This window comes from Phyllobates terribilis, unplaced genomic scaffold (assembly GCF_046119375.1).
Source record: "Phyllobates terribilis strain yellow unplaced genomic scaffold, ASM4611937v1 Scaffold_3__8_contigs__length_932513732, whole genome shotgun sequence".
NCBI lineage: Eukaryota > Metazoa > Chordata > Amphibia > Anura > Dendrobatidae > Phyllobates > Phyllobates terribilis.
In genome coordinates, this window is record NW_027362763.1 from 276,291,264 (window position 1) to 276,363,352 (window position 72,089).

General features: G+C 42.3%; 1 protein-coding gene across 1 annotated transcript; it reads right to left on the minus strand.

The window, feature by feature from the left end:
* Window positions 1-18,825: 18,825 nt before the first annotated feature.
* LOC141258527 (posterior protein-like) lies at window positions 18,826-34,457 on the minus strand. Its single transcript, XM_073673510.1, has 5 exons — window positions 34,351-34,457; window positions 33,784-33,805; window positions 19,509-21,194; window positions 19,211-19,294; window positions 18,826-18,957 (listed from the first exon to the last, which is right to left on the minus strand). Exons 1-5 carry the CDS (start codon window positions 34,455-34,457, stop codon window positions 18,826-18,828), a joined length of 2,031 nt encoding a protein of 676 aa, XP_073529611.1.
* Between the last annotated feature and the right edge of the window lie 37,632 nt (window positions 34,458-72,089).

A 72,089-nucleotide genomic window follows, 5' to 3' on the forward strand; every position in this document is an offset into this window, starting at 1 on the left:
GATAAAAGTCGTAGAAAATGCTGTAACCTAGTCCTTAAAAGGACTGCAATCACAACTCTTCCCTACTCCCAAGCTATCTGTAGATTTGTGCGAAAATTGGCTTTAAATTAACAAGGTATAGCACACACAGCAACACCGGTGCCGTCTAACATGCAGCTGCAGCAGTGAGAAAATGGTGGCGACGGGGAAAATGGCTGGGTCTTATAGGGCAAGGACATGTGACATACACTGCCAATGACACATGCCCTTGCTTGTGTGATAAAAAGCAGTTCGCTCCTTGTGTGCTCTGCTGATAGGCTGACAGATTGCACCTCCCCACTGTAAATGCTGAAAGAGAAATAAAAATGGAGATCTTCATTATTCCTGCAGAGATCCATCCCCTGCCCCTCCCCCCGCCCCACTGAACACTCAAACTGCGTATTAACATTAATTTTTAGCATTACTGAGAAAAAATCCAGTTGTGATTTTGGTGCACGAACAGTTATCGAACATAACCTCGAACAGCCGAATTTTTTTCAAATTGTTCGTGTTCGCCGAACAGCTCGAATTTGAGATTGCCGAACAGTTCGAGTCGAACAACGCTCATCTCTACACTGCAGCACTGCCTTGGCCAAGCGGAAACAGGCTATGCTGAAGCTAATCTGCTCAGGTGACAAACCGCACACTGCCGCAGAATTGTGGAAAGGTCTAACAGACCAGACTGATCTGTGGCTCTCGCCCCTGAACCTACACTCAGGCATGGTCATGTGTGACAATGGCCATAACCTGGTGGCGGCTCTGAAGCTTGGCAACCTTACACACATACCATACCTGGCCCACGTGCTCAATTTTGTGGTTCAGTGGTTTCTCAAAACCCACACAGATCTGCCTGAGCTACTTGTGAAAGTATGCTGCATGTGTGCCCATTTCTGCAAATCAGCTACAGCTTCTGTGGACCTGGCAATGCTGAAGCAGCATTTGCAACTTCCAGCTCACCGATTGGTGTGCGATGTCACTATCTGTTAGAACACGTTACATATGTTGGCAAGGCGTTGTGAGCAGCTTAGGGCTGTAGTTGAATACCAGCTTTAACATGGCCATCGATATTCCAGTCAGCCTCTCCACATATGAGTGGGCCTGGATGTCTCACATCTGTGCAGTTTGAGGACTCGACCAAGATAATCAGTGGCTATGACGCCATAATCAGCGTAATCATCCCCCTTGTAAGTCTACTGAAATGCTCACTGCTCAAAATTAAAGAGGAGGCTTTGCAGAAAGAGCATGTTGATATGGAGCAAGAAATTATACAGGGTCATGCTACACAGCCCAGTCTCATCTGATCTTCTCAACGTGGATTGAGTGATAATGAGGAGGAGGAACAGAACCCTGTTGCTTGCACCACAGACAGTACTACTCACACCACCTTCATCCAGTCTGTTCAGCGTTGATGGCTTGAAGACGAGGAGGAGAGGGAGAACGAGGAGGAGGGCAAAGAGGAGGATGAGGAGGATAACATGGACAATTGTCCTCTTGGTGGGGACAGGGAAGTCTTGGTTGTTGGTAATCTGGCATACATGGCTGCTTTTATGTTCTGCTGCCTTTTCTGTGCCCCTCGAGTTGTGTGCATTTTGGCCAACACTAATCACTGGTTGGTCACCCTTCTACACCCACCCTACAAGGAGAACTTTCCATCTCTCCTTCCCGTGGCGGAGTGGCCTTCTAAAAGGTTGCAGTTTCAGAAGGCCCTAGTTGAAAATTTATTTAAAAAAAATTCATTTGAAAATGCTGGCAGCAGAGGTCATAGTTCCTTGGACAACCAAGGAGTAGATACAAGGGAGACAGACACCAGATGCAGCAGAGGTAGGGGAACACTATCAAAGGTTTGGGACAGTTTTCTCACACCCTCCCCACGCCCAGGCCCTGAGGCGCGGGGTACTCTGACAAGTAGGGAAAAGTTTTGGAAGATGCTGAAGGAGTACCTTGCAGATCTTACCAGCATCCTCCGTGATTTATCTGTGCCTTACAACTATTGGGTATTTAAGACATGTGGCATGAATTGTCTCTTTAAGCTTTGGAGGTCCTGGCCTTCCTTGCCACTACTGTTTTGTCAGAGGGGTTTTTTAGTGCCGCTGGGGGTATTGTAACTGATAGACGTATTCGCCTGTCAACTGAAAATGTTGACAGGCTAACTCTTATAAAAATGAACAAGGGCTGGATTGGCCCAGACTTCTCAACATCATCGGATGACAGCAGCGGAACATAAACTCAAATCCAGTGTTTTTTTTGTTTCTTTTCTGGTCTATTCCCATTAACCCTGTCCCACCCAAACATGGGTATACGCTTCAGGATTTCATCTTTTTTGTGTTGTCCTCCTCCTTCACCTTCTGCTCCTCCTCCCCCCCACCATATCAACTGGGAGATCATGCTACCCTTGCTATTATTTTTTTTAAGGGTGTCTATGAAGCCCACATTAATAATTAAGGCCTATGTCTAACATTCTTTGATATATACTGTATGTATACTTCCCCATGGGTAAGTGTTTTCCAGCCGTTGCACTTCGTGCATGCTCATTACCAGTCTCGGATACCTACTCTTAATAATGGGAAAAAACATTTTTTTTGAGGCCCTCCACAACGTCTTCAAAAGGTGTATTGGCGTGCCTCCTTTTAATTTTTGGCATCCGTTGCACTTAGTTCATACGCTTTACTAGTCTAGTGACCCACTCCTTAGTAATGGAAAAAATGCTTTTGTGAGGGTCCACCTTCTAGCTGAGGAAACATTTTTGGAAACCAAAAGAGCCGGTGTGTTCTATTAGTATTTGATCCAATGCCTTGTTGTGGGTTGTCAGGTGATCGTCACATAACAAGTTCTCACACTGAATACAGGATTTATTTCACAGCCGGGACAGGAGACTTTGCACAGCAAGTACAGAAAATCATGCTCTCCTCCATTTCAAGCCGAGTAGATGTGAAATGCTCCACTATGTACCCCAGGTTGATGTAATGACAGTCCTTGGTGCTGCTATGTTAAACTAATAGCTTTTTTCAGGGTTAATTTTAATAGATTCTATTCTCTAATAATACCACTCTTGTATAGCGTTACAGTATTACAGGCATCTAGTCAGGGATTATTGCCTTATAGTCCTTGATGCTGCAACTGAAAAAATAATCTATTTTATTCCCTATTAATACTGCTGTTAGCTGCATTTAGTATAGGGATAGGTGCTAGGTATCATCTGCTGGAAATGAGTGTTCATTGTGCTCGCATACATTTCTTCCACTGTCCATAACTTGATAACATTGACAGAATCATAATTTTTACAGTGATCTGACCTCAGAAATTCACCACAGCAGTCAGGGTTGCTTGTGTTCCTCCACAATTTGGTGCAGCCACATAAAAAAAAACTTTTTTCAGGGCCAATTCAAATCTATTCTATTTTCAACAATATTACCTCTCTAATCTGCAATTTGTCTACAGTGATAAGGATATCATATTACAGGAATCTAGTCACAAATAATTGCCTTATATTCCTTGATGCTGCAACCAAAAAAAAATATTCCCTATTAACACTGCTGTTAGCTGCATTTAGTATAGGGATACGTGCTAGTTGGTATCATCTGCTGGAAATTAGTGTTTATTCTGTTGACATCTCCTTCACTGTCCATGAATGAATTGCTTTTTTCAAAAAACTACTTGACAGATTTGTGATTTCTATGGTGATCTGTACTCAGAAATTCATCAAAGCAGGCAGGGTTTCTTACGTTCCTCCACAGTTTGCTGCTGCCATATACAAAAACAACTCCTTTAAGGGCCAATTCAAATCTATTGTATTTTCTATAATACTTCCTCTCTTATCTGCAATTCGTGTACAGTGAGCTATAGCACAAGCAATAGCATATAGCAGGCATCTAGTCAGGGATCATTGCCTTATAGTCTGTGCTGCTGCAACCGTAAAAAAAAAAAAGTCTATTCTATTCCCTATTAATACCGCTGTTAGCTGCGTTTAGTATAGGGAGAGGTGCCAGGTGGTATCGTCAGCTGGAAATGAGTGTTCATTATGATGACATACATCTCTTCCTCTGTCCATAGCTTGATTGCTTTTTTCAAAAAATTCAGTGACAGATTTTTGATTTTTAAGGTGATCTGTTCTCAGAAATTCATCAAAGCAGGCAAAATTAAATGATTTAATGTGTCCATTCACAGTTTCTCTGCAGCATCTGTATGTAAAAGGTAGTGGTGGGAGACTTTACGCTGCTGGAGCTAGAATTACCACTTCAGAACTCTCCAGTGCTTTGTTTATATTAATTTCTGGGTGCTTCTTGAAGTATGTTTTGGGTCATTGACCTGCTGTAAGACCCATGACCTAGGATGCAAACCCAGCTTTTTAACACTGAGCACTATATTGCAACCCAAAATCCTTTGGGAATCTTCATATTTCATGATGCATTGCACACAGCCAAGGCACCCTGTGCCAGAGTCAGCAAAGCGGCCCCAAAATATATTTGCAACCCCACCATATTTGACTGTAAGTACTGTGTTCTTTTATTTGTAGCAAAAGTTCAGTGACAAGCACTACTCACGCTGCTCGTACCTTCCAACCAAATGGAGCTCCAGAGACAGAAACAGCTGGGACAGCCTCCCTCATTAGCAGGTGCAACACCTCCTCAGTTTATAGCATAGCAAGAAAATAGAAGTGCACGGGGTGGAACACTGCAGGGATAAAATCTTCTTTTATTCATTTGGACCCATAGAAGCGTGCTTGCCATGCGAAACGGCCGTAATCTGCCGGCTGGCACGCTATAAATTGTGAGGGCCATCTGCTGCCCCTCCAAGTTTCAAACTTTACAGTATTAATACTATTAATGGGAAAAAAAAAATTTTTGCACCTCAGATGGATAAATTGTATTGCAATAGCAATATATGGCTATGCAAAGCATAGCCAGCTGCTCTCCCTCCGAAAATGATTAGTAAGGGCTGGCTACTGTTCCTCTTTAACTGTTGAGTGAGGGCCGGCTGCTGGCCCTCTAAAATTAGAGTGAAAGCCACCTGATGGCCCCCTGACAATAGTGAGAGTTGTCTGCTCCCCTCTAACAATAGTGAGGGCCTATTGCTGGCGCTCTAACAATAGTAAGGGCCGTCTGATGGTCCTCTACAAATGGTGAAACAGGGTGTGTCTGATCATATCTCACACACCACATGGCCAGATAAGGTAGTAAAATGTTAAAATTACATTTACTGGTGAATGTTTTTTTCACCATTGAAAGCAAGGCGTATTTGAATAAACACAGCAAAAACACTATGTGTGAACATAACCCAAGATGTGGAGGAGCATTATTATTTTGCCTTATATACAAGTCATTATCCTGGAAAGAATGTTTCTTCGGTTTTGTATGTTTTATTCTCAGTCCGTAAAAGTGGCATACTACTCTGACAACATTGTTCCCACCAGCAACCTGGGATTCAGAGATGCTTCCAGAGGTCTTCCCTATGTTGTTCCCATGTCATTTCAGGGCTGTTTCCATCAATTTGACCAATTTTTAGACCCCCTCCAGACCTCCAGGGGAGAGGGATGCCCGAAAAATCCTTGAGTTTCCCATTGAGTTCCATTATACTCGTTACTCGGGTGGAGCTCCTGAGCATTACGATTTTGTTGATTCGAGTAACGAGCATCCGAGCATTTTAGTGCTCACTCATCACTAATCATGACATCACAGCATTGTCACCGTATAATGCGCATGCACAAGGATGTCTCAGGTCTAGTCGATACTAGGCTCTAGGACTAGAGTTTAGATCGTAAGGTAGCGACACATGTCTTGACACCACAAACTTAAAATGCATATATGTAGAGATGTCCCAAGCCTGGTTGCAGCCAGAAATCTGAACCTAGCATGCAGCAGCAATTAAAAGTGTTGAGGACCGTACGGGGGAGAACAAGCAGTAGAGGTGGCCAGAGAGTTAAATGATGAGGTAAATATTATTTTTTGTTGTTTTTAAACCTTTTGCTTTCCACAGTTCACCAAAATGGCAGCTAGCGGGCCATCTTTGTGCTAAAATTGAGCGGTGAAGAACTATAAAAATCTGAAATTTGAAAATACATATTTTTGTAAAAATCAGGAAGAATTCAATTACATTCACATAAATTTTCTCATCTCTAAATCCGTACATGCATGCAGTTTTTAAACCAGGATATAACTCTATGGTTTTACACATACATATAAATATATACATATTAGCACATGCACTGTTCTCACCTCCTTTAATTTAAGTGCATCAGATTGTTGCTCATAGTTCTTGTTGTGAGCCATTCATTTTCATTTGGAGATTCAATAGTGATAATAGATAAAAGGTTGTGCAGGCTGAAGAGTCATAGGAAATCCCTTAACAACTATAATTTGTTCCTTAAAATTCTCGAGGCCATGCTCATATATAACTTAAAATGCTTCAATGCCCTTGAACTGTGTACAGATAAAACAAATATATTTGGACACTGCTACTATAATATACTATGTTAGTCAAAGCCGCTTTTTTTTTTCCTGAGACAATAAGTTTAGTTATGGATGTATAATGGTACTTGCTCACATTGGATAGTGACTGCCCCAATTTTTGTCAAAACAATAAAAAGCTAATCCTTTTCAGAGCCACCAATGAATGCTGACATATCTCAACTCTAACATTTCCAGAATTATGAATTTAGTTTTGGGCTATAAAAAATTCTGGAATTTACAGTGGTGGCCAAAAGTATTGGCACCCCTGCAATTCTGTCAGATAATACTCAGTTTCTTCCTGAAAATGATTGCAATCACAAATTCTTTGGTATTATTATCTTCATTTAATTTGCTTTCAAGGAAAAAACACAAGAGAATGAAGCAAAAATCAAATCATTGATCATTTCACACAAAACTCCAAAAATGGGCCAGACAAAAGTATTGGCACCCTCAGCCTAATACTTGGTTGCACAACCTTTAGCCAAAATAACTGCGAACAACCACTTCCGGTAACCATCAATGAGTTTCTTACAATGCTCTGCTGTAATTGTAGAACAATCTTCTTTGGCAAACTGCTCCAGGTCCCTGATATTTGAACGGTGCATTCTCCAAACTGCCATTTTAAGATCTCTCCACAGGTGTTCTATGGGATTCAGGTCTGGACTCATTGTTGGCTACCTTAGAAGTCTCCAGTGCTTTCTCTCAAACCATTTTATAGTGCTTTTGGAAGTGTGTTTTGGGTCATTGTCCTGCTGGAAGACCCATGACCTCTGAGAGAGACCCAGCTTTCTCACACTGGGCCCTACATTATGCTGCAAAATTTGTTGGTAGTCTTCAGACTTCATAATGCCATGCACACGGTCAAGCAGTCCAGTGCCAGAGGCAGCAAAGCAACCCCAAAACATCAGGGAACCTCCGCCATGTTTGACTGTAGGGACCGTGTTCTTTTCTTTGAATGTCTCTTTTTTTTCCTGTACACTCTATGTTGATGCTTTTTCCCAAAAAGCTCTACTTTTGTCTCATCTGACCAGAGAACATTCTTCCAAAACGTTTTAGGCTTTCTCAGGTAAGTTTTGGCAAACTCCAGCCTGGCTTTTTTATGTCTCGGGGTAAGAAGTGGGGTCTTCCTCGGTATCCTACCATACAGTCCCTTTTCATTCAGACGCCGACGGATAGTACGGGTTGACACTGTTGTACCCTCGGACTGCAAAGCAGCTTGAACTTGTTTGGATGTTAGTCGAGGTTCTTTATCCACCATCCGCACAATCTTGCGCTGAAATCTCTCGTCTATTTTTCTTTTCCGTCCACATCTAGGGAGGTTAGCCACAGTGCGATGGGCTTTAAACTTCTTGATGGCACTGCGCACGGAAGACACAGGAACATTCAGGTCTTTGGAGATGGACTTGTAGCCTTGAGATTGCTCATGCTTCCTCACAATTTTTTTCTCAAGTCCTCAGACAGTTCTTTGGTCTTCTTTCTTTTCTCCATGCTCAATGTGGTACACACAAGGACACAGGACAGAGGTTGAGTCAACTTTAATCCATGTTAACTGGCTGCAAGTGTGATTTAGTTATTGCCAACACCTGTTAGGTGCTACAGGTAAGTTACAGGTGCTATTAATTACATGAATTAGAGAAGCATCACATGATTTTTCAAACAGTGAAAATACTTTTGTCCACCCCCTTTTTTAGTTTTGGTGTGGAATTATATCCAATTTGGCTTTACAACAATTCTTTTTGTGTTTTTTCATTGAAGACAAATCAAATGAAGATAATAATACCAAAGAATTTGTGATTACAATCATTTTCAGGAAGAAACTGAGTATTATCTGACAGAAATTGCAGGGGTGCCAATACTTTTGATAACCACTGTAGGATCCACACAATGTAAGTAATGTTATTTATTTGCAAGGTTACTTAAATCATTATGTATATTAAAACTCTTTATGTATATTAATTCTGTATCTAAATGCTGTACTATTGTAATCATATACTTAATGGGAATATACTTCACAGGCAGGTGACACCAGAAAAAAATTTTCCAGAAGTTATACTATTGCTTCCCTCACAACAAAAAATAAAAAAAAAGGTGATCAATAATTCCTATTTACCCCAAAATGGCACACACTAAAACAATAACATTACAAATGTCAGCGGTTATATATATTTCAGTCATGATTTGCACACCCCAGTTCATGCAAAGGTTTTCTGTTTTGTTATTAAAATGTGCACACAGTATAGATTTAGACTGAAGGCAGTAAAACCAAGAGGGAACACTTATGGAAACAAATAGTAATGAAACATATGTGAAACAAACCAGAATATGCATTGAATCTTAAATTCCACAAAGTACCCTCCTTTTCCTCTAATGACAGCTTTATACAATTTTGGCATAATCTCAAGCAGCATCATGAGGTAGTCATTTGGAATGGCTTTCCAACAGTCTTGAAGAGGTTTCCAGAAATGCTGAGCATTTGTTGGCTGCTTTGCTTTCACTCTGCAGTTTAACTCACATCAAGACTAGAGATGAGCGTTGTTCGACTCGAACTGTTCGCCAATCTCAAATTCGAGCTGTTTTGGGGGGTGTTCGAGCCGTTCGGCGAACACGAACGATTTGAGAAAAATATGGCTGTTCGAGGTTATGTTCGATAACTGTTCGTGCACCAAAATCATAACTGGATTTTTTCTCAGTAATGATGAAAATTAATGTTAATACGCAGTTTGAGTGTACAGCGGGGTGGGGGGAGGGGCAGGGGATGGATCTCTGCAGGAATAATGACGATCTCCATTTTTTTTTCTCTTTCCCGCATTTACAGTGGGGAGGTGCAATCTGTCAGCCTATCAGCAGCGCACAATGCTTTTTTTCTCACAAGCAAGGGCATGTGTCATTGGCAGTGTATGTCACATGTCCTTGCCCTATAAGACCAAGCCATTTTCCCCGTCGCCACCATTTTCTCACTGCTGCAGCTGCGTGTTAGACGGCACCGCTGTTGTTGTGTGCGCTATACTTTGTTAAATTCAAGCCAATTTTCGCACAAATCTACAGATAGCTTGGGAGTAGGGAATAGTTGTGATTGCAGTCCTTTTAAGGACTAGGTTACAGCATTTCCTACGACTTTTATCAGGCAGGTCTGTGCTCTTAAATAGATAGATTGTGGAAGTAAAGACTAATTGTAATTGCAGTCCTTTTCAGGACTAGGTTACATCAGTTCCTATCAGTTTTTGTCAGGCAGGTCTGTGCTAGTGCTGTGCAAGTTTTTTTCACAGCATTTGGCTGAATCTAGCAAAGCTAATCCTTTTTGTCCTATTGCAGAGTGTGTTAGTCAGTGGAGTAGCCTATCTGTGTTGCAAGATATACCACCTGTGTATAGAATACCAATTTTTTTTACTGCACCTAGTGAAGTAAAATCTTTTGGGCATAGCATCATTCTATTAGTCCATCTATACTGACCTCCATCAGGTTGCAAATTGAATATAATTTTTTTCTGCATCTAGCTCTGAAAAAACATTTGGGCTTTTAGCAGTGTGTGGGACTTGTTCTATTAGTCCATCTATACTGACCTCCATCACGCTGCAAATTCAAAATAATTTTTTGTCTGCATCTAGCTCTGAAAAATTATTTGGCCTTCTAGCAGTGTGTGGGACTTTCTCTATTAGTCCATCTATACTGACCTCCATCAGGTTGCAAATTAAAAATAATTTATATCTGCATCTAGCTCTAAAAAAATATTGGCCTTCTAGCAGTGTGTGGGACTTTCTCTATTAGTCCATCTATACTGACCTCCATCAGGTTGCAAATTAAAAATAATTTTTTGTCTGCATCTAGCTCTGAAAAAATATTTGGCATTCTAGCAGTGTGTGGGACTTTCTCTATTAGTCCATCTATACTGACCTCCATCAGGTTGCAAACTGAATATATTTTTTTTCTGCATCTACCTCTGAAAAAATATTGGGCTTCTAGCTGTGTGTGGGACTTGTTCTATTAATCCATCTATACAGACCTCCATCAGGTTGCAAACTGAATATAATTTTTTCTGCATCTACCTCTGAAAAAATATTTGGGCTTCTAGCTGTGTGTGGGACTTGTTCTATTAGTCCATCTATACTGACCTCCATCAGGTTGCAAACTGAATATAATTTTTTTCTGCATCTAGCTCTGAAAAAATATTTGGCCTTCTAGCAGTGTGTGGGACTTTCTCTATTAGTCCATGTATACTGACCTCCATCAGATTGCAAATTAAAAATAATTTTTATCTGCATCTAGCTCTGAAAAAATATTTGGCCTTCTAGCAGTGTGTGGGACTTTCTCTATTAGTCCATCTATACTGACCTCCATCAGGTTGCAAATTAAAAATAATTTTTTGTCTGCATCCAGCTCTGAAAAAATATTTGGCCTTCTAGCAGTGTGTGGGACTTTCTCTATTAGTCCATCTATACTGACCTCCATCAGGTTGCAAATTCAAAATGATTTTTTGTCTGCATCTAGCTCTGAAAAAATATTTGGCCTTCTAGCAGTGTGTGGGACTTTCTCTATTAGTCCATCTATACTGACCTCCATCAGGCTGCAAATTAAAAATTATTTTTATCTGCATCTACCTCTGAAAAAATATTTGGCCTTCTAGCTGTGTGTGGGACCTGTTCTATTAGTCCATCTATACTGACCTCCATCAGGTTGCAAACTGAATATAATTTTTTTCTGCATCTAGCTCTGAAAAAATATTTGGCCTTCTAGCAGTGTGTGGGACTTTCTCTATTAGTCCATCTATACTGACCTCCATCAGGTTGCAAATTAAAATTAATTTATATCTGCATCTAGCTCTGAAAAAATATTTGGCCTTCTAGCAGTGTGTGGGACTTTCTCTATTAGTCCATCTATACTGACCTCCATCAGGTTGCAAATTAAAAATAATTTTTTGTCTGCATCTAGCTCTGAAAAAATATTTGGCCTTCTAGCAGTGTGTGGGACTTTCTCTATTAGTCCATCTATACTGACCTCCATCAGGTTGCAAACTGAATATATTTTTTTTCTGCATCTACCTCTGAAAAAATATTGGGCTTCTAGCTGTGTGTGGGACTTGTTCTATTAATCCATCTATACTGACCTCCATCAGGTTGCAAACTGAATATAATTTTTTTCTGCATCTAGCTCTGAAAAAATATTTGGCCTTCTAGCAGTGTGTGGGACTTTCTCTATTAGTCCATCTATACTGACCTCCATCAGATTGCAAATTAAAAATAATTTTTATCTGCCTCTAGCTCTGAAAAAATATTTGGCCTTCTAGCAGTGTGTGGGACTTTCTCTATTAGTCCATCTATACTGACCTCCATCAGGCTGCAAATTAAAAATAATTTTTATATGCATCTACCTCTGAAAAAATATTTGGCCTTCTAGCTGTGTGTGGGACTTGTTCTATTAGTCCATCTATACTGACCTCCATCAGGTTGCAAACTGAATATAATTTTTTTCTGCATTTAGCTCTGAAAAAATATTTGGCCTTCTAGCAGTGTGTGGGACTTTCTCTATTAGTCCATCTATACTGACCTCCATCAGGTTGCAAATTAAAAATAATTTATATCTGCATCTAGCTCTGAAAAAGCATTTGGCCTTCTAGCAGTGTGTGGGACTTTCTCTATTAGTCCATCTATACTGACCTCCATCAGGTTGCAAATTAAAAATAATTTTTTGTCTGCATCTAGCTCTGAAAAAATATTTGGCCTTCTAGCAGTGTGTGGGACTTTCTCTATTAGTCCATCTATACTGACCTCCATCAGGTTACAAACTGAATATATTTTTTTTCTGCATCTACCTCTGAAAAAATATTTGGGCTTCTAGCTGTGTGTAGGACTTTTTCTTTTAGTCCATCTATACTGACCTCCATCAGGTTGCAAACTGAATACAATTTTTTTTTGCATCTACCTCTGAAAAAATATTTGGGCTTCTAGCTGTGTGTGGGACTTGTTCTATTAGTCCATCTATACTGACCTCCATCAGGTTGCAAATTGAATATAATTTTTTTCTGCATCTAACCCAGCCAATAGTTTTGGCCTAATACCACAGTTTGGCCACTCAACTCTGCTCGGTTCCCATCCATTGTTTTTTTGTGCAAACAACTCCAGAGTTGTGAATTAGTTAACCACCATAATGAGTGGAAAAAGGCCTGCTGCTGGTGGAAAGGGGAATAGGCGTGTTGGGAAGGGGAAAAAAGGTTGTGTCCGTGGGGTAGGTGTTAAAGCAACAGTAACATCTGCAGAAGAAAGACCATCTTCCAGCCAAACTAAAATGTCTACTTCTTTTAGCGGACAATGTGATAAGATCCCTTTCTTACGGCCACGCCAATCGCTACAAATTACAGATGAGGCACAAAAACAGCAGGTGCTTCAACGGATATCAAGTGCTCCTTTAAGTGGGCTCTCCTCCACATCAACTTCAACATCACAAATACTCCAGTCCTCAAAGGTGTCACCCCAATCGCACTTGCTTCCTCACAGCTCCCAAATCTCCAGCTGCCCGTCTGAGTATGAGGTAGAACAGATGGTTGAGTCTGCAGAGCTGTTTACTCATACTATAGCCTGGGAATCATAGGTCGACTCCAGCTCTTCTGTGAATCCAGACGAGGAAATGATCTGCACTGATGCCCAGAATCTTTATGAGTCGGATCCAGGACCAGACGCAGAAGGTTCTGACCATAATGTAGACCCTCATTCCCAAACTGTAACTCCTGTTGGTGGAGACAATGAGGAAGACGATGATGAGACTCAAATACTTGATTGGAGCGTCAACTTTAGTTTTTTGTCAGGGCAGGAACAGGTTGGCTCTGAGGACGACGGGTGTGATAACGCACAGGGTGATGATGATGATGTTGGAGATCCCACTTACTGTCAACCCACAGTCAGCCAAGAGATGAGGTCAGCAGAGGAGGTGGAGGAAGATGCTAGTGACGACGAGGTCAGGTTGCGCATTCCTGGACAGAGACGTAGTTCTGGAAGCACGTCAACAACTGCATCCTCAAACACAACTCTGCCTCTCACCACAAGTCGTGGTGGCTCTTCAGGTCGCATGGGTGCTAAGCCTTGCATAGCCTGGGCATTTTTTCAGATCGATAAAGATGACCCAACTCGTGTTATCTGTAACATTTGTCAGCAAAAGCTAAGTAGAGGCCAAAAAATACATAGTTTGAGTACTTCATGCATGAACCGGCACATGGACATGAAGCATAAGTTGCAGTGGGAAGCTCAGTGTGCTACAATACGGCCTAGCCGGCCGGGCCAACCACCGTCTACCATATCTTGTGCATCCGCGGCCTCTTCATCCTCTGTGACTGGGGGGACAGCAGTCACACCTGTTTTGAGGTGCAGACCTGCCACCTCTTTACCCGCAACAGCCAGCGTGATTGGCATTTCATCATTTTCTTTGGAGTTGGTAACACCAGCTGCTGTTGAGCGCAGTCCGACATCGATAGCACCACCTTTGGATCAAGGCAACCTAACATGTCCGCCTGCATCTTCCTCACAGACTGGCAGTTTGCCGGGGACACCCTTATCAACCCTGTCTAAGCACAATAGCCAGCCCTCAGTCCCTCAGATGTGGACAAGTAAAAGACCATTTCCTCCTAGCCATGAGAAAGCTAAGAGGTTGAATTTCACCATCTGCAAGCTCTTGGCTACAGAAATGCTGCCTTTCCGCCTGGTGGACACAGATGATTTTCGAGACCTTATGTCTGTCGCAGTGCCCCAGTACCAGATGCCCAGTCAGCACTACTTCTCAAAGAAAGGTGTGCCTGCGCTCCACCAGCATGTCGCACACAACATCACCGCTTCTTTGAGAAACTCTGTGTGTGACAGGGTGCATTTCACCACAGACACTTGGACGAGTAGGCATGGACAGGGGCGTTACATGTCGCTGACTGGGCACTGGGTAACTATGGTGACAGCAGGACAAGGGGCTGCTGTCCAAGTCTTGCCGTCCCCACGAGTTGTGCGTCAATCCTCTTTATGTCAAAGTTCCTCCACTGCTTCTGCCTCCTCAACCTCCTCTCGGTCTTCCACCTGCACCCAAAGCCTGTCTGGTCATGCCACAAGCTTTCTAACTGCGCCGAAGGGATCCTGCACACCTCCTTACTATGCTGGCAGTAGGGCTCAACGTCATCAGGCGGTTTTTACTTTGAAATGTCTGGGAAATGTGAGTCACACAGCTGAGGAGTTGTGGTCAGCTCTGGAGAACCAATTTCATGAATGGTTGTCTCCACTGGACCTGAAACCAGGAAGGCAGTGTGCGACAATGCTGCAAACCTGGGTGCGGCCCTTCGCCGGGGCAATGTCACACACGTGCCTTGTATGGCACACGTGTTGAACCTGGTTGTCCAGCAATTTTTAGCCCACTATCCCAGACTAGATGGCCTTCTGCAGAGGGCACGGTCGCTGTGTGCTCACTTCCGCCATTCGCATCCCGCAGCTCAGCGACTTACATCTCTACAGAAATCGTTGGGCCTGCCACTTCACCGGCTAAAATGCGATGTGCCTACCCGGTGGAATTCAACTCTGCACATGTTGCAGCAACTGTGGCAGCACCAACAAGCCCTGGTGCAATACGTTCTGACGTATAGCCTGGGCCAACGAGATCCAGAGGTGGGGCAAATCACGCTGGAGGAGTGGTCTCAGATCAGTGACCTATGCACCCTTCTGCACAGTTTTGAAATGGCGACGAAGATGTTTAGTGCTGACGATGCCATTATCAGCATGACTATTCCGGTGATTTACATGCTGGAGCACATGTTAAACAGAATTCGGAGTCAGGTGGTGGCACAAGAGGAGGTGGAGGAAGTAGAGAAAGAGGAGTTGTATGCAGAAGGGCTAACATCTGCATGGTCCAGACGGTCGGCAGCACCAAGGCGGCAGGCATGTGAGGGTGGGGGAGATGGTTTTACCAGGGCGCATGGTAGCAGCCAACCTAGTGAGGAAGGTGCAGGAGCCCAGGAAGAAGTGGAGGACGAACTGATGGAAGACTCATCAGATGAGGGAGACCTTGATCACATTTCTGTTGTGCGAGGTTTGGGGGAGAGGACAGAGGAAGGAAGCATGATTGTTACCTCGCCACCAACACAACAGGGACTTGGTGCTCCTGGATGCGCAACACACATGAGTGCCTTCTTGCTGCACTACCTGCAACATGACCCTCGAATTGTGAGAATTAGAAATAATCCTGACTACTGGGTTGCCACACTGTTAGATCCCCGGTACAAAAGTAAATTTGCAGAAATTATTCCTGCCATAGAAAGAGATGCACGCATGCAGGAGTATCAGCAGAGACTGTTGCAGAATCTTACATGTGCTTTTCCACAAAACACCAGTGGTGCAAGTAGTGAATCTCACAGTTCCAACTTGCCAACCGTGGGACCGTCAAGTGTTCAGCACTCAAACCATAACAGAACCACAGTATCTGCTGGTAACATCAATTTTGCGGAATCATTTCACCACTTTTTTAGCCCATCCTTTGCAAGGCCACAGGAGACAATAAGTCTGACACATAGTCAACGCCTAGAGACGATGGTACAGGAGTATCTCCAAGTAAACATTGAAGCCATGACTGTGTCACTGGACCCTTGCTCTTTTTGGGCTTCCAATCTGGATAAATGGCCGGAGCTAGCCACTTACGCCTTGGAGATCTTGTCATGCCCCGCAGCCAGCGTTCTGTCTGAACGTGTGTTCAGCGCTGCTGGTGGTGTGCAGACAGATAAGCGCACGCGGCTCTCCACTGATAATGTAGACAGACTCACGTTCATAAAGATGAACAAATCATGGATACGAAACGACTTTTCTACCCCTGTGTCATCCTGGGGAGAGTAAAAGCTTGATGATTGGTTAAAATCACCCTACCAACTGTTTTAAGCTTTCAAATTACTAATCATGTTTATCTGTATCTTGCCTGGAAAATAATTTGGGCTTTGTAGCAGTGTGCAGCACTGATTCTATTAGGCCATCTATAATAAGCTCCACCAGATTTAAAATTACTAATCATGTTTATCTGTATCTTGACTGGAAAATAATTTGGGCTTTGTAGCAGTGTGCAGCACTGATCCTATTAGGCCATCTGTAGAATCTGCTGAGTTTTGGGGTGCCAGCTAATATTAATTAACAAGATCTACTGGATCTTTAAAAGGGGATTTATTACAAATAGGATATTTACAATAACATACATAAGGGAAACCTAACTAAAGGACAAGGGAACAATGTAAGGGAAAGGGTAAAAGGAGAGGATGGTAGAAGATGGGAAGAGGGAAGAAGCAGAAGAAGAATAATAGGAAGAATACTAATGCCTAACTAGTTTGATGTGCTACCTTTATATCAGTTACACAGTCAGACATGACCCACACATTGCCCATCCCTGTAACACCTCCAAATAATGGTACCATCCAATCAGGTCACAGTCTTTGAAGTTCTCCAGAAACATGCACATGGCTGCTGATGCAGACACTCTTCTGAAGGTAGCGCTCTTAGGTTTAGAATGGGTAAGAGTATCAGAGGTCATACATAATTGCAGTGGTCTTCATCTTCCTGCTGATGGCGTCTGGTATATAGCCAAAAGGTCTTTGTATCAAGTGGCCCGAGGACAGGTTCAACTGGATTTTGCTTGGAGATAAGAGGTCAACTTGAAGAACAATGGTTTGTAATCCAAACACCACAGGGGTTATGTACCTTTGAAGAGGCCAGACAAGATGTCCATCTCCCATGTAGGTGCTCTCTTTACTCTATCACTAGAACAAAAGGCAGCACACCACAGGACACACAATGTCTTCCTGCCTCACAGGTTTTATGACTCCACAGCACATGGTCAATCTCTTTGATGTCGTCCTTTGATGAACTTTAGTGCTATACAGGGTTTGTGGATCAAATTGTGAGTTCAGTCATTCATATTACACGTACGATAGATATTGTCCATGTTGGGTTCCAACATACGCCCCTTTGTGTCTGAATGACACACAAACTTATGATCATGGCATAATAAAATAGCGCTCTGCTCCAGGATCATCATCCATTTACTCCATCAGGGCACCATAAATGCGAGGTAACTAACAGGGACAAGGCATAAAAATTGCTGGACTCACAACATTCACTCTCATTCACACCTATCTGGATGCATTTTATACTTCAACAATTATACAATTTGTGACAGATGTACAGGAGCACAAATATAAATAAGGTATAGAACAATAATAAAAAATATATATAGCATTATATCAAAATGTCTACATTTAAAATGTGCATCCAAAGAACACATCATAGCTTCAACATCTATACATTTTAAAATAAAATTGGTGCTTTGAGGTAGTTTCAAGCACTCCAAATTGATAATATATTCAAGAAATAATGGTCATGATATTTACTAGTCATACGTTTAGCTAATCCCCTACTCCTTTGAGTATATCCAATAAATTCAGATTATGAATATTTCACAAATATCACATGCAAATTACATCGCTGCACACGGTACAAGTAGATAACCTGTCCAATGCCCTATTAGAAGCATCTTCTTATTGTTTATCAGAATATATGGAGATCACACTGGCTGATAGAAATATTTGATACCCTATTGCAAAATATTAGCAAGTGCCTATACTCTCCTATAATGGCACACTCTGTTATAGGTCCTATCATCTTGTATATTTTTCATTTAGCTTGTAAGATACGGTCTTTTCACTAATTTTCAGATACAGGTCAATTCATGTCAAGAAATCCCAAGAAAATGTTCCATAAAGGTAGTTTATCAATCCAATTGCCATCAAATCATGGCTCATCCAGGATTCAAATTTGATAAATTAGAGTATGCTCCATCACAGATCCTGGAAATAAAGAACAAGAGCAGTATCAGATTCTTAGCAGTTTTAATCTACATATGGTTTCTTTAGAAGACAACATTTTAACTTGAGCATCTGACTTTATTTACAAGTAAAGCACTTGTAGTCAGCAAAAATAACTTGAAGCGGAGAAAGAAAAAAAAATAAAAAAATAAAATAACAATTACAAAAAAAAAAAAAAAAATAATAATTACAAAAAAATAAAAACTTTAATCTCCCTAGCTATATATATTGCATGGTAATTCTTACCCTTACGCCCCTTTGGTACTAGGACATTGTACCAAACAAAAACAAGGGGGAAAACAAAATACTGAACGTGAGGTAAAAAAAAATATATATATATATATATATATATATATATATATATATATAAATTAATATTCCTGAATAGTGGGAATATGAAAAGCAAAATATTGTGACTCAATGCATTGCATAGGATGACAAAAAAATACAAAAACAAACAAACCAGACAAACATAAAACAATTAGTGGTAACTCAACTTTATCTGTCTTATGACGAATAAAGATTGGTAAAGTGGTCAAGCGGGTGCTGCAGATCTCTCACAGAAACTACAGCTTTGCATTGGTTGACATTATCATATAAATGATCTATCCAATTCAGGTCCTGATTGAAGACTCTTACCTGTGAAACAAGATTAAGAACATACATACAAAACAAACGAACAACCATTAGGCAAACACAATACCGATTCATCACAATGGGATGATTACTTGTTTAATTGTTTGCAAACAATTATTTAAACCCTTAACTTTGAGCTCATTGTCTAAACCACGTGGATTTTAATTACATATTGGCCGTATCAATGTATACACAGAATTAATAGCTGTAGAGAGAAATAACCAGTTTCATCTATGGACACAGTACTGTATATGACCTGTTGATCAAACACATTGGTTAGTCTCCTTGCTCTTGTAAATGGTCTCCTTGCTCTGATATCACGGGCTAAATGGTCTCCAGTCTAAAAAGAAACACAGACATAATTAGAACACAAATTCAAACCAAACATCATTTTATCCGGTCCATTATCCGTATGCTATTGATTCACATCTACTATGACAGCCAAAGACTCTCCATGTTTACCCAACCATATTGGCGCATTGGGTTGTGCTATTTAGCAACAGGGGTAGGGCAATTTGTGACCAACTCCAAAATAGCCAGAATGGTAGAGTTACCCTTGGATCAATCACAGGGATATTAGCACCTTCCTTTGGTTGTCTATAATACGGCGTATCCTGCTCTCTTCTTGTGTTGTCCTTATTAGCATTTGGGCTCTGCATTGTATGTGCGTCTGGTGCAGGTGTAGCAGGGTCAGCTTCTATATTACCTATCTGCTCACATGTCTCTGTGAACTCTGTGTTATTAGAGGTAGATTCTTCCTCATCAGACTCAATACTATCAATCCCCTGGTGAAACAAATGGATATTTAGTTCTGGGTAGATGTAAGGTGTATTACAATACCGTTTAATATGTCCAGGCCTCCCACATCCATAACAATACCCAACATATCCTCTTCTCCTAGTTATATGTACAGCAGATATATTTGTGGATGTCTCATACTGCTCCTTAGACTCATTACACCAGTCCCTAAGTATATTCACAAAGTTTCCATAGGAGCTGCTATTCCTTAGAGAGACCCTTGTGGTGTAATCTACATTACAATGATTTGCCATTGAATACAGGAAATTAGCATCATCCTGAGACATATCCAGACAGTTATAAACAGTCCTATACAAGGCCAGATAATTATTACAGAAGAGCAGTGGATCATCATGTCTCCTGAATCTGGTCATTGCTAGAGCATTTTCACCCCTAGTGTCCCGTCCACCTATGATGCATTGCAATTCCTTCCTTCTTAACTCTGCACCTTTACAATAATCACTCATATGTGCAGATGATAGCTGTGCTGCAAGTGGCCCTGGAAGCCAAGCTTGGAACAGAGACCAAGCATTCTTATTGTTCAGACTATGCTGCTGGACCACAGCCTCAAATCTATTAGACAGAAGGACTGGAGAAATATGTGAGTCAAACTTACCAAGAAGTTGACACAGATGAAGTTTTTCAGAAATGGTGAGCAATGGGGCACTATCAATCAATGGAGCACTACACCTGATATCCCTTGTATCCTCATTAGAAAGAGTACAGACATTCACTGTCTCAAGACTGCATTTCTTTGATGTAAGAGACTGTATATGTTGCTCTTTGTTATGCAGTTGACACTTAGCTTCACCCAGTTGTCTCTCCAGTGTTGCAATTAACTTCTCCATTTGACTATTTTTCAGTTCTAAAGAGAAAACCTGATTTGCATGTGAAGTGACACTCAGTCTACACTCCTTCAATTGTTCTTCCAACTTCTCATTTCTCACATCTAGTTCATCCACATGTGAACGTAAACCATCCATTTCAATAGTTGTATTATCAGAAATTTCAATAACAGAATCACTAATTTTGTCTATATCCTCCTTGATTTGTAACCTTTGCTTCCACCAACTTGCGTCTTTCATTTCACTCAATTCCTTCATCTTAAGCAACACTGAAATCGCATTGCTTAACTTTTCCTTTTTTAATTTCTTACTGAGAACTTTATTATTTAGCTTATTATTATAGATCTTACATTGTGATACCAAGTCCTTGTATTGGACTTCTAAAGATTTATCTGCACTGACATGGTAAATGGCAGATGCATACTTCTTCACATACTTTTCCACCAATTCCATTTCCAGCAAACTGTAAACACTTACAAACAAAATTAAAACTGGAGCACTAGGCCTTACACTAGGAACTTCCCAAAAGTCTAAATTTTTCACTACTTCCACACTTTCCACACACACAATTCCAATCTGATTCTGATATAAACTATTCTATCAAATACAAATGATATTTCACTTTTACTAAATACATCCAACGACACACTGTTAACAAAACGAAATACTTGATACACAGCAACACCAAAATCATTAGGATCAGCATACAAAAAAGTTTACAAGGAAATCCTTAACTCACCAGTGTTTCCTTTTCATCCAAGATCTAGACTCCTTAGTTCTTTGATCTCCACGCTTTTTCCAAATGTAGACTAAAGCAGGTTCATTTATTGCAGATTCTCTGTGGAATTTAATCACAGTCCCATCTGGGGTGCCATTATCTAGAATCTGCTGAGTTTTGGGGTGCCAGTTAATATTAATTAACAAGATCTACTGGATCTTTAAAAGGGGATTTATTACAAATAGGATATTTACAATAACATACATAAGGGAAACCTAACTAAAGGACAAGGGAACAATGTAAGGGAAAGGGTAAAAGGTGAGGATGGTAGAAGATGGGAAGAGGGAAGAAGCAGAAGAAGAATAATAGGAAGAATACTAATGCCTAACTAGTTTGATGTGCTACCTTTATATCAGATACACAGTCAGACATGGCCCACACATTGCCCATCCCTGTAACACCTCCAAATAATGGTACCATCCAATCAGGTCACAGTCTTTGAAGTTCTCCAGAAACATGCACATGGCTGCTGATGCAGACACTCTTCTGAAGGTAGCGCTCTTAGGTTTAGAATGGGTAAGAGTATCAGAGGTCATACATAATTGCAGTGGTCTTCATCTTCCTGCTGATGGCGTCTGGTATATAGCCAAAAGGTCTTTGTATCAAGTGGCCCGAGGACAGGTTCAACTGGATTTTGCTTGGAGATAAGAGGTCAACTTGAAGAACAATGGTTTGTAATCCAAACACCACAGGGGTTATGTACCTTTGAAGAGGCCAGACAAGATGTCCATCTCCCATGTAGGTGCTCTCTTTACTCTATCACTAGAACAAAAGGCAGCACACCACAGGACACACAATGTCTTCCTGCCTCACAGGTTTTATGACTCCACAACACATGGTCAATCTCTTTGATGTCGTCCTTTGATGAACTTTAGTGCTATACAGGGTTTGTGGATCAAATTGTGAGTTCAGTCATTCATATTACACGTACGATAGATATTGTCCATGTTGGGTTCCAACATAAATTACTAATCATGTTTATCTGTATCTTGACTGGAAAATAATTTAGGCTTTGTAGCAGTGTGCAGCACTGATCCTATTAGGCCATCTATACTAAGCTCCACCAGATTTAAAATTAATAATAATTTTTAGCTGCATCTAGCCCGGAAAATAATTTTGGGGTTCCGAGATGCGCAAGACACATAAGTGCCTTCTTGCTGCACTACCTGCAACATGACCCTCATATTGTCAGAATTTGAAGTAATCATGACTACTGGGTTGCCACACTCTTAGATCCCCCAAACTTTTCGATCAACCTTTTCATTTTAATAAAGACCAATAAAATGGTCATTTTTGAAATTATAAGCATTAGCAGGTTATTTGAAACTGAAATCAAACAGTTTTCAACTCAAAACTTTATTCTAGGTGATGTTACATTTTCACATAGGACCCCTTGTTCGAAAGGAGCTTCTGAACTCTCTCGTCCTTTGAATTTGTCAGGTTTTGGATGGTTTCTGCTTCAATTGTTTTGCATGAGGACAGAATACCCTCCCAGAGCTGTTGCTTAGATGTGAACTGCCTCCCGCCATCATAGACACTCCTTTTGATGATGCTCCAGAGGTTCTGAATGGGGTAGAGGTCAGGGGAGCATGGGGGTCACACCATAAGTTTGTCCCCTTTTATGCCCATATCAGCCAGAGATGCAGATATTTTATGTGCAGTATGAGATGGTGCATTATCATGCAAAAAAATGATCTTGCTGTGAAATACACGGTTCTTCTTCTTGAACCATGGCAGGAAGTGCTGTTTTAGAAAATCCACATACATTATGGAGTTCATCTTTAGCGCCTTCAGGGATCCTAAAGGGGCCGACAATCTCTCTCCCCATGATTCCAGCCCAAAACATTACTCCACCTCCTCCTTGTTGGCGCTGTAGCCGTGTTTGCGTGGGGTGTCCATCAACCAGCCATCCTCCACTCCATCCATCTGGACCATCGAGCGCTGCACGGCACTCATCCGTGAACAAAACAGTTTTGAAATCAGTCTTCATGTAATGTTTGGCCCACTGGAGCCGTTTCTGCTTGTGTGAAGTGGATAGAGGAGGTCGACAGGATGGCGTATGCACAGCTGAAAACCTCTGAAGGACCCTGCATCTTGTGGTTCGGGGGACGTTGGAGGCACCAGCAGCTTCTTCTTATTTGTAAAGCCGAATAAAGACTTGCGTCCATCAAGTTCGACCTGTTAGTTCTGTAATTGCTAAAGTTGATCCAGAGGAGGGCAAAAACCCCAAAAGATTTGGCCAATCTTCACCTGAGGAAAAATTCCCTCCCGACTCTGAAACCAGCAGTCAAAAAGTCAGCTTCAAAAACTTGTCTGCTGCTATGACAAGGCTTTTTTGCCGCTGCTCTTTTAACCTGACGTAATTGCCTGTAGGAAAGAGTCCTCAATTTGCCCTTATCAGCACGCACACGTGTGTACTGTGAATCAGCTACATGCTTCTTGATTGCCAAGACACTTCATCCTGATCATTGCACAATGTTGATTGTAGTCATGCCTTGACCTAAACACTCCACAATTTGTTGCTTCTCAGCAGCCGACACATCCTTTTTCTTTCCCATTTTGGCAGAAAATGTAGGCTGCTTAATAATGTGAGACAGCCTTCTTAAGTAGTCTTGCCTTTCATTGGACACACCTGCCAAACTAATTAGCACAGGGGTCTGCAATTGCTTACAGTGATATAAAGAGCCCTGACACACATCACCATCAATGAGTTTAACTGACAAACAAACAAATTCTTCCCTTATCACTCCTAAACACTTTTTGCATAATAATTTGGAACACAGTGTACATGTGCTTTTCCACAAAACACCAGTGGTTCACGTAGTGAATCTTACAGTTCTAACTTGCCAACCGTGGTCTGTATGGAGTTGTTCAATAAAGGGCCCAAAATTAAGATAACATAGATGGGAGAGGTCTCTACGATTAGGAATTCCTAAGTATTTGATACCCTGTGAGGGCCAGGCAAAGGGAAAGTTGGACTGGATGGAATCCTATATGGATTTGGGGAGGGAGACATCGAGGGCCTCAGAATTCGCTGCATTGATTTTAAAATTTGACCATGTAACAAAGTGATCTATTTCATACTAGGACATCATCAGCAAATAGAGAGCACTTGTACTCGGTTCCTCCCACCTCAATCCACCTAATATTGGGGTTATGGCGAATTGATGAGAGCAGGTGCTCCGTCACTAGGATGTATAAGAGAGGGGACAGAGGACATCCCTGCCTTGTCCCATTGGTGATTGTGAAAGGTGATGAAAATGTTCTGATGCACCCCCTGGGCCTTTGGACACCCGGAGCCGGACCCTTTTTGGTGGATGCTGGTGGTTGTAGTCTTCGTGGCGGCGACCCGGTTCCGTGGCTCAGGGTGGTCAAACCAGTGGCGGAACTATTTATGTGGTTTTGATGTTTAAATGTCCGACTACGCCACCCGTGGATTGCGGTCAGAGTGAACCGCCGCTGCAGGGCAGACCGCTGAGGCTGGTGTTGTGGGTGCAGCAGAGCGTAGCATAACTCCCCACGGGAGGAGTATAGCCTCAGGGCAGTTTATGCGGAGGATGGGGGTGATGGTGCAGGGCAGCAGCAGTAACGACACGGAGTCAGTGATGCAGTCCAGGGCCTTTACTCACAGTTCTTATTATCCAGACCACGTCTGCAGGTAACGGCTGCCCACATCGTACTGTGCTCTCCATGTGAGGGGCTCAGACAACTCCCAGGTAACTTTGGAGCGCTTCACAGGACCCCCTTTGTGTGTTCTTTGTCTGGCCTATCTTACCAACCCTTCTGTCCGGCTGCCTCAGGCCTCCTCTTGGTAAACTTGGCGCCAGTTTCCCTGACCCTATGTGGTGCCTTCCTAGCGGGTGTAGCTAGGGGCTGCGCCACATAAAATGTCACAGCCTCCGGTTTCTAGCTGAGGGTCGTTTCCTGCCTCCACTAGTTTCGGGGACCGGTCTCCCCCTTTGGCCTGACCCCTCCACGCAGGTGGATTCGGGCGTGCGGTGGCGACTCGCCCGTCCGCACCCCTGGGATCCCTTCATTCCTCGTTCCTGGAGCCTTCTCCGCTCCTCTTCCTTCCTTCTCCCTCTTCCAGGCCTGGGCCTCTGTTACTAGGCCCGCCTCCGGAGCAGAGCTCATGCAGAGCCCCTGCTCCCTGCCACTTCTGCTCAGACTTCTCTGCACTGAACTAAGATGGTGCCCACCTTTTATACTCCCTTCTCAGTGCACCCAGGAACTGCTTCCTCCCTGCTCCTGCACCACAGGGTTCCCCTTCCTCAGTGTTCCCTCCACCCACTCCAGCCAGGGACAGGGACTGTCGTGCCCATCTCAGAGGCATTTTGGTCGCCCTGCCCCACGGCAATGTGGTGTAATGCATGCAGGTGTCGGGTCCTGATCCACACTCCATCCTTACCTGATAGTGAGATATCACACCTCTGGGTGAGGTGCAATACCTCTGTAGCAACCGAGCCCACAGGGTGCTACAGTTCCATTTATCTTCAGCCTAGGTGACCTATTGTGATACAGGGCCGTGATTTTGGCTATAAAAGGGTCCCCTAGACCCCTACCCCAAGCTTTTTAAGAGAATCATATGTGGCGTGCCAGGAGACTCTATGGAATGCTTTCTCAGCATCCAACGAGAGTATCTAATTACAAATTTTTAACTGCATCTAGCCCAGGAAATACTTTGTGCCTAGTAGCAGTGTCTGCTAGTCAGTGGATTATACCGGCTGTTAAGCAAGCTACACCACCTGTAGTTTGGACACTTAATTTTTTCAAAGGAAATGCTTCGGGACCACGGGATACTCAGTGAAGAGCATCAGGAGGTACCCCAAGGCATAGGGGCTGGGACTGGCAGTAGGATGCCTTGCGGTGGACAGCCGAGCTCGATCCTTATAAAAGCTTTTTAACTGCAGCAGCTTTAGTGGACGCTACTGGAGCTGGAATTACGCGGCTGCTGGCATGAGACTTGCCCTCCAATAGATCCTTGTAAATGGATTTAAAGTGTATTCATTCAAATTAGAGAGACAATTTAAATTAAAAAGCTTAGAGCTGCCTCCACCACAGGGGGGTTCGCTCGACCCACCAGCGGACAGGCACCAGTATTGGGAGAGGGGGGCTGGCCGTCAGGGTTCACCGCGGCTCTGGCACAAACCCGGCGACACGGAGGTGGCACGGGCAGGAGCGGACTGAACGTGTCAGCTTCTCACTTTTTGGATTTTAGAAGGGCGTGACATGCCTATATCTGTGTCTCCCCCTCCTTTTACTCCTCCACCTCTTTTCTTTTCGCATGACTATATGTACTTGTCACTTTTCCATGTGTTAGTTGTGTCTTCTGAGCAGTTTGTCAGCTATTGGACACCTTTGAAGGTGTTTTCTATGTGTTTCTATGTGTTTTTGTTTGCCTGCCATTGGTTTTAACGGTGTTCGAAGGTGTTCGACGAACAGTTCGACGAACAGTTCGGCGAACACACGGGTGTTCGACGAACCGAACTCGAACACTACGGGGGTGGCTCAACACTAATCAAGACATTCCAATTAGATTGAGTTCAGGTGATTGCGGAGGCCAAGTCATTTGACACATATCCTTCTTGGTTAGATACCCTTTACTTGGAGGTGTGTTTTTGGTAATCGCACTGTTGTATCTCAACTAATGGTCCCACTAATTGCAAACCAGATGGAATGATATGTCATTGTAGAATGCTGTAATAGTCAAGCTGGCTAAGTGTACCTTGATTTTGAAATAAATCATCAACAGTGTAACCAGAAAAGTACCCCCACAACAGCACAGCTTTCCTTCCATAATTCAAAGTGGACACCACACAAGTATAAAACCATTGTCACATAGTGTCAAGGGACTGAGGGCTCTTACCCAATCCATCAAACTAGGGGTGCCCTAGTCTATTCCTGTCCCCTGGATTACTCCTAACTTAACCCTTGTATAGGAAAACACTAACCAGACTGACAGATTAAACAGAAAGGGATAAATGAAAACTGCAATCATACAAATACACTCACAAAACAACAGAGTTGGAAACAAAGGAGGTATAGGAAGTGGAAACAAAATGTAAGAGGATAAGGAAAACCATGCAAACCCGCTCCACTCAGAAATCTCCAGAAAAAACTCTCCAACCGCCAACGCCAAACACTGAACTTTGTCTTTCACTACCAAACCAGGAAGTAGAACTATCACTGGCAATTCACAAGTGCCAGTGGATGGTATATAAACCAGAGGGAAGTGGCCTACACAGAACATCTGAGACAATTCAGGATGGAGAGCTCCAGGAGATCAACTGAACTGATTAACCCTTGCCATCACAGCAAGGAAATTTGTACTGTTTAACAGGAGGATGAAGAAGTTCTAATAAGTGCAGAAGTTCGTGTAACCAAAACCCGCGATCATATGAACCCACTCTTTGACGGTATCCCCGTGACAACCATCTACTCAACTTTTCTATGTCTCATTTTTACTCAACAAACAACAGAACAGATTTTCACTGATCTAATATCCAGAACTTCAGTGTTCTTTCGCCCAAACAAGTAATTTCTTCAGTAATGACTTTTTTGCAGTACTTTGACCAGTTAATTTTGGTCAGTTGACATTGAGACATACAACCCCTGGCAAAAATTATGGAATCACCTTGCTCGGAGGATGTTCATTCACTTGTTTAATGTTGTGAAAAAAAACAGATCACAGACATGGCACAAAACTAAAGTCATTTCAAATGGCAACTTTAGGGCTTTAAGAAACACTAAAAGAAATCGAGATTAAAAATGTGGTACTCAGTAATGGTCATTTTTTTCAGACCAAGCAGAGGGAAACAATTATGGAATCACTCAATTCTGAGGAAAAAATTATGGAATCATGAAAAACAAACACACAAAAGAACACTCCAATACATCACTAGAATTTTGTTGTTGTTACGCTCACTCTCGGACTGACTGGCATGAGCATGGTTAGTGGTCCTACTGGGCAATGAACCGAGGAGTGCCTGGAGGGGCATGACTAGGGGCCTCGCCATATCTGACCACGACCACACGGCAGCTTAATCGACTCCGTGGTCCGAGGAGGGACGTGGGAAGTGGCCTAGGTGCTACTCCAGGTCAGACCCCGGTCACAGCTGTTGACCCTCACTGGGGAATGCAGGAACGGTTAGGTTAGGCTGGTATGCAGACAGGTGGGTACTGGCAGGCATGGCTGGCATGCAGACAGGTGGGTACTGGCAAGAACAGCTGGTATGCAGACAGGTGGGTACTGGCAGGCATGGCAGGTATGCAGACAGGCCGATACTGGCAGGTAGGAAAGCAGGCTGGATAGGGACCAGTACAGACTGGGATACCGGAATAGAGCCGCAGGTGTGGTGGACAAGCCGAGCAGAGCCGCAGGCGTGGAGGACAAGCAGAGCAGAACTGCAAGCGTGGAAGACAAGTGGAGCAGAGCAGAATCGCAGGCGCGGAGGACAAGTGGAGCAAAGCAGAGCAGAACCGCAGGCGCGAAGGACAAGCAGAGCAGAGCACAACCGCAGGCATGGAGGACAAGCAGATAACAGCAGAAACGCAGATGCGGTGGACAAGCAGAGCAGAGCAGAACCGCAGGCGCAGAGGACAAGCAGAGCAGAGCAGAGCAGAACCGCAGGCGAAGAGGACAAGCGGAGCCGAGCAGAGCGGAACTGCAGGCGCAGGGGACAAGTGGAGCAGAGCAGAGCAGAACTGCAGGTGCGGAGGACGAGTGGAGCAGAGCAGAGCGGAACCGCAGGTGCTGAGGACAAGAGGAGCACAGCGAACCACAGGTGCTGAGGACAAGAGGAGCAGAGTGGAACTGCACGTGCAGGCAGACAGGACAGGGCTCTGTTCACATGGAACAGACTGGGAACAGAACACAGGAGGTACTGTAGATACGGAGGCAGGGAAATGGGACAAGCAGAACCAGATACACACAAGGTACTTGCAATGAAGTAGCAAGTGGAAACAAAACTCACAAACAGAAGTACAGAGACAACAAGTTGGAGTTAGGTGCATGTTCAAACACTGCTGGAAAAGGAAAGGATCGGACATAGAGACAAACAGGTAACGGGCTAGGACACAGTTCAGACAGGAACTGAACCTGGAACAAGATACAGGAAAGAGCCTGGGTACTCAGCCCCCAGGGTGACGAAAACAGACTAGAAGTCACAGATACAGATAACGGGCCTGGGTACTCAGTCCCCAGGGTCGCGGAAACAGACTAGAAGTCTGAGATACAGATAACGGGCCTGGGTACTCAGCCCCCAAGGTGGCGGAAGCAGACAAGATACAGGACAGGACCTGGCAGCTCTGTTTCACAGAACACACTGAAAGAAAGCGTTGCTCAGGCACCTCCTACTGGGTGGAGGGGGTTTAAGTAGCCAGTGACTCACAGCAATAGGCTGGGGACGCATTAGCCTATACTCAATCATTTTTGGCCTATCTTAAAACAGGATCCTGAGCTCTCAAAGTTGATTGAGGATAGACCCCTGATTACTGCGAGAAGGAGTAAAACGATTGGTGAGACCATAACACGCTGCCATTATGTAGCCCCAGGATCCAGATTTATTTTTGGGTCTAAGGGGCCCTGATGGGGTTCTCAACCATGTGGGGATTGTAATGTTTGTGGTTTTATGGTCAAAACTGGTGAATTTTCTAATTCTGCTGTTACCCGGACATATAAGATTGTCCACTCTATAAATTGTAAACCTACAGCCGTTATATACCACCTTACATGTCCCTGTGGCCTTGTCTATATTGGACTTACTTCTAGGCAATTACGTGTGCGGATACAGGAACACACAAGGGACATTAAATCTGCAAGATTATTGGGCCAGGATGGCACCTATAGGGAGGACATCATGAAATTGAAAACAATACCTGCCCATTATCGCAGCCATCATCCACTGGGAACCATAGAAATGCGGGTTTGTGGTATTGATGTCGTCCATATGGGTGTTCGTGGTGGACATCTAATGAACAAATTGGCACAGAGGGAGTGTCGTTGGATAACGACTCTTAGAACTATGAAGCCACATGGCCTTAATGACCAATGGGGTTTTTCTACTTATTTGTAATGGATTGGTTTGGTCCCTGTGCTGCTGCTTCTCTGAACCCTATTTATATATATATATATATATATATATATATATTTACATACAGTATATATATTTTTTAATATATATACTAATTTGTATATATGTTATGTCTTGTATTTATATGTATAGCTCTATGTATATATACATATGTATGCTTGTTTGGATATATGTTTATGTATTGTCCTGAGCTGTAGGAATATACATATGTATTTTTAATTGGTTGGTTTATAATTGTGAGTGTGTTTGTCTAATGCATGTTTTTCTCTCCGGTAGTGTGGTTTTGACTTGTGGCCATATCCTTGTAATGGCTTTCCATCAATATTTATATCCTTGTATTATGGATTTTTTTATATCATAATGAAAACGCCACCCATTGGATATCCTCTGCTTCCGTTAAACTTGTGACAATTCTGACCATGTATTGCTTAATCGTGATCTACATCAACTCTGTGGATTGTGGTATTGTCCAAACATGTGTGGATTTGTCATACTGTACACATATTATTGAATGGGGCATTTATTTATTATTCTTTATGTGTATCTTTACTATCTATGTATGCATTAATAATGGGCCTTGAATTTGGGCTACTGTATATTAATTAATTGTCTGCATATGATTATTTACTTGCCTTGCTCTGATATTAGTGGGACTTGCCCTTTTGCTTGCCCTTTAGCGATATGGCTCCAGGATGCTTGCGCATGTCCTCCTTCCGCCGTGCTCGCGCGTGCTGTCGCACCACTCTGTGACATCACGGCTGTGCTAGCAATGGGCGCGTGGTCATCGCCGCAGGATGTAATCATGAGCCCAATAGGACGCATCTGTGGCAAAGGATCATATGATCCTCACAAGGTATATAAGGGACAACACATTTTAGTGCTTAATATCACTCCCTGAGGAAGCGTAGCTGTGAAACGCGCGTTGGAGTGTGGGTTACCAATGCACTTGGTGTTTGCAGCATGAATCCAGGTATATCATGTGATGTTTGAAATATAATCTCTTTAGTTATGGGCTATTGTTCTATCTTGTCACTTTATGTGCACTGCACTTTATATTTATAGATGAATTTATGCTGTTACCGTTTAGCTCTCCATTGAGATTTGAATACCTGGTAAGTGGACACTAGCACTATGCCACTTTGGATATGGCTATTCATTTATTTCTTTGTTTAGCCAGAGATTCAAGATTTGTCTAGATACTGAGTTATTTTGATCTGTATAGATCTTGTATTTGCATCTTTTGCATTTTGTTTGGGCAGAGACCTAATATTTGTTTAAGCACTGAGTCACTTGATTAGATCCTTGAATTTACATTTGCACTTTATGGTGACATCTAAATTTTGCTATCATGCTTGTTGGAATCTATTGAAGAGGTTCAGTGCTTTGTACTTATAATTAAAACTATTTATCTGATATTCTCTACTTGTGTCCTGCATACTGTTTACATATTATGCTGCATACACCTTGTCGCATACACCCCTTTTTTTAAAATTGTCTTGTGTTTATGTGTACGTATGTATATGTCTTTTTTTATTAATTGTGTTTTTTGGTACCTTGATTGTTTAATAAAACTTAATGATTTCACTGTACGATTTAAATTCATCTTGTCTGAGCATTTTTTAGGTTTAGTATCTGTTGTCTTTCTTCTTGGATTTTTGCCCTAGATGGCAGTATAAAATATGAGACGATGATTTGGGCTTGCAATCCTTCTATATGTTTGGTAATAAAGATACAGTATAGGACCTGGCAACTCAGTTGCACAGAGCACATTGAAAGAAAGCATTTCTCGGGCACCTCCTACTGAGTGGAGGGGGTTTAAGTATGCAGTGACTCACAGCAATAGGCTGGGGATGCATTAGGACTGCGCACACTGTAACTTTAAGAATCAGGAAGTAACAGGGCCGCCGCCCTAAGCAATCAGACAAGAGACATGCACACAGCAAGCAATGGAGCAAAGCGTGCAGCCTGGACTGATAGGTAACTTGGCGGTCTTGCATGGTGGGAGATGGTAAGCCATGCCAGCTCGCTGCCAGGGATGTTACAGTTGCACCACATCTGGCTTTAATAACAGCTTGCAGACTCTGAGACACTTAATGCGTGACAAACAGTACTCAATCTGGCTCCAACTTTCTCTGATTGCTGTTGCCAGATCAGCTTTGCAGGTTGGAGCCTTGTCATGGACAATTTTCTTCAACTTCTACCAAAGATTTTCATTTGGGTTTAGATCCGGACTGTTTGCAGGCCATGACATTGACCTTATGTGTCTTCTTTCAAGGAATGTTTTCACAGTTTTTGCCCTATGGCAGGATGCATTATCTTCTTGAAAAATGATGTCATCATCCCCAAACATCCTTTCAATTGATGGGATAAGAAAACTGTCCAAAATATCAATGTACACTTGGGAATTTATTGAAGATGTATTGACAGCCATCTCCCCAGTGCCTTTACTTGACATGCAGCCCCATATCATCAATGACTGTGGAAATTTGCATGTCCTCTTCATGCAGTCATCTTTATAAATCTCATTCTAACAGCACCAAACAAAAGTTCCAGCATCATCACCTTGCCCAATGCAGATTCGCGATTCATCGTTGAATATGACTTTCAACCAGTCATCCACAGTCCACGAATGCTTTTCCGTAGCCCATTGTAACATTGTTTTTTTCTGTTTAGGTGTTAATGATGACTTATGTTTAGCTTTTCTGTATGTAAATCTCATTTCCTTTAGGCGGTTTCTTACAGTTCGGTCACAGACATTGACTCCAGTTTCCTCCCATTCGTTCCTCATTTGTTTTGTTGTGCATTTCCTGTTTTGGAGAAATATTGCTTTAAGTTTCCGGTCTTGACGCTTTTATGTCTTCCTTGGTCTACCAGTATGTTTGCCTTTAACAACCTTCCCATGTTGTTTATATTTGGTCCAGATTTTATACACAGCTGACTGTGAACAACCAACATCTTTTGCAACATTGCGTGATGATTTACCTTCTTTTAAGAGTTTTATAATCCTCTCCTTTGTTTCAATTGACATCTCTCCTGTTTAAGCCATGATTCATGTCAGTCCACTTGGTGCAAACAGCTCTCCATGGTGTGATCACTCCTTTTTAGATGCTGACCGATGAGCCGATCTAATTTGATGCAGGTGTTAGTTTTTGAAATGAAAATTTACAGGGTGATTCCATAATTTTTTCCTCAGAATTGAGTGATTCCATAATTTATTCCCTCTGCTTGGTCTGAAAAATATTACTCTTACTGAGTAACACATTTTTAATCTTGTGATAAAAAAAAAGAGATGCGCTGCAAACCACTCATAAAATACCAAGAGAGCGATTCCTTCCTGTCTAAGAGAAAATGGTAGTCCAAATGAAGATATACGTGTGCAGCTTCCAGGGGTCCTTTGAAGAAGTCACAACTGAAACTAGAGGTGATAGTCACGTGCCGAAGTCTGTAGAACAAGCCGTTAGTGTTGCAGAAAATGGGTTCAAACAGCGTATTAGAGGGGATAGAGGGCTGCAGAGACTCTCAGAGATTCTGATGGAAAAACAAAAAGGGAAGTGTTTTTTTTTTCCCTTTTTTTTTGCAGGTTTTTTTTTTTCCAATTTATGGGATGATTATCCACCTATATATACAAGGGAGCGCCCTGTGTCTGCAAAACCCTGACGAAGGAGGCCGTGACCTCGGAAACGCATCGGATAAGCGCTGGACTGTTTTTCCCTCTGTGGAATCCTACTGCTGTTGTGACGTCACACAGATACTAAGCGCTCACATCCTTGAACATCAGTTGTCCTGCAGGTGTGACCGACCGGCACACCTACCAGGTTGTCTGCAGTCCTTCTCACCCATGATCTTCATCCCTGTATCCACCTAGTGCAATGGCTGCATGTACCTTAAAGCATGAATCTCTGAGAGTCTCTGCAGCCCTCTATCCCCTCTAATACGCTGTTTGAACCCATTTTCTGCAACACTAACGGCTTGTTCTACAGACTCCGGCATGTGTCTATCACCTCTAGTTGCAGTTGTGACTTCTTCAAAGGACCCCTGGAAGCTGCACGCGTATATCTTCATTTGGACTACCATTTTCTCTTAGACAGGTAGGAATCACTCTCCTGGTATTTTATGAGTGGTTTGCAGCGCATCTCTTTTCTTTTTATCATTTCATTATTATTTGCACCAGGGCATACGGTGCTTTGAGATTGCGGCTCTTTGCCTATCTGATCGTACTATAGCAGCAGCGCTACTGCAGTTTTTTACATTTTACTTTAGGATTATTCATTGCCCATTGCAATTGCTGCATACTGCTTTACTCACTATGACCAATTTATGGAATGATCGCAAACAGAGACTTATAAGTATGCGGATGCATTCCCAGCAGTATCAGACTGCTGAATCGAATGTGGAAGACCATGTATATAAAGCCAAATCCACGTTAAAAAGATTAGAACATTTATTAATTATTGAGATTAAAGGCTTGTGGGAGATAATGTCTCTAGAAAGATATTTGGCATGTGATAAAATCCCAAAAGGTCTTCAAGTGTACAAACTTTTGGCCAGTGATATGGAAGATACTGAGAGTACTAATGAATTAAATGATCTGTTCCATAGCTTTTCCAAACAAGCTGTTGAATTTATAATTAATAAGCGACAAGAAGTACTGACCAGATTAAACAGTGAAATTATTGAACATTTTGAGGCCATAAAATAGTATAAGAATCATCCACAAATTCAAGCGTTATCAGCTAGTATTCAAAAGCACTTCTATGAAAAAGAATGTGAAATTAGAGATAAAAAACTGTCCAAATTCACAAGAGATAATATTTCAAACGTAACCAAAAATAATAATGTGCAAACAAATAAACGATCTAGTAGTAATTCTTCACATAGTAATTCACTAGAAAAGATTGATGAAATCCACACTAATCCATCGGACGAATCTTTGCTTGAAATATCTCTTCATACTACTACTACTCCGAATAATACACAAAACGAGCATATAATTAGTACAGTGCAAGAAATTGCTAATACTAATGCAAAGGATAGAAACCATGATAAATCCAAATCATTTAAGAATGGTTCCATTTCCTATCTTCCGTTAGCACCTATTACTATTGAACCTGTCAGCACCCAAAACCGCTTTGAAGTATTATCTAATGAGGAAATATCTATGAACCCTGAAATTGCAGAGGACACTAACAATAAAAGACCTAAAAAAACTTTAAATAAAAATTCAAAGAAAAACAACTCTAAAAAAATCCCAATTAGGCGGGATTTTTTCTTAAGACCAACTACAAAAAAACAAAGAGAGGATAAGGGGAAGGAAATGCTCCAAAAAAAAGGATTTAAACAACCCCCCACAAAATTCGGGTCAAAAATTTTTCAATTTGAGTAAATACCAACTAACTGAGAGAGAAATGGGTATCTTGAATAAGGGTTTAAAATTTGCCCCGTCCACCTATTTTAATAAATTTGATGCATTTATTTGAATAAAGAAGTTCATGCGTAATCTAGCTTTGAAAAAATATTTTCTCAAAAAAAATATTGCGGGATCTACATTGAAAACGAAAATAGATGTTTCCCCACTTTCTTTGAGCACGTCAGACAGTTCTTTCATTCATACAGATCTTAAATGCAAATCATCCTTTAATCTGATACAAGAGTACTCGGAGGCATTCACCAGCTTCCAGAATCTAGTTATCAGGGATATACGGAAAGTAAAAAGTACCAAACGGCATAATAATTTAACCTGGAAGGAACAATTAATTATCAAAAAATTACAGGACAATAGCAATATAACGATTCGCCCAGGTGACAAAGGGGGAGGGGGTATCGTTATATTAGACAAGGAGGCATACCACACAGAATCACTAAGAGGTTGTTGAGCGATGAGAAAACATATAAAAAATTAGTAATGGATCCTACTAATTCTTATAACATGGAATTAAAATCTCTCGTAGATGCAGGTAAAAAATCGGGCGTATTATCAGCTCATGAGCAAAAATAAATTCATAATCAATATCCTTCAATAGCAATGTTCAACAAGATACCAAAGATCCATAAAAATATAGATCATCCACCAGGACGCCCGATTATTTCAGGCATTAATTGTCTCACGTCCAATCTGTCTGAATATGTAGATTGCATTTTACAGAAATTTGTGCCTTCTTTACCAGCTTACATCAGGGATACAAAGGATTTTTTACAAGTTTTAAACACGGTACAATGGGAACCGGGCTTTATTATGGGCACTCTTGATATAACCTCTCTTTACACAGTTATTGATAATGTGCAAGGAGTGGAAGCGGTACAACACTTCCTACAAATGAGTAATGGTATTGAAAAAATCCCACAAGTTCAAATAGATTTTATTAAAAAGTCGATTAATTTTATTACAACCCATAATTATTTCCAATACGACAAACAATTTTATATTCTGACGTGGGGTACAGAATTGGGGACGAGATTCGCGCCGGGTTTCGCTAATCTCTACGTGGGGAGGTGGGAGGGGCTTCACCTCCCTCCCGACCAGGGGCCCGGCGTGGGTCTGGTCCTATGGAAACGTTTTATTGATGATGTATTTTTTATATGGCGTGATGGTGGTCTTGCACTGGATACTTTTTTTAATGGAAATTAATAAAAATGATTTTAATCTGAATTTTACGTCAGCCACCAGTACATCGTCAGTTAATTTTTTAGATATCACAGTTTTTATAGAAAATGGGCAGTTAATTACAAAAAGTTATAGAAAGCCTACTGATAGTAACAGTTATATTGACATAACGAATTGCCATTTACCTGCGTGGCTCAGAAATATTCCTAAAGGCCAATTTATGTGGACAAGGAGGAACTGTACTAATTATGAAGATTACCAAAATGAATCTGAAAAGATGATAGACCAATTCACCCAAAAAGGCTACAATAATACAGACCTTGAGAATCTAAGAGAACAGGTAGGGAAAATTCCTAGAAATCAGCTGCTTGCTAAACAAAAAATAAGTGATTTAAAAAAAAAGAGCACTAATGATGTTTTTATAATCCCAATAATCACACAGTATAATCACGAATGTGGTAAATTAAAAAGAATTGTCCAAAAGTATTGGCCGTTATTAAAGGAGGACAAAATTATTGGAGAGTATGTTCCTCCTAAGCCCAGTTTTGTATATAGGAGGACAAAAAATCTGGCAAGTAAGATAGCCCCTACAGTGGTGTATAAAGAAAATGGGGTAATAAAAGAGAAATGGTCAAAAGGTTTTTTTCCTTGCAAGGTGTGTACTATGTGCAAAGCAACTAAGGCGATGGAATCAGTACTATCTTTTTCTAATGATGAAGAAACAATCAGTATCTACAGACACATATCCTGTCAATCAAGAGGAATCATTTATTGTATACAGTGTCCTTGTAATAAGCACTTTATAGGGAGAACAAAAAGACAATTAAAGGTGAGATTAAAAGAACATGCAAACAATATTATAAAACAATATACAGGTCATCTTTACATTACAAAATGGCCCATAAAGGTAAATTAACAGGCACTAAATTCTGGGGAATTGAACAAATTAAAAAAACATTGGAGAGGTGGTGATTATTAGAGATGAGCGTTGTTCTACTCAACTGTTCGCCAATCTCAAATTCGAGCTGTTTTGGGCGGTGTTCGAGCCGGTCGGCGAACACGAACAATTTGAGAAAAATTCGGCTGTTCGAGGTTATGTTAACTGTTCGTGCACCAAAATCATAACTGGATTTTTTCTCAGTAATGATGAAAATTAATGTTAATACGCAGTTTGAGTGTACAGCGGGGCCGGGGGAGGGGCAGGGGATGGATCTCTGCAGGAACAATGAAGATCTCCATTTTTTTTTCTCTTTCCCGCATTTGCGGTGGGGAGGTGCAATCTGTCAGCCTATCAGCAGCGCACACACGGAGCGAAGTGCTTTTTTTTCACACAAGCAAGGGCATGTGTGATTGTCAGTGTATGTCACATGTCCTTGCCCTATAAGACCAAGCCATTTTCCCCGTCGCCACCATTTTCTCACTGCTGCAGCTGCATGTTAGACGGCACCGCTGTTGCTGTGTGCGCTATACCTTGTTAATTTCAAGCCAATTTTCGCACAAATATACAGATAGCTTGGGAGTAGGGAATAGTTGTGATTGCAGTCCTTTTAAGGACTAGGTTACAGCATTTCCTACGACTTTTATCAAGCAGGTCTGTGCTCTTAAATAGATAGATTGTGGGAGTAAAGACTAATTGTAATTGGAGTCCTTTTCAGGACTAGGTTACATCAGTTCCTATCAGTTTTTGCCAGGCAGGTCTGTGCCAGTGCTGTGCAAGTTTTTTTCACAGCATTTGGCTGAATCTAGCAAAGCTAATCCTTTTTGGCCTACTGCAGAGTGTGTTAGTCAGTGGAGTAGCCTATCTGTGTTGCAAGATATACCACCTGTGTATAGAATACCAATTTTTTTACTGCACCTAGTGAAGTAAAATCTTTTGGGCATAGCATCACTCTATTAGTCCATCTATACTGACCTCCATCAGGTTGCAAACTGAATATAATTTTTTTCTGCATCTAGCTCTGAAAAAATATTTGGGCTTCTAGCAGTGTGTGGGACTTGGTCTATTAGTCCATCTATACTGACCTCCATCAGGTTGCAAATTAAAAATAATTTTTTTCTTCATTTAGCTCTGAAAAAATATTTGGGCTTCTAGCAGTGTGTGGGACTTGGTCTATTAGTCCATCTATACTGACCTCCATCAGGTTGCAAATTAAAAATAATTTTTTTCTTCATTTATCTCTGAAAAAATATTTGGGCTTCTAGCAGTGTGTGGGACTTGGTCTATTAGTCCATCTATACTGACCTCCATCAGGTTGCAAATTAAAAATAATTTTTTTCTTCATTTATCTCTGAAAAAATATTTGGGCTTCTAGCAGCGTGTGGGACTTGTTCTATTAGTCCATCTATACTGACCTCCATCAGATTGCAAATTAAAAATAATTTTTTTCTGCATCTAGCTCTGAAAAAATATTTGGGCTTCTAGCAGTGTGTGGGACTTGGTCTATTAGTCCATCTATACTGACCTCCATCAGGTTGCAAATTAAAAATAATTTTTTTCTGCATCTAGCTCTGAAAAAATATTTGGGCTTCTAGCAGTGTGTGGGACTTGGTCTATTAGTCCATCTATACTGACCTCCATCAGGTTGCAAATTGAATAAAAAAATTTTCTGCATCTAGCTCTGAAAAAATATTTGGGCTTCTAGCGGTGTGTGGGACTTGGTCTATTAGTCCATCTATACTGACCTCCATCAGGTTGCAAATTAAAAATAATTTTTTTCTGCATCTAGCTCTGAAAAAATATTTGGGATTCTAGCAGTGTGTGGGACTTGGTCTATTAGTCCATCTATACTGACCTCCATCAGGTTGCAAATTAAAAATAATTTTTTTCTTCATTTAGCTCTGAAAAAATATTTGGGCTTCTAGCAGTGTGTGGGACTTGTTCTATTAGTCCTTCTATACTGACCTCCAGCAGGTTGCAAATTGAATATAATTTTTTTCTGCATCTAGCTCTGAAAAAATATTTGGGCTTCTAGCAGTGTGTGGGACTTGGTCTATTAGTCCATCTATACTGACCTCCATCAGGTTGCAAATTAAATAAAAAAATTTTCTGCATCTAGCTCTGAAAAAATATTTGGGCTTCTAGCGGTGTGTGGGACTTGGTCTATTAGTCCATCTATACTGACCTCCATCAGGTTGCAAATTAAAAATAATTTTTTTCTGCATCTAACCCAGCCAATAGTTTTGGCCTAATACCACAGTTTGGCCACTCAGCTCTGCTCGGTTACCATCCATTGTTTTTTTGTGCAAACAACTCCAGAGTTGTGAATTAGTTAACCACCAAAATGAGTGGAAAAAGGCCTGCTGCTGGTGGAAAGGGGAATAGGCATGTTGGGAACGGGAAAAAAGGTTGTGTCCGTGGGGTAGGTGCAGAAGAAAGACCATCTTCCAGCCAAACTAAAATGTCTACTTCTTTTAGCGGACAATGTGATAAGATCCCTTTCTTATGGCCACGCCAATCGCTACAAATTCCAGATGAGGCACAAAAACAGCAGGTGCTTCAACGGATATCAAGTGCTCCTTTAAGTGGGCTCTCCTCCACATCAACTTCAACATCACAAATACTCCAGTCCTCAAAGGTGTCACCCAAATCGCACTTGCTTCCTCACAGCTCCCAAATCTCCAGCTGCCCATCTGAGTATGAGGTAGAACAGATGGTTGAGTCTGCAGAGCTGTTTACTCATACTATAGCCTGGGAATCAGAGGTCGACTCCAGCGCTTCTGTGAATCCAGACGAGGAAATGATCTGCACTGATGCCCAGAATCTTTATGAGTCGGATCCAGGACCAGACGCAGAAGGTTCTGACCATAATGTAGACCCTCATTCCCAAACTGTAACTCCTGTTGGTGGAGACAATGAGGAAGACGATGATAAGACTCAAATACCTGATTGGAGCGACAACTTTAGTTTTTTGTCAGGGCAGGAACAGGTTGGCTCTGAGGACGACGGGTGTGATAACGCACAGGGTGATGATGATGAGGTCAGAGATCCCACTTACTGTCAACCCACAGTCAGCCAAGAGATGAGGTCAGCAGAGGAGGTGGAGGAAGATGCTAGTGACGACGAGGTCAGGTTGCTCCTTCCTGGACAGAGACGTAGTACTGGAAGCACGTCAACAACTGCATCCTCAAACACAACTCTGCCTCTCACCACAAGTCGTGGTGGCTCTTCAGGTCGCATGGGTGCTAAGCCTTGCATAGCCTGGGCATTTTTTCAGATCGATAAAGATGACCCAACTCGTGTTATCTGTAACATTTGTCAGCAAAAGCTAAGTAGAGGCCAAAAAATACATAGTTTGAGTACTTCATGCATGAACCGGCACATGGACATGAAGCATAAGTTGCAGTGGGAAGCTCAGTGTGCTACAATGCGGCCTATCCGGCCGGGCCAACCACTGTCTGCCATATCTTGTGCATCCGTGGCCTCTTCATCCTCTGTGACTGGGGGGACAGCAGTCACACCTGTTTTGGGGCGCAGACCTGCCACCTCTTTACCCGCAACAGCCAGCGTGATTGGCAGGTCATCATTTTCTTTGGAGGTGGTAACACCAGCTGGTGTTGAGCGCTGTCCGACATCGATAGCACCACCTTTGGATGAAGGCAACCTAACATGTCCGCCTGCATCTTCCTCACAGACCGGCAGTTTGCCGGGGACACCCTTATCAACCCCGTCTAAGCACAATAGCCAGCCCTCGGTCCCTCAGATGTGGACAAGTAAAAGACCATTTCCTCCTAGCCATGAGAAAGCTAAGAGGTTGAATTTCACCATCTGCAAGCTCTTGGCAACAGAAATGCTGCCTTTCCGCCTGGTGGACACAGAGGATTTTCGAGACCTTATGTCCGTCGCAGTGCCCCAGTACCAGATGCCCAGTCGGCACTACTTCTCAAAGAAAGGTGTGCCTGCGCTCCACCAGCATGTCGCACACAACATCACCGCTTCTTTGAGAAACTCTGTGTGTGACAGGGTGCATTTCACCACAGACACTTGGATGAGTAGGCATGGACAGGGGCGTTACATGTCGCTGACTGGGCACTGGGTAACTATGGTGACAGCAGGACAAGGGGCTGCTGTCCAAGTCTTGCCGTCCCCACGAGTTGTGCGTCAATCCTCTTTATGTCAAAGTTCCTCCACTGCTTCTGCCTCCTCAACCTCCTCTCGGTCTTCCACCTGCACCCAAAGCCTGTCTGGTCATGCCACAAGCTTTCTAACTGCGCAGAAGGGATCCTGCACACCTCCTTACTATGCTGGCAGTAGGGCTCAACGTCATCAGGCAGTTTATACATTGAAATGTCTGGGAAATGTGAGTCACACAGCTGAGGAGTTGTAGTCAGCTCTGGAGAACCAATTTCATGAATGGTTGTCTCCACTGGACCTGAAACCAGGGAAGGCCGTGTGCGACAATGATGCAAACCTGGGTGCGGCCCTTCGCCGGGGCAATGTCACACACGTGCCTTGTATGGCTCACGTGTTGAACCTGGTTGTCCAGCAATTTTTAGCCCACTATCCCAGACTAGATGGCCTTCTGCAGAGGGCACGGTCGCTGTGTGCTCACTTCCGCCGTTCGCATCCCGCAGCTCAGCGACTTACATCTCTACAGAAGTCGTTGGGCCTGCCACTTCACCGGCTAAAATGCGATGTGCCTACCCGGTGGAATTCAACTCTGCACATGTTGCAGCGACTGTGGCAGCACCGACAAGCCCTGGTGCAATACGTTCTGACGTATAGCCTGGGCCAACGAGATTCAGAGGTGGGGCAAATCACGCTGGAGGAGTGGTCTCAGATCAGGGACCTATGCACCCTTCTGCACAGTTTTGAAATGGCGACGAAGATGTTTAGTGCTGACAATGCCATTATCAGCATGACTATTCCGGTGATTTACATGCTGGAGCACATGTTAAACAGAATTCGGAGTCAGGTGGTGGCACAAGAGGAGGTGGAGGAAGTAGAGGAGGAGGAGTTGTATGCGGAAGGGCTAACATCTGCAAGGTCCAGACGGTCGGCAGCACCAAGGCGGCAGGCATGTGAGGGTGGGGGAGATGATTTTACCAGGGCGCATGGTAGCAGCCAAACTAGTGAGGAAGGTGCAGGAGCCCAGGAAGAAGTGGAGGACGAACTGATGGAAGACTCATCAGATGAGGGAGACCTTGATCACATTTCTGTTGTGCGAGGTTGGGGGGAGAGGACAGAGGAAGGAAGCATGATTGTTACCTCGCCACCAACACAACAGGGACTTGGTGCTCCTGGATGCGCAACACACATGAGTGCCTTCTTGCTGCACTACCTGCAACATGACCCTCGAATTGTGAGAATTAGAAATAATCCTGACTACAGGGTTGCCACACTGTTAGATCCCCGGTACAAAAGTAAATTTGCAGAAATTATTCCTTCCATAGAAAGGGATGCACGCATGCAGGTGTATCAGCAGAGACTGTTGCAGAATCTTACATGTGCTTTTCCACAAAATACCAGTGGTGCACGTAGTGAATCTCACAGTTCCAACTTGCCAACCGTGGGACCGTCAAGTGTTCAGCACTCAAACCGTAACAGAACCACAGTATCTGCTGGTAACATCAATTTTGCGGAATCATTTCACCACTTTTTTAGCCCATCCTTTGCAAGGCCACAGGAGACAAGAAGTCTGACACATAGTCAACGCCTAGAGACGATGGTACAGGAGTATCTCCAAGTAAACATTGAAGCCACGACTGTGTCACTGGACCCTTGCTCTTTTTGGGCTTCCAATCTGGATAAATGGCCGGAGCTAGCCACTTACGCCTTGGAGATCTTGTCATGCCCCGCAGCCAGCGTTCTGTCTGAACGTGTGTTCAGCGCTGCTGGTGGTGTGCTGACAGATAAGCGCACGCGGCTCTCCACTGATAATGTAGACAGACTCACGTTCATAAAGATGAACAAATCATGGATCCGAAATGACTTTTCTACCCCTGTGTCATCCTGGGGAGAGTAAAAGCTTGATGATTGGTTAAAATCACCCTACCAACCGTTTTAAGCTTTCAAATTACTAATCATGTTTATCTGTATCTTGACTGGAAAATAATTTGGGCTTTGTAGCAGTGTGCAGCACTGATCCTATTAGGCCATCTATAATAAGCTTCACCAGATTTAAAATTAAAAATAATTTTTAGCTGCATCTAGCCCGGAAAATAATTTTGGGGCTCCGAGATGCGCAAGACACATAAGTGCCTTCTTGTTGCACTACCTGCAGCATGACCCTCATATTGTCAGAATTCAAAGTAATCATGACTACTGGGTTGCCACACTCTTAGATCCCCCAAACTTTTCGATCAACCTTTTCATTTTAATAAAGACCAAAAAAATGGTCATTTTTGAAATTATAAGCATTAGCAGGTTGTTAGAAACTGAAATCAAACAGTTTTCAACTCAAAACTTTATTCTAGGTGATGTTACATTTTCACATAGGACCCCTTGTTCGAAAGGAGCTTCTGAACTCTCGTCCATTGAATTTGTCAGGTTTTGGATGGTTTCTGCTTCAATTGTTTTGCATGAGGACAGAATACCCTCCCAGAGCTGTTGCTTAGATGTGAACTGCCTCCCGCCATCATAGACACTCCTTTTAATGATGATCCAAAGGTTCTGAATGCGGTAGAGGTCAGGGGAGCATGGGGGTCACACCATAAGTTTGTCCCCTTTTATGCCCATATCAGCCAGAGATGCAGATGTTTTATGTGCAGCATGAGATGGTGCATTATCATGCAGAAAAATGATCTTGCTGTGAAATACAAGGTTCTTCTTCTTGAACCATGGCAGGAAGTGCTGTTTGAGAAAATCCACATACATTATGGAGTTCATCTTTAGCGCCTTCAGGGATCCTAAAGGGGCCGACAATCTCTCTCCCCATGATTCCAGCCCAAAACATTACTCCACCTCCTCCTTGTTGGCGCTGTAGCCGTGTTTGCGTGGGGTGTCCATCAACCAGCCATCCTCCACTCCATTCATCTGTACCATCGAGCGCTGCACGGCACTCATCCATGAACAAAACAGTTTTGAAATCAGTCTTCATGTAATGTTTGGCCCACTGGAGCCGTTTCTGCTTGTGTGAAGTGGATAGAGGAGGTCGACAGGATGGCTTATGCACAGCTGCAAACCTCTGAAGGACCCTGCATCTTGTTGTTCGGGGGACGTTGGAGGCACAAGCAGCTTCAAAAACTTGTCTGCTGCTATGACAAGGCTTTTTTGCCGCTGCTCTTTCAACCTGACGTAATTTCCTGTAGGAAAGAGTCCTCAATTTGCCCTTATCAGCACGCACACGTGTGTACTGTGAATCAGCTACATACTTCTTGATTGCCAAGACACTTCATCCTGATCATCGCACAATGTTGATTGCAGTCATGCCTTGACCTAAACACTCCACAATTTGTTGCTTCTCAGCAGCCGACACATCCTTTTTCTTTCCCATTTTGGCAGAAAATGTAGGCTGCTTAATAATGTGAGAGAGCCTTCTTAAGTAGTCTTGCCTTTCATTGGACACACCTGCCAAACTAATTAGCACAGGTGTCTGCAATTGCTTACAGTGATATAAAGAGCCCTGACACACATCACCATCAATGAGTTTAACTGACAAACAAACAAATTCTTCCCTTATCACTCCTAAACACTTTTTGCATAATAATTTGGAACGCGGTGTACATGTGCTTTTCCACAAAACACCAGTGGTTCACGTAGTGAATCTTACAGTTCTAACTTGCCAACCGTGGTCTGTATGGAATTGTTCAATAAAGGGCCCAAAATTAAGATAACATAGATGGGAGAGGTCTCTATGAATAGGAATTCCTAAGTATTTGATACCCTGTGAGGGCCAGGCAAAGGGAAAGTTGGACTGGATGGAATCCTATATGGATTTAGGGAGGGAGACATCGAGGGCCTCAGACTTCGCTGCATTGATTTTAAAATTTTACCATGTAACAAAGTGATCTATTTCAGCCATAACAGCAGGGATGGATAAATGTGATTGAGTGATATATACTAGGACATCATCAGCAAATAGAGAGCACTTGTACTCGGTGCCTCCCACCTCAATCCACCTAATATTGGGGTTATGGCGAATTGATGAGAGCAGGTGCTCCGTCACTAGGATGTATAAGAGAGGGGACAGAGGACATCCCTGCCTTGTCCCATTGGTGATTGTGAAAGGTGATGAAAATGTTCTGACGCACCCCCTGGGCCTTGGGACACCCGGAGCCGGACCCTTTTTGGTGGATGCTGGTGGTTGTAGTCTTCGTGGCGGCGATCCGGTTCCGTGGCTCAGGGCGGTCAAACCAATGGCGGAACTATTTATGTGGTTTTGATGTTTAAATGTCCGACTACGCCACCCGTGGATTGCGGTCAGAGTGAACCGCCGCTACAGGGCAGACCGCTAAGGCTGGTGTTGTGGGTGCAGCAGAGCGTAGCATAACTCCCCACGGGAGGAGTATAGCCTCAGGGCAGTGTATGCGGAGGATGGGGGTGATGGTGCAGGGCAGCAGCAGTAACGACACGGAGTCAGTGATGCAGTTCAGGGCCTTTACTCACAGTTCTTATTATCCAGACCACGTCTGCAGGTAACGGCTGCCCACGTCGTACTGTGCTCACCAGGTGAGGGGCTCAGACAACTCCCAGATAACTTTGGAGCACTTCACAGGACCCCCTTTGTGTGTCCTTTGTCTGGCCTTTCTTACCAACACTTCTGTCCGGCTGCCTCGGGCCTCCTCTTGGTAAACTTGGCGCCAGTTTCCCTGACCCTATGTGGAGCCTTCCTAGCGGGTGGAGCAAGGGGCTGCGCCACATAAAATGTCAGAGCCTCCGGTTTCTAGCTGAGGGTCGTTTCCTGCCTCCACTAGTTCGGGGACCGGTCTCCCCCTTTGGCCTGACCCCTCCACGCAGGTGGATTCGGGCGTGCGGTGGCGACTCGCCCGTCCGCGCCCCTGGGATCCCTTCATTCCTCGTTCCTGGAGCCTTCTCCGCTCCTCTTCCTTCCTTCTCCCTCTTGCAGGCCTGGGCCTCTGTTACTAGGCCCGCCTCCGGAGCAGAGCTCATGCAGAGCCCCTGCTTCCTGCCACTTCTGCTCAGACTTCTCTGCACTGAACTAAGATGGTGCCCACCTTTTATACTCCCTTCTCAATGCACCCAGGAACTGCTTCCTCCCTGCTCCTGCACTGCAGGGTTCCCCTTCCTCAGTGTTCCCTCCCCCCACTCCAGCCAGGGACAGGGACTGTCGTGCCCATCTCAGGGGCATATTGGTCGCCCTGCCCCACGGCAATGTGGTGTAATGCATGCAGGTGTCGGGTCCTGATCCACACTCCATCCTTATCTGAGAGTGAGATATCACACCTCTGGGTGAGGTGCAATACGTCTGTAGCAACCGAGCCCTCGGTGCTACAGTTCCATTTATCTTCAGCCTAGGTGACGTATTGTGATACAGGGCCGTGATTTTGGCTATAAAAGGGTCCCCTAGACCCCTACCCCAAGCTTTTTAAGAGAATCATATATGGCGTGCCAGGAGACTCTATGGAATGCTTTCTCAGCATCCAACGAGAGTATCTACTTACAAATTTTTAACTGCATCTAGCCCAGGAAATACTTTGTGCCTAGTAGCAGTGTCTGCTAGTCAGCGGATTATCCCGGCTCTTAAGCAAGCTACACCACCTGTAGTTTGGACACTTAATTTTTTCAAAGGAAATGCTTCGGGACCACGGGATACTCAGTGAAGAGCATCAGGAGGCACCCCAAGGCATAGGGGCTGGGACTGGCACTAGGATGCCTTGCGGTGGACAGCCGAGCTCGATCCTTATAAAAGCTTTTTAACTGCAGCAGCTTTAGTGGACGCTACTGGAGCTGGAATTACGCGGCTGCTGGCATGAGACTTGCACTCCAATAGATCCTTGTAAATGGATTTAAAGTGTATTCATTCAAATTAGAGGGACAATTTAAATTAAAAAGCTTAGACCTGCCTCCACCACAGGGGGGCTCTCTCGACCCACCAGCGGACAGGCACCAGTATTGGGAGAGGGGGGCTGGCCGTCAGGGTTCACCGCGGCTCTGGCACAAACCCGGCGACACGGAGGTGGCACTGGCAGGAGCGGACTGGCCGTCTCGGCTTCTCACTTTTTGGATTTTAGAAGGGCATGACATGCCTATATCTGTGTCTCCCCCTCCTTTTACTCCTCCACCTCTTTTCTTTTCGCATGACTATATGTACTTGTCACTTTTCCATGTGTTAGTTGTGTCTTCTGAGCAGTTTGTCAGCTTTTGGACACCTTTGAAGGTGTTTTCTATGTGTTTCTATGTGTTTTTGTTTGCCTGCCATTGGTTTTAACGGTGTTCGAAGGTGTTCAACGAACAGTTCGACGAACAGTTCGGCGAACACACGGGTGTTCGACGAACCGAACCGAACTCGAACACTACGGGGGTGGCTCAACACTAGTGATTATGTCAAACTAATGTCCAAAGCAGAAAGCAGATGGATATTCAGAATGAACTCACTGAAACCACATGGCCTCAACAGTGAGATCGAGCTTTTTGCTTTTAACTAAAGGAGGAAAAGAAAAGAGAAGGAAAGGAAAGAAAGAAGAAGGAAAGGAGAAGGAAGGAGGAAAGGAGGAATGAGAAAAGAAAAGGAAAGAAGAAGGGAAGGAGAAAAAGGGAAGGAAGAAGAAAGAAAAGTAGAGGGAGAAAAAAAAAAAGAAGTGCTTTTTTTTTCCTTTTTTTTTTGCAGGTTTTTTATTTTTTTCCAATTTATGGGATCATTATCCACCTATATATACAAGGGAGCGCCCTGTGTCTGCAAATCCCTGATGAAGGAGGCAGTGTCCTCGGAAACGCGTCGTATAAGCACTGGACTGTTTTTCCCTCAGTGGAATCCCCCAGCTGTTGTGACGTCACACAGATACTAAGCGCTCACATCCTTGATCATCAGCTGTCCTGCAGGTGTGACCGGCCGGCACACCTACCAGGCTGTCTGCAGTCCTTCTCACCCATGATCTTCATCCCTGTATCCACCTAGTGCAATGGCTGTATGTACCTGAAAGCATGAATCTCTGAGAGTCTCTGCAGCCCTCAATCCCCTCTAATACGCTGTTTGAACCCATTTTCTGCAACACTAACGGCTTGTTCTACAGACTCCGGCACGTGTCTATCACCTCTAGTTGCAGTTGTGACTTCTTCAAAGGACCCCTGGAAGCTGCACGCGTATATCTTCATTTGGACTACCATTTTCTCTTAGACAGGTAGGAATCACTCTCTTGGTATTTTATGAGTGGTTTGCAGCGCATCTCTTTTCTTTATATCATTTCATTATTATTTGCACCAGGGCATACGGTGCTATGAGATTGCGGCTCTTTGCCTATCCGATCGTACTATAGCAGCAGCGCTGCTGCAGTTTTTTACATTTTACATTTTTAATCTTTATTTATTTTAGTGTTTCTTAAAGCCCTAAAGTTGCCATTTGAAATGACTTTAGTTTGGTGCCATGTCTGTGATCTGTTTTTTATCAACAACATTAAACAACTGAATGAACATCCTCCGAGCCTGGTGATTCCATAATTTTTGCCAGGAGTTGTATTTCCAAGGGCTGTTATTTGAGGTGTTGTCAATATGTAATTTCTGAGGCAGATAATGCTGATGAACTTATCCTCTATAGCAAAGGTAATTCTTGGTCTTCCTTTTCTGAGGTGATTCTAATGAGAGCCAGTTTTATCATAACAATTGATGGCTTTCATTACTGCATTTGGGAATACCTTCAAAGTTATTACAGTGTTCAAGACTGAATGATTTTTATGTCTTAACACAATGTAGGACTGGAGTTTTTCTTTACTACATTGAGTGATTCTTGTCATATTCTGCCTTTGATCAGTTGTAAAGTAATGTGTAAAAAGGGAGTGCATTGAGGAATCTAAAGTTTAACACATATTCTGGTTCACAGGGGTGGTTTAAAGGCAACAATGATCGTGAGCAGTTAAGATTGTGTGGGCCCCCCCAGCACTTGATGAATCATGTGACATGTCACATGATGTTTTTGGGAGGACATATGATAGCTCACCTGAGCAATACACAGGTGCTCTGGTGCACATCTGCAGATGTAATGAGACAGAAATATTTTTTTTTATTTATGCACAGCACTATACATAACAATGCATACTATGTAATAAGTGACAGCGCTATAGATAACAAGAGGGAATGCTATGCAATAAATTACACCACCATATATTTGACAAGAGGTGACCCTATGAAATAAGGGACATCACTATACATAAGAGGAGAACCTATATGCTAAAGGATAGACTATACATAATAAGGGAGTTTCCTTTCCAAACAAGAGTATTACTCCCATTATTTCTCTGCAAGTACATTAGTTTCTACACCGAAAGATAATTGTAAACAAATGTTCTTAAGATATAATCTTTCAGTGGAAACAGGCTGCCAATCACACAATGAACAAGCAACACACTCATTCATTGGCAAAATGATCTTTTGTGCCGCACAAAAGATCATTGTTACCAGTAGTGCATTGCAAGCAGGCCTTGCAATGTTGAGAATGCCTGTGTGCACTGACCGATCTTATATAGATCTATTACAGATCACTCAGTGCACATCCTTTGCTAGAGCATACATGCCAAATGACATAGCCTGCATAGTGACATCGATGTTTTGTGCTAATCTTTTTTTTTCAAAAAATGGAATAAAAATCAATAAAAAGTTAAAAGTACCCCAAAATATACCAATTAAACTTAAATTTATCCCACAAAAATTAAGATCTCACTCAGAAATAGCTATTAGAAAACAGCAACATAAATATACAAGGTTTCTTTTGCAAAAACTGTTTGTCTTATTTAAAATCCTAACATCTAAACAACTGTAATCCTAACATCTTGTAGAAAAAAACATAGCATGTTACACAATATTTATAATGAAATATAATGTTATATAAAATACAACCCATCCTGGAAAAACAAGCTCTGACACAGCTACATTGATGAAAAAATTAAAAAATTGTGACTCTTGGAATGGACTAAGGAAAAAGAATGTTTGTTCATTAATCATTTAAAGCCCAAAGCTTTCAAATAATGGAGTGTGTCAGGGTCTTTATAGAGGGCACAGGAATTAAGCCAGCCCTGACTATATTACATACAGTGGGGGAAATAAGTATTTGATCCCTTGCTGTTTTTGTAAGTTTTCCCACTGACATAGACATGAACAGTCTATAATGTTAAGAGTAGGTTAATCTTAACATTAAGAGATAGATTATCCCCCCAAAAAATCAAGAAAATCACATTGTATAAATTAAATAAATTTATTTGCATTTTGCAGTGAGAAATAAGTATTTTATAGCCAACAAACCAGTATGAGTTCTTGCTCCTACAGACCAGTTAGACGCTCCTAATCAACTCGTTAACTGCATTAATGACAGCTGTCTTACATAGTCACCTGTATAAAAGACTCCTGTCCACAGACTCAATTAATCAGTCAGACTCTAACCTCTACAACATGGGCAAGACCAAAGAGCTTTCTAAGGATGTCAGAGACAAGATCATAGACCTGCACAAAGCTGGAGTGGGCTACAAAACCATAAGTAAGACACTGGTTGAGAAGGAGAAATCTGTTGGTGCAATAGTAAGAAAATGGAAGAAATACAAAATGACTTTCAATTAACATCGATCTGGTGCACCATGCAAAATGTCATCTCGTGGGGTATCCTTGATCATGACGAAGATGAGAGATCAGCCTAAAACTACATGGGGGGAACTTGTTAATGATCTCAAAGCAGCTGGGACCACAGTCACCAAGAAAACCATTGGTAACACATTACGCCTTAAAGGTTTAAAACCCTGCAGTGCCCGCAAGGTCCACCTACTCAAGAAGGCACGTGTGCAGGCCTGTCTGAAGTTGCCAATGAACACCTGGATGATTCTGTGAGTTATTGGGAAATGGTGATGTGGTCAGATGAGACAAAAATTTAGCTGTTTGGGGGTGCTTTTCTGCAAAGGGGACATGACGATTGCACCACACTGAAGGGAAGATGGATGGAATCATGTATCACGAGATTTTGGCCAACATCCTCCTTCCCTCAGTAAGAGCATTGAAGTTGGGTCGTGGCTGGGTCTTCCAGCAAGACAATGACCCAAAACATACAGCCAAGGCAACAAATGAGTGGCTCAAAAAGAAGCACAGTATCGTCATGGAGTGGCCTAACTAGTCTCCATACCATAATCCCATATAAAACTTATGGAGGGAGTTGAAGCTCCGAGTTGCCAAGCGACAGCCTCAGAATCTTAATGATTTAGAGATGATCTGCAAAAAGGAGTGGACCAAAATTCCTCCTGACATGTGCGCAAACTTCATCATCAACTCCAAAAAATGTCTGACTGCTGTACTTGCCAACAAGGGTTTTGCCACCAAGTATTAAGTCTTGTTTGCCAGAGGGATCAAAAATGTAATTCTCACTGCAAAATGCAAAAAAAATTATCTAATTTATACAATGTGATTTTCTTGAATATTTTTGGGATATTTTATCTCTCAATGTTAAAATTAAACTACCCTTAAAATTATAGACTGTTCATGTCTTTGCCAGTGGACAAACTTACAAAAATAGCAAAGGATCAGATACTTATTTCCCCCACTGTAGCTGGCATTTGTCCTTAAAAACAATGGGCAGAATTATCTCAGATCATTGCTGTTAACTTCTTAAATGCCACTGTGAATCACTGACAGCAACATTTGTGCACCGCAATCCAGCAGTCATTCAGACGCCCATCCACCCGCCCCATAACAAGATGGCAGAGAGCGCATGGTGATCTATGACAGGTTTGTGTCATCCAGCTAGAGGAGGCACTATCATGGGAGACACTGATTATTACTATATACAGCAATACTTTAGATTGCTGTTTATAGCACAAGCGATCAAACGATCACTGGTTCAAATCCCCTAATGGGACTAAAAGAGTAAATGAAAAATAAAAAACTTTTTAAAAATGTAAAAAAATTATAAAATTCTAATCACTTACCTTTTCTCAAGTAATAAATAAAGCAGTGTAAAAAGAAAGAAACATAGATTTGTATTTCTATTGTAGCATCTGTAAAAGTACCATATATCAAAATATAAAATAGTTTAATCCAATGGTAAATGTTGAAGAGAAAAATTATCGAAACATCAAAATTGCTTTTTTTTGCCTTATGGCTACAAGAACAGCCTAACTCTGCCCTCCACAACATGATTTACAGTTACTTAGCATTGCTGTAGGGATCAGGTGTGACGGGCACTGGACAATTGATGGTGTGGAGTGGAGTGGCTGGAGAGATGAGCACAAGAGGTACAAGGATTTTATAATATTTTGTTGGCCCTTCATGGTCCTGAAAAATGGTGGCCACTGGCCCTTATTTTGCTGAATCTATGAGGCAGTAAATTACAAAAAAAATCTGCATTTTGGCAAATTCAGATGTTTCTAAAATTTGAGTCAAATTAATTTCTATTTGAATTTATTTGCTCATCTCTAGAAAGTATATGAATTAGGGAAGACCAAGTCAGTATGATATGCAGGGAGGCATACAGACAAGTGGAACAGGAAACATCAGATGAAGCAGAGCCAGGCATGTGCCTAGACTTAAGCACAGTAGATGAGCCGACAATCTGGGACTTGCAGCATGCAAATGATTAAAGGTGAGACATATGTAATTACAGATTTGCAAAAAATATATGGTTAATGTCAGAATCGTATGTGATCAGTAATCAATTAATAGTAGAGACATATGAAGTCAAGATGTTTCAGCAGGCAAATAGTTGACCCCAGGATAGCAGTGAAGATTATGCAAACTGTTTACTTGCTTCCAGTAATGCCATTACACAAAGGATAAGTGCAGACAAATAATAATCAGGTAGCTAGCTTGCGAACATATTGGTTTGAACAGCACCAATATTAGATGAAATGATTCCAGTCACTTATCAGAGGATTCCAGAACTGATCTAAGAAGGATTTCCTGATTGTTGGCTAAATAAAAAAAAATTCTGGGAAGATAATTACACAGCAGAGTGAAGTCGTATTATGAGGCAAACTCCTGAAGTGCATATGGTAGCCGAAAGCTATGCTTCCTGAATACTAAGGCACATCAATTTTTGACCTGGCCTTAAAAGTCCTTGAGTGATGATTTCAGATGTGATTGCGAGGTTATCACAGTAACTCACCATAATCTAGCACAAAGAAAGTCAGCCTTGTAGGAAAGTGAGAAAGCGCATGAGGACTAGTGTTGAGCCACCCCCGTAGTGTTCGAGTTCGGTTCGGTTCGTCGAATGCCCATATGTTCGCTGAACTGTTCATCGAACTGTTCGTCGAACACCATCGAACACCGTTAAAACCAATGGCAGGCAAACAAAAACACATAGAAACACATAGAAAACACCTTCAAAGGTGTCCAAAAGCTGACAAACTGCTCAGAAGACACAACTAACACATGGAAAAGTGAAAAGTACATATAGTCATGTGAAAAGAAAAGAGGTGGAGGAGTAAAAGGAGGGGGAGACACAGATATAGGCATGTCATGCCCTTCTAAAACCAAAAAAGTGCGAAGCCGACACAGTCAGTCCGTTCCAGCCCGTGCGACCTCCTTGTCGCCGGGTTTGTGCCAGAGCTGCAGTGGACCCTGACAGCCAGCCCCCCTCTCCCAATACTGGTGCCTGTCCGCTGGTGGGTCGAGCGAGCCCCCCTGCGGTGGAGGCAGGTCTAAGCTTTTTAATTTAAATTGTCTCTCTAATTTGAATGAATACACTTTAAATCCTTTTACAAGGATCTATTGGAGGGCAAGTCTCATGCCAGCAGCTGCGTAATTCCAGCTCCTGTAGCGTCCACTAAAGCTGCTGCAGTTAAAAAGCTTTTATAAGGATCGAGCTCGGCGGTCCACTGCAAGGCGTCCTACCGCCAGTCCTAGCCCCTATGCCTTGGGGTGTCTCCTCGATGCTCTTCACTGAGTGTCCCGGGGGCCCGAACCATTTCCTTTGAAAAAATTAAGTGTCCAAACTACAGGTGGTGTAGCTTGCTTAACAGCTGGGATAATCCGCTGACTAGCAGACACTGCTACTAGGCACAAAGTATTTCCTGGGCTAGATGCAGTTAAAAATTTGTAATTAGATACTCTCGTTGGATTCTGAGAAAGCACTCCATAGAGTCTCCTAGCACACCATATATTATTCCCTTAAAAAGGTTGGGGTAGGGGTCTAGGGGACCCTTTTATAGTCAAAATCACAGCCCTGTATCGCAATACGTCACCTAGGCTGAAGATAAGTGGAACATTTTCATCACCTTTCATAATCACCAATGGGACAAGGCAGGGATGTCCTCTGTCCCCTCTCTTATACATCCTAGTGACGGAGCACCTGCTCTCATCAATTCGCCATAACCTCAATATTAGGTGGATTGAGGTGGGAGGCACCGAGTACAAGTGCTCTGCATTTGCTGATGATGTCCTAGTATATCTCACTCAATCACATACAGTTATATGAAAAAGTTTGGGCACCCCTATTAATCTTAAGCTTATTGTTTTATAAAAATTGGTGTTTTTGCAACAGCTATTTCAGTTTGATATATGTAATAACTGTTGGACACAGTAATGTTTCTGCCTTGAAATGAGGTTTATTGTACTAACAGAAAATGTGCAATCTGCATTCAAACTAAATTTGACAGGTGCATAAGTATGGGCACCTCACCAGAAAAGTGACACTAATATTTAGTAGATCCTCCTTTTGCAAAAATAACAGCCTTTAGTCGCTTTCTGTAGCTTTTAATGAGTTTCTGGATCCTGGATGAAGGTATTTTTGACCATTCCTCTTTACAAAACAATTCAGTTCAGTTAAGTTTGATGGTCGCCGAGCATGGACAGCCCTCTTCAAATGATCCCACAGATGTTCAATGATATTCAGGTCTGGGGACTGGGATGGCCATTCCAGAACATTGCAATTGTTCCTCTGCATGAATGCCTGAGTAGATTTGGAGCGGTGTTTTGGATCATTGTCTTGCTGAAAGATCCATCCCCTGCGTAACTTCAACTTTATCACTGATTCTTGAACATTATTGTCAAGAATCTGCTGATACTGAGGAGAATCCATAAATCCATCAACTTTAACAAGATTCCCGGTGCCGGCATTGGCCACACAGCCCCAAAGCATGATGGAACCTCCACCAAATTTTACTGTGGGTAGCAAGTGTTTTTCTTGGAATGCTGTGTTTTTTTGCCGCCATGCATAACGCCTTTTTGTATGACCAAACAACTCAATCTTGTTTCATCAGTCCACAGGACCTTCTTCCAAAAAGAAATTGGCTTCTAAAAATGTGCTTTTGCATACCTCAGCCGACTCTGTTTGTGGCGTGCTTTGCAGAAACGGCTTCTTTCGCATCACTCTCCCATACAGCTTCTCCTTGTGCAAAGTATGTTGTATAGTTGACCGATGCACAGTGACACCATCTGCAGCAAGTTGATGCTGCAGCTCTCTGGAGGTGGTCTGAGGATTGTCCTTGACTGATCTCACCATTCTTCTTCTCTGCCTTTCAGATGTTTTTCTTGGCCTGCCACTTCTGGCGTTAACAAGAACTGTCCCTGTGTTCTTCCATTTCCTTACTATGTTCCTCACAGTGGAAACTGACAGGTTAAATCTCTGAGACAGCTTTTTGTATCCTTCCCCTGAACAACTATGTTGAATAATCTTTGTTTTCAGATCATTTCACAGTTGTTTTGAGGAGCCCATGATGCCACTCATCAGAGGAGATACAAACAGGAGAACAACTTGCAAGTGGCCACTTTAAGTAGCTTTTCTCATGATTGCATACACCTGGCTATGAAGTTCAAAGCTCAATGAGGTTACAAGACCAAAAAAGTGCTTTAGTAAGTCAGTAAAAAGTAGGTAGGAGTATTTAAAGCAAGAAAATTATAAGGGTGCCCATACTTATGCACCTGTCAAATTTTGTTTGAATGCAGATTGCACATTTTCTGTTAGCACAATAAACCTCATTTCAAGGCAGAAACATTACTGTGTCCAACAGTTATTACATATATCAAACTGAAATAGCTGTTGCAAAAACACCAATTTTTATAACACATTAAGCTTAAGATTAATGGGCGTGCCCAAACTTTTTCAGATAACCGTATATCCATCCCTGCTGTTATGACTGAAATAGATCACTTTGTTACATGGTCAAATTTTAAAATCAATGCAGCGAAGTCTGAGACCCTCGATGTCTCCCTCCCAAAATCCATACATGATTCCATCCAGTCCAACTTTCCCTTTGCCTGGCCCTCACAGGGTATCAAATACTTAGGAATTCGTATTCATAGAGACCTCTCCCGTCTATGTTTTCTTAATTTTGGGCCCTTTATTGAACAACTCCATACAGACCACGGTTGGCAAGTTAGAACTGTAAGATTCACTACGTGAACCACTGGTGTTTTGTGGAAAAGCACATGTACACTGTGTTCCAAATTATTATGCAAAAAGTGTTTAGGAGTGATAAGGGAAGAATTTGTTTGTTTGTCAGTTAAACTCATTGATGGTGATGTGTGTCAGGGCGCTTTATATCACTGTAAGCAATTGCAGACACCTGTGCTAATTAGTTTGGCAGGTGTGTCGAATGAAAGGCAAGACTACTTTAGAAGGCTGTCCCACATTATTAAGCAGCCTACATTTTCTGCCAAAATGGGAAAGAAAAAGGATGTGTCGGCTGCTGAGAAGCAACAAATTGTGGAGTGTTTAGGTCAAGGCATGACTACAATGAACATTGCCAAGACACTTCATCCTGATCATCGCACAATCAAGAAGTATGTAGCTGATTCACAGTACATATGTGTGCGTGCTGATAAGGGAAAATTGAGGACTCTTTCCTACAGGCAATTACGTCAGGTTAAAAGAGCAGCGGCAAAAAAGCCTTGTCATAGCAGCAGACAAGTTTTTGAAGCTGCTGGTGCCTCCAACGTCCCCCGAACAGCAAGATGCAGATTCTTTCAGAGGTTTGCAGCTGTGCATAAGCCATCCTGTCGACCTCCTCTATCCACTGCACACAAGCAGAAATGGCTCCAGTGGGCCAAACAATAGATGAAGACTGACTTCAAAACTGTTTTGTTCACCGATGAGTGCCGTGCAACGCTCCATGGTCCAGATGGATGAAGTGGAGGATGGCTGGTTGATGGACACCCCACGCAAACACGGCTACAGCGCCAACAAGGAGGAGGTGGAGTAATGTTTTGGGCTGGAATCATGGGGAGAGAGATTGTCGGCCCCTTTAGGATCCCTGAAGGGGTAAAGATGAACTCCATAATGTATGTGGAGTTTCTCAAACAGCACTTCCTGCCATGGTTCAAGAAGAATAACCGTGTATTCCGCAGCAAGATCATTTTCATGGACGATAATGCACCGTCTCATGCTGCACATAACACATCTGCATCTCTGGCTGATATGGGCATAAAAGGGGACAAACTTATGGTGTGACCCCCATGCTCCCCTGACCTCAACCCCATTGAGAACCTCTGGAGCATCATCAAAAGGAGTGTCTATGATGGCGGGAGGCAGTTCATATCTAAGCAACAGCTCTGGGAGGGTATTCTGTCCTCATGCAAAACAATTGAAGCAGAAACCATCCAAAACCTGACAAATTCAATGGACGAGAGAGTTCAGAAGCTCCTCTCGAACAAGGGGTCCCAGGTTCAAATGTAACATCACCTAGAATAAAGTTTTGAGTTGAAAACTGTTTGATTTCAGTTTCTAATAACCTGCTAATGCTTATAATTTCAAAAATGACCATTTTTTTGTTCTTTATTAAAATGAAAAGGTTGATCGAAGAGTGTGGGGTATCTAAGAGTGTGGCAACCCAGTAGTCAGGAATACTTCGAATTCTGACAATCTGAGGGTCATGTTGCAGGTAGTGCAGCAAGAAGACACTCATGTGTCTTGCGCTTCTAGGAGCCCCAAAATTATTTTCCGGGCTAGATGCAGCTAAAAATTATTATTAATTTTAAAGCTGGTGGAGCTTAGTATAGATGGCCTAATAGGATCAGTGCTGCACACTGCTACAAAGCCCAAATTATTTTCCAGCCAAGATACAGATAAACATGATTAGTAATTTTAAATCTGGTGGAGCTTATTATAGATGGCCTAATAGAATCAGTGCTGCACACTGCTACAAAGCCCAAATTATTTTCCAGCCAAGATACAGATAAACATGATTAGTAATTTGAAAGCTTAAAACGGTTGGTAGGGTGATTTTAACCAATCATCCATCTTTTACTCTCCCCAGGATGACACAGGGGTAGAAAAGTCATTTCGGATCCATGATTTGTTCATCTTTATGAACGTGAGTCTGTCTACATTATCAGTGGAGAGCCGCGTGCGCTTATCTGTCAGCACACCACCAGTAGCGCTGAACACACGTTCAGACAGAACGCTGGCTGCGGTGCTTGACAAGATCTCCAAGGCGTTAGTGGCGAGCTCCAGCCATTTATCCAGATTGGAAGCCCAAAAAGAGCAAGGGTCCAGTGACACAGTCATGGCTTCGATGTTTACTTGGAGATACTCCTGTACCATCGTCTCTAGGCGTTGACTATGTGTCAGACTTCTTGTCTCCTGTGGCCTTGCAAAGGATGGGCTAAAAAAGTGGTGAAATGATTCCGCAAAATTGATGTTACCAGCAGATACTGTGTTTCTGTTCCGTTTTGAGAGCAGAATACTTGACGGTCCCACGGTTGGCAAGTTGGAACTGTGAGATTCACTACGTGCACCACTAGTGTTTTGTGGAAAAGCACATGTAAGATTCTGCAACAGTCTCTGCTGATACTCCTGTATGCGTGCATCTCTTTCTATGGCAGAAATAATTTCTGTAAATTTACTTTTGCAATGGGGATCTAACAGTGTGGCAACCCAGTAGTCAGGATTATTTCTAATTCTCACAATTCGAGGGTCACCACTGCTTCATATCCATGTGCTGGTTCATGCATGAAGTACTCAAACTATGTATTTTTTGGCCTCTACTTAGCTTTTGCTGACAAATGTTACAGATAACACGATTTGGGTCATCTTTTTTGATCTGAAAAAATGCCAAGGCTATGCAAAGCTTAGCACCCATGCGACCTGAAGAACCAATATGACTTGTGGTCAGAGGCAGAGTTGCGTTTGAGGATGCAGTTGTTGACGTGCTTCCAGTACTACGTCTCTGTCCAGGAAGGCGCAACCTGACCTCGTCGTCACTAGCATCCTCCTCCACCTCCTCTGCTGACCTCATCTCTTGGCTGACTGTGGGTTGACAGTAAGTGGGATCTCCAACCTCGTCATCATCACCCTGTGTGTTATCACACCCGTCGTCCTCAGAGCCAACCTCTTCCTGCCCTGACAGAAAACTAAAGTTGTCGCTCCAATCAGGTATTTGAGTCTCATCATCGTCTTCCTCATTGTCTCCACCAACAGGAGTTACAGTTTGGGAACGAGGGTCTACATTACGGTCAGAACCTTCTGCGTCTGGTCCTAGATCCGACTCATAAAGATTCTGGGCATCAGTGCAGATCATTTCCTCGTCTGGATTCACAGAAGCTCTGGAGCCGACCTCTGAATCCCAGGCTATAGTATGAGTAAACAGCTCTGCAGACTCAACCATCTGTTCTACCCCATATTCAGACGGGCAGCTGGAGACTTAGGAGCTGTGAGGAAGCAAGTGCGATTGGGGTGACACCTCTGAGGACTGGAGTATTTGTGATGTTGAAGTTGAGGTGGATGAGAGCCCACTTAAAGGAGCACTTGATATCCGTTGAAGCACCTGCTGTTTTTGTGCCTCATCTGGAATTTGTAGCGATTGGCATGGCCGTAAGAAAGGGATCTTATCACATTGTCCGCTAAAAGAAGTAGACATCTTAGTTTGGCTGGAAGATGGTCATTCTTCTGCAGATGTTACTGTTGCTTTAACACCGACCCCACGGACACTACCTTTTTTGCCCTTCCCAACATGCCTATTCCCCTTTCCACCAGCAGCAGGACTTTTTCCACTCATTTTGGTGGTTAAATAATTCACAACTCTGGAGTTGTTTGCACAAAAACAATGGATGGGAACCGAGCAGAGGTGAGTGGCCAAACTGTGGTATTAGCCCAAAAGTATTGGCTGGGTTAGATGCAGATAAAAATTATTTTGAATTTGCAACCTGCTGGAGGTTAGTATAGATGGACTAATAGAACAAGTCCCACACACTGATACAAGCCGAAATAGTTTTTCAGAGCTAGATGCAGAAAAAAATTATATTGAATTTGCAACCTGATGGAGGTTAGTATAGATGGACTAATAGAACAAGTCCCACACACTGCTAGAAGCCGAAATATTTTTTCAGAGGTAGATGCAGAAAAAAATTATTTTGAATTTGCAACCTGCTGGAGGTTAGTATTGATGGACTAATAGATCAAGTCCCACACACTGCTACAAGCCGAAATAGATTTTCAGAGCTAGATGCAGAAAAATATTATATTGAATTTGCAACCTGATGGAGGTTAGTATAGATGGACTAATAGAACAAGTCCCACACACTGCTAGAAGCCGAAATATTTTTTCAGAGCTAGATGCAGAAATAAATTATATTGAATTTGCAACCTGATGGAGGTTAGTATAGATGGACTAATAGAACAAGTCCCACACACTGCTAGAAGCTGAAATAGTTTTTCACAGCTAGATGCAGAAAAAAATTATATTGAATTTGCAACCTGATGGAGTTTAATATAGATGGACTAATAGAACAAGTCCCACACACTGCTACAAGCCGAAATATTTTTTCAGAGCTAGATGCAGAAAAAAATTAGACTGAATTTGGAACCTGGTGGAGGTTAGTAGAGATGCACTAATAGAACAAGTCCCACACACTGCTATAAGCCGAAATAGTTTTTCAGAGCTAGATGCAGAAAAAAATTACATTGAATTTGCAACCAGATGGAGGTTAGTATAGATGGACTAATAGAACAAGTCCCACACAGTGCTAGAAGCCGAAATAGTTTTTCAGAGCTAGATGCAGAAAAAAATTATATTGAATTTGCAACCTGATGGAGGTTAGTATAGAAGGACTAATAGAACAAGTCCCACACACTGCTTGAAGCCAAAATAGTTTTTCAGAGCTAGATGCAGAAAAAAAATTATAATGAATTTGCTAACTGCTGGAGGTTAGTACAGATGGACAAATATAACAAGTCCCACACACTGCTAGAAGCCGAAATATTTTTTCAGAGCTAGATGCAGAAAAAACTTATATTGAATTTGCAACCTGCTGGAGGTTAGTATAGAAGGACTAATAGAACAAGTCCCACACACTGCTAGAAGCCAAAATATCTTTTCAGAGCTAGATGCAGAAAAAAATTATCTTGAATTTGCAACCTGATGGAGGTTAGTATAGATGGACTAATAGAATAAGTCCCACACACTGTTAGAAGCCGAAAAAAAATTTTCAGATCTAGATGCAGAAAAAAATTATATTAAATTTGCAACCTGATGGAGGTTAGTATAGATGGACTAATAGAACAAGTCCCACACACTGCTAGTAGCCGAAATATTTTTTCAGAGCTAGATGCAGGAAAAAATTATATTGAATTTGCAACCTGATGTAGGTTAGTATAGATGGACTAATAGAACAAGTCCCACAAACTGCTAGAAGCCGAAATATTTTTTCAGAGCTAGATGCAGAAAAAAATTGTATTGAATTTGCAACCTGATGGAGGTTAGTATCGATGGACTAATAGAATGATGCTATGCCCAAAAGGTTTTACTTCACTAGGTGGTGTAAAAAATTTGCATTCTATACACAGGTTGTGTAGCTTGCAACACAGATAGGCTTCTCCACTGACTAACACACACTGCAAGAGGACAAAAAGGATTAGCTTTGCTAGATTTAGCCAAATGCTGTGAAAAAAACTTGCACAGCACTGGCACAGACCTGCCTTGCAACAAGTGATAGGAACTGATGTAACCTATCCCTGAAAAGGACTGCAATTACAATTAGTCTTTACTCCCAACCTATCTATTTAAGAGCACAGACCTGCCTGATAAAAGTGATAGTACCTGATGTAACCTAGCCCTGAAAAGGACTGCAATTACAATTAGTCTTTACTCCCAATCTATCTATTTAAGAGCACAGACCTGCCTGATAAAAGTCGTAGGAAATGATGTAACCTAGTCCTTAAAAGGACTGCAATCACAACTATTCCCTGCTCCCAAGCTATCTGTAGATTTGTGCGAAAATTGGCTTGAAATTATCAAAGTAAAGCGCACACAGCAACAGTGGTGCCGTCTAACATGCAGCTGCAGCAGTGAGAAAATAGTGGCGACGGGCAAAATGGCTTGGTCTAATAGGGCAAGGACATGTGACATACACTGCCAATGACACATGCCCTTGGTTGTGTGAAAAAAAGCAGTTCGCTCTGTGTGTGCGCTGCTGATAGGCTGACAGATTGCACCTCCCCACTGTAAATGAGGGAAAGAGAAAAAAAAATGGAGATCTTCATTATTTCTGCAGAGATCCATCCCCTGCCCCTCCCCCCGCCCCGCTGTACACTCAAACTGCGTATTAACATTAATTTTCAGCATTACTGAGAAAAAATCCAGTTATGATTTTGGTGCACGAACAGTTATCGAACATAACCTCGAACAGCCAAATTTTTTTCAAATCGTTCTTGTTCGCCGAACGGCTCGAACACCGCCCAAAACAGCTCGAATTTGAGATTGGCGAACAGTTCGAGTCGAACACCGCTCATCTCTAATGAGGACTGTTTAGGATATGTATTCTTGATTACTATTTGTATCCATTATAAATTAACATATACTGTAGATCCATCATTTAGAACTTTCAGGCCAGTTCAGACAGGATCTACAATGTGTAATATTGTTTCTAAAAGAACCAGAAAGACTAATACTTAACTTGCAGTATAAAATAGCATAGCAAGTGCAACTTAACTATCTCAATATAATTGATTAAGTCCATTTTTGCTTGTAGCTGCAAAAACTTCATTAGCGCCATTTTTTTCAAAGTGTTGCATTATCTTGAGATTTTACATTTTTACCTACAGCAGTTTTTTTCACTTTTTATTCCAGCCCTCATACCTGAATGAGAATTTTGACTTTTCAAAAAGTTCCAAATGAAAAAGCTGGGCTGTTAACTGACTGACTGCATTATGCCTACTGTAAAGTTTGGTGGAGAGAGTTCTATTTCAGGTATTGATCCTAGCATACTAAGTCATGCAGAACAATTGTTTGATTTGAAATTTGTGAGAACTTTGCTGAAGGTTTTTTTTTTCTATTCCAGCATGACTGTGACCCAGTTCACAAATCATTGTCCATAAGGGCATAGTTGGGTGAGATTGGTGTGAGAGCATTTAACAGGTTCTCACAAAATTATGACCTAAAATCCATTGACCACCTTTTTTATTAACTAGAATGGAGTTTGTGATCCAAGCCCTCTGAATGAAGTCATACTGTAGTCATGCTCCTTTCATTCCATTCAAAGTTGTTTGGCTTTTTTCTTACAGATTATGGTCTGTGTAAGTTTTCATGATGTGGTTCTCTATGAAATTTTTTGTAGCTCAGCCACTCGCATACTGAGTAATCGAGTAGTGCGCCACAAGTAATATAGCTATACTACAAAAATAGCGTACAGCACCAAGTCAGAGATTCACTAAAAACTGCTTCATGTGTAACTCCTTTAAATTGGAATAGAAAGAGCTTGGATATGCTCATCAAACATATTATCTTATTCTCAATGCCATGAATATCTAATTTGGTTGATCAAAGGACCCCTTTTTTCTAGTTGGAAGTCCAAGAAATGCCGTAAATGTATGTTTGAAAACTTCTTCATGCATTAATTTATAAGCAAGCTGAATGCATTGTTCAAATAAGCATTTTCTAATATTTTAATTACATACTTAAATTACTAGCACATTCTATTGATTGAATTCCTTTACCAAGGCTAGGGGATGATCATTTATATCAATAGCTGTTGTGTAACAAATTTTTAGAAGAGAAAAGAGTAAATTGGAAATGCATATGCCAAACAGATAGCTATTTATTTTTTGTAATTATTTCTTGAGGCTCTTACCCAAAGATGTTGTTTGTTGTTAAACACTATTCCTGACAGCAGAATATGTGAGTCAAATAAAGACAGTTTATTAAAGCGCAAGCACGTAATGATGATGATCCATCTGAGGTACATATAACACAGCAGCTGGTCTGCTCAGTGCAATGTGGAAGTGAGATCAATTAAAGAATGAAATTCATCAAGACTAATAAAAAAATAAACTATTTCTGCTGGGTGCTTTGTTTTATCTCGTTCCTCTTTTCACATCTGTTTGTGCTTCAGTTGTGCAGCAGAACAGAATATCAATGAAAATGTATTTGTTTCAGGGAAAGGCAATAGTTGGAGTAGAAATAATTATATTTCACGAAACAAGCAGCACGGCTTATTTAACGCAGAGTTTGTAGGTTGAAAAAACTGCTAGCAGAGGGCATGAAGTGGGGCAGAGAAATGTGAAACTTTCAGATTCTAGTTTAGGGACATGGTCATGCATGTAACTAAGTATTTTAGAAGGCAGAAAGGAATGCACTTGCATTTAGAAATTGCAGTGTTCTCTCAAAATTCACCAGCTATAAAAAATGAACTCCGCAAAGCAATTTAATAGTCTCCCACTCAGCAGACATAAGACCAGACATAGTGGTGTGAAATGTCTTCATATTCATGCTCTCAAGAATTTGTATTTACAATTTGCAGTCATGCTTGACTTGAGGACCATTTCAATAAGTTTGAATCCATTTAAGTATCATAGGGAAGGCCATCTCTAGATTTATATTCTGCCATTATCATGATTGCTTGTTATATCACCATTCTAGTAAATAACGTTTTATGTATTTAAAATTTTTGCACCAAAACAATAGTATGATAATAATTTTTTGCTTTAATAGTCAATCAGTTGATCGCTCTGGTCTTGCTCCTGGCACACCTGACAAACATTGGACTTTGCCATTAAAGAATATTAAATGTTTTTATCCTCTCAACATATTAAAGTCATCATGTTTTATAGCTCTTAGGCTAAGTGCCCACGATGCAGAAATGCTGCAGATTTTTTCCGCATCTCCCTGGCAGGAAAAACACATGGGGATTTTACATGCATTTTTCCTGCCAGGTAGAAGCATTTGTCAAGTGTTTTTGCAACCGGCATCGATTTATATAGTGCGACCAAGTTAATAGTTACAAAAGAATAAAAATGTTAAAAAATAAACATTATACTCACCTTCCGATGGCCCCCAGTCTCCTGTACGATGCGTCCGGTCACTTGTACGGCTCGCGATGGTCTAAAAGGACCTTCCATGATGTCATTTAGTCATGTGACAGGTCACGCGACCGTCGACGTCAGCGGTCGTGTGACCTGTCACATGACTAAATGACGTCATGGAAGGTCCTTTTAGACCATCGCGAGCCATACAAGAGACCGGATGCATCGTACAGGAGACCGGGGGCCAACGGATGGTAAATATAATGTTTATTTTTTATTTTAAATTCTTTTTTTAACAGGTACTATGGTACCCGGGTCTGGAGGAGAGTCTCCTCTTCTCTAGACGAGGGTACCATCCGCACATTGAATCGATTAATATCCGCATGTGCACATGTAGTCATGCGGATATTAAGCGATTCAATGCAAGTCAATGGCGGCAATTACCCTGCGTGTCCGCAAAAATAATTGATATGCTGCGTATTTTTCTTCAATGATAATCTGCAGCGGAAATTTCCGCAGCATGTGCACAGCACATGCGGATTATCATTGGGGACCACGGGGCACGTATTACCAAGTGCTTTTTAAGCGTTTCTGCTGTGGAAATTCCGCGGCAAAAATGCTTGAAAAACGCATAGTGGGCATGCAGCCTTACAATTGCTAATTTTGCCCTTACACTCAGTTAATTCTTCTCTTTTCCATTAGGTCAATGACATCATGTGATTAATAACTGACTATTTGAATCCTTCTAAGCTCTATATAGAAACAGGGAGTGTCTTTTCCCTGCATGAGTCATCACTGCAAAAGTCCCTTCTGGTGAGGGGGGACAGCAGGGTCAGGAGTTAAAGAGGGAAATAACTCATGAAGGGAAAAGAGACTTCCTGTTTCTACATAGAGCTTAAATGGATTCAGCTTGTCTGTTCTTAATCACGTGAGGTCATAGACCTAATAGAGAAGAGAAGAATTAACTGGGTAGAAAAGAAAAATGAGCAGTTGAAAGTACACAGTGCCATATTAAATGATGACTGCAATATATTAATATTATTCAAAATTTGATTGAAGTGCTTTAAAGCTTTCAATAACAAAGCATTCCCCCTGTAGTGACCATGTAAGTCCTCCTGAAAAGGAAGCTACTCATGTATAGGGGGATATGGCTCATAGAGTCATATCCTAAATGGAGACTATCTTCAATTATATAAATGTACCTTAACAGTGCCTTTATGGTGCAACCCCTTTACACTTTACATATCAGTAAGTAACCATGCATTCATGGTAAGTAAACTATGCCATACATTAAAACTTAAACTTAAATAGTCACTGATGTTTCAACAAACTTTATATAAGTCAATAGTGTAAGTGAAAATAAAAACTTTTTATAATATGCTGGCTGGGACATGGGAGTGTTCATATTCACACAGACTTTGCTTTATTGGAGCCTGTCTTTTCTCTTTGTGGGTGATATCTGTTTTTTTTCACCAGACTAAAACTATGAGGGAAAAGGCTCAATTACAATGGGTAAAAAATAATTATGCATCATTGGGTGGCAGCAGCAAGTAATTGCAGTAGCAAGTCCAGTTTTTGTAAATTTGGTCTGGGCCTCTGACAGTCTGGCCAGTACTGCTTTGATGACGTTGGGTGAAAGACATTAGCCATCCGTACGGTTCATTTATGTTTTTACCTCCTCCCATACTTGCTCTTACATTTCATCAAAGGAAATCTATTTTTCATTCTGCAAGATAGTTTCTTGATCCTTCATTACCAATTAATTAAATTCTTGATATTCTTATTTAGAGGAAATACATGTCAACGACTATCACATAACTTAGTGAACACTTCATTCTCGACACTTATTTGCCCAATATTCCCCAATATAGTATTTCTTACAGTATAACAGGAGTAACAGAATGACTTACTAAGGAAGTCTGAATATACAGTTGATCTAATATCATCCATGAGAGATGACTGTTCTTTTATTTGAATATACTGCAATAATAGCAATAATACTGAAGTCAGCACCCAATGTTGAGTTCAACTAATACAGTTAGTTTGACATTCAGACTTCTGACTTGCTTTTTGTCACATAATATATTTCTCATGTTATCCCTTTTTAGCAATGTAAAACAATCCATCTGGTAAATTGCCTAATTATCTGTGGACAAATCAGTGTGAGAAAATAATTATAGCCCTTATTACAAGGGATAAAATTGATTAAACTTAATGGATAATACCTTAAAATTTATGTAATATTTTATGCCCAACTTGTGTCCTAAGTGACGGTCAAATGCAGAATTTTCCAAAGTACCTTTATTATGCATCAAGTACTTCCATGAATGCTAATTGAGAAACCAAGAATTGAGTAGCATTTAACAAATGGCCATTTTTCTCATGCATTCAATAAAAATAGACTGCTGGTTTAGGTTTAATTGCCTGAAACAGGGAATTTAAAGTTAATTGTTTCACTTTTATTAATTATTATTAATCAATGTTTTGTTTAATATTAAGAGATATTCAATCATTTATTTTATTTTATTTTTTTATGGCAATATGAAAATGGGGTTGATGTCTCAGCAATTAATAGTGGATGATATTGTTTGCATTAGGCAAAGTAATAGGATGTAAATCCAGTTTAAGTAATGGAGAACCACAGCTTTCATTTTCCTATGATGATATTGCATAATTTTATAGAGTCAGCAAAGAAACATTATACATCCACACACATAGGATTGACCAAAATTAACATGTTGGTCCTCATGTACTTTGTTCCAGACATCTTATCATAGATTTAAAGAGAACAGTAAAATAAATATATATGGCGCAGATAAATCTTATAGTAATATACATACAGAGAATAGTACACAATATGCAGTTCAAATAGATCATAGCGAAAGAAATAGTATAGTTGAACATCCAGTTTGTAAGACATTCAATATAAAAAATATCAGAACCGGCTATTAAAGGCTATGGGGATACATGAAATATATGGGTATAAGTCGGAAGTCTTTTGATTTGCTTCTTTTATACATCTGTGTCTCACAGATCTTCATTACGATGAATGCAATGTATCTCCATTTAAAGAAGCACTCCCATCAAAGTTTTTATCATCTTAAAATATTGCTGTCATCATATTATATAGCAATGTATATAGCACTTACAAATGCTCATTTTGCCTTTCTACGCAGCTAATTCTTCTCTTTTCTCTGCTCTATGTAGAAACAGTAAGCCTCATTTCCCTGCATAAATCATTCTTCTCTTCAATTCCTGACTCAGTTGCTCTTCTTCTTGTCCTGCCAGGACTTTTGCAGTGACTTATGACTTATACAGGGAAAACTGACCTCTTGTTTTTACATACTGTAGATCTTAGAAGGATTCAGCTAGTCTGCTTTCAAACATGTGATGTCATCGACCTAATGGAAAAGAGAAGAATTAGCTGGGTAAAAAGGCAAAATGAGCAATTTTAATTACACAGTGCTATATAATATAACTAGCTATTGAGCCCATTCTACGCCCCAGTGGCAAGCATTTTTATTGGTATTTTGTCTCCCATGCTGGTATGTGCTGCTCCCATTCTGGTATTTGTGCTGCCCCCATCCTGGTATTTGTGCTGCCCCCATCCTGTCCCCAACATCCTATCCTGGTATGCAAAGCACCCCTCATCCCTATCCTGGTATGCATGGCACACATCATCCCTATCTTGGTATGCATGACACCCCTCATCCCCAATCCTGGTATGCATGGCACCCTTCACCCCCAATCCTGGTATGCATGGCACCCCTCACCACCAATCCTGGTATGCATGGCACCCCTCACCCTCAATCCTGGTATGCATGGCACCCCTCATCCCTATCCTGGTATGCATGACCTTCTCATCCCCAATCCTGGTATGCATGGCACCTCTCATGCCCAATCCTGGTATGCACAGCACCTCTCATGCCCAATCCTGGTATGCATGTCACCTCTCATGCCCAATCCTGGTATGCATGGCATCCCACTTCCCCAATCCTGGTATGCATGGCACCCCTCATCCCCAATCCTGGTATGCATGGCACCCCTCATCCCCAATCCTGATATGCATGGCACCCCTTATCCCCAATCCTGGTATGCATGGCACCCCTCATCCCCAATCCTGGTATGCATGGCACCCCTCATCCCCAATCCTGGTATGCAAGGCACCCCTCATTCCAAATCTGGTATACGTTGCACCCCTCATCCCAATCCTGGTATGCATGGCACTCCTAATCCCAATCCTGGTATACATGGCACCCTATCTCAATCCTGGTATGCATGGCCCCCTCATCCCCCAATCCTGGTATATATGGTACTCAATCCCTCATCCTGGTATGCATTGCACCACTCATCCCCCAATCCTGCTATACATGGCACCCCATCCCTCATCCTGGCATGTATGGTACCTCTCATCCCTATCCTAGTATATATGGTACCCCTTATCGTGGTATGCATGGCACCCCATTCCTCATACTGGTATGTATGGTACCCCTCATCCTGGTATACATGGCACCACTCATCCCAATTCTGCTATGTATGGCCTCCTCATCCCAGAAACCCGGTATTCATGGCACCCAATCCCTCATCCTGGTATGCATGACTCCCTCATCCCCAATCCTGGTATGTATGGCCCCCTCATCCCTATCCTGGTATGCAGGGCACTCCTCATCCCCCAATCCTGGTGTGCATGTTTCCCCTCATCCCTATTCTGGTATGCATGGCACCCCTCATCCCCATTGGTAGTATGCATGGTACCCCTCACCCCCATCCTAGTATGCATGGTATGCTCACCCCCCAATCCTGGTATGTGTGATACCCCTCATCCTGGTTTGCATGGCACCCCATTCCTCATCCTGGTATGCATGGTCCTCTCACCCCCCCAATCCTGGTATGCATGGTCCCCCCCTCACTACCCAATCCTGGTATGCATGGTCCCCCCCTCACCAACCAACCCTGGTATGCTTGGTACCCCTCATCCCCCACCAACCCTGGTATGCTTGGTACCCCTCATCCCCCAACCATGGTATGCATGGCACTCCTCACCCCCCAATCCTTGTATGCATGGCACCCCTCATCCCCCAATCCTGGTATGTATGGCACCCCTCATCCCCCAATCCTGGTATGTGTGGCATCCTCACCCCCCAATCCTGGTATGTGTGGCACCCCTCATCCCCCAATCCTGGTATGTATGGCCCCCTCATCCCCAATCCTGGTATGTGTGGCCCCCTCACCCACAATCCTGGTATGCATGGTACCCCCTCATCCCCCAATCCTAGTATGTGTGGCCCCCTCACCCTCCAATCCTTGTATGCATGGAACCCCATCCCTAATCCCTTTCACGCTGCACACATACAAACCACACATACAAAAAAATAAACATTTATACTCACCTTTCTTCCCTGTGCTCCGGCGCTGCTGTGTCTTGTTCTGCCAAAGGCCGAGAGAGGAGTGCAGCGCCCGAGTATGTACGTGTCCATACCACGCTGTCCAGCGCCATTTTGCTGAAGACACACTGCAAATGAGTTTTCAGTAAAATGGCACTGCGCATGCGCCGATTCTGATGCCTCACTCCTTCCCCGGTCTCCGGCGAAGAGAGGCGCTGTGGCAACGCTTCTCCCAGTCAGGTAAGTATGTGAGTATGGCGCCGGAGATCGCGGTTTGCGTTCAGTGTCTACCGTGTAATATCATGATCTCCGGCGCCATACACACTCCTCTTACCTGTAATGGGTCGATGCGCTCTTCTGTCTGGAGAGAGACTGCGCAGGT

Excerpts from the sequence above, each read along its gene's own strand:
- LOC141258527 (XM_073673510.1), bottom strand. The coding sequence starts at position 34,457 with ATGCCGGAGTCTGTAGAACAAGCCGTTAGTGTTGCAGAAAATGGGTTC. Across the intron at positions 33,806-34,350 it reads TCAGAGATTCATGCTTTAAG|ACAGGAAGGAATCGCTCTCT; the intron begins GTACATGCAGCC and ends ATTTTCTCTTAG. Across the intron at positions 21,195-33,783 it reads AGGAAGGAATCGCTCTCTTG|AATAGTTTATATCAGAATCA; the intron begins GTATTTTATGAG and ends TGTATTTGATAG.